General features: G+C 36.8%; 1 protein-coding gene, 1 long non-coding RNA gene and 1 pseudogene across 9 annotated transcripts; 1 reads left to right on the plus strand and 2 right to left on the minus strand.

Moving 5' to 3' along the window:
• Positions 1-1,110: 1,110 nt before the first annotated feature.
• On the plus strand, positions 1,111-23,934 carry LOC112650688 (uncharacterized). 2 transcript variants are annotated; one of them, XR_003130375.3, is made up of 3 exons: positions 1,111-2,105; positions 6,261-6,385; positions 23,764-23,934. It is a non-coding gene; the product is annotated as an uncharacterized LOC112650688 (long non-coding RNA). The 2 variants fall into 2 exon arrangements; XR_003130374.3 differs by lacking the exon at positions 23,764-23,934 and adding an exon at positions 6,471-8,087 and having other exon boundaries at positions 1,113-2,105.
• Positions 10,253-49,769, minus strand: SNX16 (sorting nexin 16). Of its 7 annotated transcripts, none has more exons than XM_025433494.3 (9): positions 49,349-49,541; positions 47,315-47,538; positions 47,064-47,203; positions 39,858-39,944; positions 36,272-36,420; positions 24,254-24,323; positions 13,819-13,955; positions 13,189-13,308; positions 10,253-12,298 (listed from the first exon to the last, which is right to left on the minus strand). In XM_025433494.3, exons 2-9 carry the CDS (start codon positions 47,436-47,438, stop codon positions 12,202-12,204), a joined length of 924 nt encoding a protein of 307 aa, XP_025289279.1. In that variant the 5' UTR covers positions 47,439-47,538; positions 49,349-49,541; the 3' UTR covers positions 10,253-12,201. The 7 variants fall into 7 exon arrangements, with proteins under 7 accessions (XP_025289279.1, XP_025289275.1, XP_025289277.1 ...); XM_025433490.3 differs by adding an exon at positions 47,626-47,857 and having other exon boundaries at positions 47,064-47,538; XM_025433492.3 differs by having other exon boundaries at positions 47,291-47,538; positions 49,349-49,540.
• Positions 49,770-65,900: 16,131 nt separating this feature from the next.
• LOC112650685 (G2/mitotic-specific cyclin-B1-like) lies at positions 65,901-67,313 on the minus strand (annotated as a pseudogene).
• Between the last annotated feature and the right edge of the window lie 4,776 nt (positions 67,314-72,089).

Consider the following 72,089-nt stretch of genomic DNA (forward strand, 5'->3'; position numbering starts at 1 on the left):
ATTCCAGCCATAAATAGGTAAAATAATGGAATTGAACACATAGGAAAGTTTATTAAATTTAAAAAAAAAATAGGGGGATCCCTGGGTGGCCCAGCGGTTGAGCACCTGCCTTCACCCCAGGGCGTGACCCTGGAGACCCAGAGTCCCAGGTCGGGCTCCCTGCATGGAGCCTGCTTCTCCCTCTGCCTGTGTCTCTGCCCCTCCCCCACTCTGTCTCTCATGCATAAATAAATAAAATCTTTGAAAAAAAATTAAATTAAAAAATGGGTGAGAATGACTTTTTAGCATCTCAGATATAAAAATGGGCAAGGCGAGGGCCAAGTATGAAGTCCAGGAGGAAGAGGGCTGGATGGGGAATGACATAGGAGCGGATCGGGCAGGATGAGAGCCGGCGGCCGGAGCCCCCCCCACCCCCCGCCCCCGAGTGACGGGGCTGAGGCTGGGCGGGGGGGGGGGGGGTGTGGGGGGCTCGGGGGCTCGGCCCCGCGCCCCGCAGGGTTGCCCTCCGCCGACTCCGCCGAGCGCGGCCGCGCGTCCTCGCCGCCAGGGGGCGCCCCGCACCCGCCGAGAAGCGCCCGGGCCGCCGCGTGCGCGGGGCACCCAGAGCAGCTCGGGTCCTGTTCTCCGAGACTTAGATTGACGACGGTTCTTTGCGAACTCGGCAAGCGACAGGCCGTGCGGCTTCAGATCCCCGCTTCTGCGTGGTGGCACCCCCGGCGCATCTTGCAGAGCTGCAGGCGCCCGCGTGGGCCTCGCCGGAGCCTGGGTTTCCCGGGGCCCCCGCAGGACGCAGCGGCCTCGCTCAGCCGCGCGCACAGCAGAGCAGCTCCCGGGCCAGCAGCGACCAGCAGGCGCCTGCAGCCTCGGGGGGCGCTGCTCCGGCTGTTGGAGGCAGCGGGAAGACGGACTGCACTTATAGCGGGGACCCGGGGGGTCGCATTTCCAGGGACTCGGAGCATCGGTTAGTTCTTCCTGGGGAGGTTCCAGGCCCTGGGACGGGCAGCGGCTTGCAAGGCCCTCAGAGGGGTGGGTGGGTGCATGCAGCGGGGCTCGGCTCGCCCGTCCCTCATCCTGGCCGTCGGGGTGCAGGCGGGCTCATGAGCCTCCCTCACCACCTGAGCCCAGTGGGTAGGCCTGGAAGCTGGCATCAGGGGCAAAATAGAGAACCCTCCCTCCCTTCCCCGGCCGTGGAGAAGAAGGATTCGCAGGTAGCGACTCCGAACCATCACCCCGAGGGCTTGAAGATAACCAAGCACAGGGAAGAGAAGCACTGGGCTGGGGGCCCAAGAGATCTTTTATTTTTTATTTATTTTTATTTTTTCCATGACCCTCCACCACTTGCTTACTGCCCTCATGTAATTTTTCCGGTTTGAGGTTTCATCTGCAAAATGAGAGGTTTGGAGCAGAAGACTTGAGCAGCTTTCAGGCTTCAGGGTTCTAGGATTCGCGTGGAGTCTGTCTGCAAACTGCTACCCTACAGTGAAAGCTTTCCTGATCCTGCTGCTTCTATGGGCGCAGCAGACTTCCTATGAAGGGGCCTTGTGCTCGAGGCTGTGTGGGCCGGCTGATTTCTAATGTACTCCGAGTTAGAACAGGACCCCTGGGTCTATACCACTTGTGAGTACTTTAGGAAGTATTAATTGACGGAGGGCTACAGGTTCCAAACACCTTGTTTTAAAATGTTATTTCCAAGGTTTGGTCGCAACCCATGCATGTGCAACAAATCTATTGAGCCCCTGGCATGGGTACACCCCCACTATGACATAAGCAGTCAAGGGCTGCTTGGAGTCTATGTGGTGGATGCACTTAAATGAGTACGACCGTAAGTAGTAAGTACTCTGCTGGAGGAATGTAGCAGATGCCTTGGGTCTAACGTCCTGGGCACCCAGGAGGAATGTCACACAAAGATCTGGGTCATGGATGGCTGAGTTTGTTGCAGCACATGTCAAGCACGTGCCCTCCACGCAGTAGATGGCCAGCAGTGCTTGCTGACTGAATGCCTGAATGTATACAGGCGGATGGAGTGTTGGGTAGCTGAGCGCAATGCCTACAATGTTTCTGAGCACCTGACACCTGTTTTCACACAGTCTCAGCAGACCAAACCGGTGAGCAGAGCACTATTATTATCTTCATTGTATATGAGCACTGAGGCTCAGAGAAGCAAAATAATTTGCCCCACCTGGTAAGAGGCAGAACCAAAAGTCAAACATGGGTCTGTTCAATTTTAAGGTGTGTTCTTAACTGGGATTGGAAGAAGAGGCAGGTGAACTCGGAGAGTTCTGGGGCTCCAAGAACTGGAGAAAATTAGGAATCGTTTTGTAGATATGAAATGCTCAGAAAAGTAAAACCCAACGGATTTAAAAAAATATTTGGGGGAAGGTATTGTAAATATATATCTATGGAAGCTATATCAACTTTAATTGAGGCATTCATGCATTATCTCGCTAAAAAAAAATGAAATGTTCCTGAATTTATTTCTCTTTTGCTACATACAGCAAAAGTCTTATTTTGAACATGATGATGTTCACGTGTTATAAAATCAACTTCTCCAAGATACAATTAAATTTAATCATTGAGTATCTGAAGGGTAGATGTACCAAATTATGGACCTCCCAGACTAACTGCCTGGTGGCCTTTGTCTGCCTCGGTTTACCCACCATAGACTCCTCTGGTCATCTTTCTTTACCCACAGGGTCTTGTTGCTTTGTCTTCTTTTACCATGTATACTTAATTATTCTGACTCTGGGCCCACTCTCACTTCTTCCTCTGTCTTCTAACCCCTGTCTAGTTACCCCAGTAAAAACGTTATTCTGTTTTAAGCAAAAACATACCTCATTTTGATTAGTAAGCATAAATAAGCTTAGAGCTCTTGATTGATAGGCTTATGCCTAACAAAGAAATTCATTGCCAGCCACCTTATGAGCCGGGGCCAGGCAGGCCAGGATTTGTCCTGGTACACGCAAGAAGAAACTTAAAAAACAGAATTGCCAGGTATTTTGGAACTGCAAGGAATTTCCTTATATGGCATTAGTTAGACCTTCACATGGTCTCACTTCAGCCTAATGGCTTAGGGGGTGCAGGAGGCCAGTGCGTCCTTTGCTCCTGTGACCTGGTACACTTAATCACCCCATGTGAGCTGCATGAACCACCACATGCGAGGGTGGCTTTCATAAGGAACTGGGGGAGCCATCTGTTTGCTCACCTGTGTCCTTATGGTGTAAATCTTCTGCATTGCTTGTTGGCCTATTTAATGGAGGTAGTCAGGCTTGTCATTTTTCAGCAGACTTCAAAACTGCATCATCTCTATTTGGCCCGGCTCACTTTGAAATCTCCCATTAGATTCTTTAGAGAAATCTCCACTTACCTTTCATCACTAATTAAACTGCTTTCCTCAAGCCCCACGTGTCTAGGTAAATATGATATTACATTATCATTCAATTACCAGTTCAAAACCATTTTGTCCCATTGCAAATATTATACACATTTCCAGGATATTATATAGATTAAAAGGGCGTTTTGAGTTTGCTAAGTTTCCATTTATCAAATGCAGCACTTGGACACGTGGTTAGAATATAAACCATTTGTAAACCAGATAAAGCCTATTCGAGTCTTCAAAATTTAAAATATAGAGTATGGGGCCCTTGGGTGGCTCAGTTGGTTGAGCATCCAACCCTTAGTTTTGGCTCACATTATGATTTCATGGGTCGTGGGATTGATCCTGCACTGGGCTCTGCACTCGGTGGTGGTGGTCGGGGGGGGGTCTGCTTGAGAGTCACTTTCCTTCTGCCCCTCCCCCTGCAAATAAATAAATCCTTAAAAAATAAATAAAATATAGTGTAGATGATGGAATAACATGGCCAATGAATTCCTTCTGCCCACCAGTCATTTTAATAAATGATTTCCACAGTATTTTAGGTTTACAGATGGATTCCTGAATGGCCAACGATAATAGTATTTAGGGTGGGAGGCTGGATGTCAGCTTCTGCTCATTTATGACTGCCTCCTACGTGATAGACTGGGACTAGCATTTTCCTACTCCATTTAGGCCACAACAATGTAGTTTGGATGGCATTATCTTTTTGTTTCAGGAGACAGAGGTTGAGGAATTTGCCATGAGTAAAACAGAGAATAGATGGTAGGGCAAGACACATATTATTATTAGTTTAGAAATAATTTTAAAAATTATTTGCACATTTGTTGTAGACAATTGATTCATGGAAATAGAATAAAATTCCTTCATAATTCTATCAAGTAGGTAACCATGACTATTAATTTACTGTATGTATTGTTTCTGTGTACAACTGCATAAATGTGTAACTTTTTGCTTGTAAAAGTGAGATCATACTGTTTTATAACCTGCTTCCTTCAATTAGTGGTGTATCATGAACATCTTTAAATCTTTGCAACATCACTTTATTGAATAAAGAGCCTACTTTTTTATATGCCATAAATATTTAACAAATTCCTTTAATACTAGAAACTTTGGTTGAAGTGTCTGTGGTAAATGTGATGCACATCCTTTGGGCAGAGGTTTACACGTTGCATATATTTTTTTAGTTTAAGTTCCTAGAAATTTAATTGCTAGGCTGAAGGCTATGAACATACCAACTGCCCCCAAAATTATTATTAAACTCATTCACACTCCCACCAACAATGCAGAATTCATTTCTCCATCCTCTAGTGAAAATACTATATTGCAATTATATTTATTTGATTACTAACCTTTCTATTCTCTATCTGGATTTCTTCTTTTTCTTAAACTTTGCTTTAAATATTAAAAATTAAAACACAAAAAGACAAACTTTGTGATATTGTGCTATTATTGTATCTCCTCTACAGGAAAAAGAAAAACATACTCTTCTCTGATAACAAATTACTTATGGAATGAAAAACAAATGAACTGAATGAGACCGCTGAGCCCATCAGACTTATTTCCATGACACCTGTCACCATAGTACACATGAAGTCATGCATTGTTGGTCTTCTTCATTTCAGTATTGCTAACATATAAGTCCCTAATAGGTTTTTGACCACTGTATTATGACAAGGGATATGAAGAACAAGACGGTTTCTCCTAATTAACCTGATTTGAATTCCTTAAGGCAGACCTTTGCCCTGATTTCTGGGTGATTGTATCCAACTGCCTCCTGGAGACCTCCACTTGGATTTCCTATAGTATTTCAAATCCAGCATGTCCCAAACTGAATCTACCGCCTGACTCCCTGAATCTCATTGTCATCTCTCTCTTCCTTAGTTAGTAGCCTATCAATCTACCCAAAGTATTAATTCCCAAGACTCAATTTTATTTCACATACCTCTATTATTTCCCTAATTTAGGCCTTTATCTTAATCATCTAATAAATATTTTTGAGCACTTACTATGTGCCCAATCTTCTCCTAAGCTTAGTGGTGATGGGCAAGAGGAAGGATTAGAGGAAAGAAAGACAAAGTTTTTAGGGGAAGCACTGTGAGGTAGACAGGTGAAACAGACAATAAAAAAGTAAATAAGAAACCTAAAGAGCACCTGGATGGCTCAGTCAGTTAAGCGACCAACTCTTGGTTTCATTGCAGGTCATGATCTCAGAGTGGTGAGACCGAGCCCCACCTGGGACTGTGTGCTCAGTTGCACAGTCTGCTTGGGATTCTTTCCCTAAAGAATTCCCCCTCTCTCTTCTCTCCCTGCTTGTGCTCTCCTTATCTCTAAAATAAAATCTTAGGGATCCCTGGATGGCTCAGCGGTTTAGCGCCTGCCTTTGGCCCAGGGCCCGATCCTGGAGACCCGGGATCGAGTTCTATGTCGGGCTCCCGGCATGGAGCCTGCTTCTCCCTCTGCCTGTGTCTCTGCCTCTCTCTCTCTATGTCTATCATGAATAAATAAATAAAATCTTAAAAAAAAATAAAATCTTAGGAAAAAAAAAGAGATAGAAATCTAAGATGGAGATGACAGTTTTAAGTACTATTTTAGGTTGCCTGCAGAGGTAACATTTAACCTATGATTTAAGAGGAGAGCCTGACAGGATTCTGTGAGTAGCATTGTAGGCAGGGGATATGGCCAGGGTAGGAGGAAGAAGACCATAATAGACTCAAGGATCAGAAAATGGGGCATGTGCGCTACCATTAAGGAGAGTAAAGGCAGAGTGAAATCATATTTGGAGGTCATATAAAGAAGTCTTAATGTTGTAACATTAAACATGATGAGAAACCTTTACAAGTTTTTAAGTAGAGAAAAAAACATGCTGTGATTTATGTTTTTCAAAAAGAAAACCATGGCTGCCACGGGAGACTGAATCGTAGTGGGGTGAAGGCGGAAGCAGGGAGATCTTAGTGATTTGGACCAAAGGGAAGGCATGAAGATAAGGAGAACTGGATGGGCTCAACGTATAAGGTAACTTATCCCCTTGACCCCCGACACCAGTCTTAGAATTCATAATTGACCTGCCAAAGTTCTGCATCTTTTTTTTTTTTTCCAGTTCTGCATCTTCTGTATAAAATTTGCTGACACCCAGGACACCCTGAGTGCTTGTGGCTAGTTGGTTTCTTCTTAGAGTACCTGCACACTGTTCTTTCCTTCCAAGAGAGCTGTGTGATTTCCAAGCATCAGTTTGCTTTCAAATTTGTGTAGACTAGCTGTATTGAAAATTAAGTTAAATTTCGTTTTTTTAAAGGTTTTATTTATTTATTTAGGAGGAAGAGAGAGTGTATGCACAAGCAGGGGAAAGGGCAGGGGGAGAGGGATATGCAGACTCCTTGCTGAGCAGGGAGCCTGACATGGGGCTTGATCCCAGGACCTTGAGATCATGACCTGAGCCAAAGGCAGACGCTTAACTGACTGAGCCACCCAGGCACCCCTAAAATTAAATTTTAAATAAGGTTATTAATATATATGAAAACAATGAAATCTGAGAACAAATGATCATTTGTAGGTAAAACTAGGTCAGTTTGGAAAGACAGTAAAAGTATAGGCAAGATAGCAGGCACAGGATTGAAAAAAAAATGGTAAAAATTGTGCTTTCTACCAAAGATTCCTTCGTACACATCTTATACCTTCATGCTACAGAAACTAAAGCTAGGAATCAGCAAATGCTTTAGGGGTATGGCTTAGCGAGGGAGAAAACCAGAAGTGCCCATTAGTAAAACCGTACCAAAGAAAGGCTTTGCACCTCTATTTGAACTTCGGCAAATGAAAATACATGCAGTAAGTCAAAATAAAATGTTTAAGGTACGTAGTGTGATTTGCGTGTCCCTCTTTGACCGATCACATCAGGGAAGTGGGAATCTACTTTGGAGCGAGAATTGATATATTGGATGAGGGAAGAACTAGGGATGCTATGATCCTTGCCACTTGCACAGGCCGAAGCGGACTCTTCTGCTTGGCATGCCCTTTCACTTGGAGGCAGCAGCTAAAGCTCTACATTTCTACTGCTGGGAAATACCTGCTCTCTTTTCCAGCTTTCTCACCCCATGATTCAACATGAATACCACAATTACCAGCACACTTACCACACTGCAGCACAACGTACCCATGAGCCTGTATAAAAAGCTGTATTGGTCTGAAATCCTTGAGGGGATTCATGTGCTTAACACTTTTTATAATCCAGAGCTGGTTCTATCTATGTACATGGTTAGATGGTCAATATTTGTTCAATGGACAAATGAATGGTCTTTAACCTCTTGAACTGAGAAATATCTTTGTAAGCACTTAAATGATGTTACATCCATCCTGTACTGTTACATACTGAATGTTTGTGCCCCTCTCAAATTCGTATGTTGAAGCTCTAACCCTCCTCTAGTGACCATATTTGGAAATGGGGCCCTTTCTAAGGAAGTTAAGGTTAAATGGGATCCTAAGGGTGGGGTCCCGATCCAACATGACCAATGTCTTTATGTGAGACAAGAGAGCTTATTCTCTGTAACTCAGAGTGTCCTCCCCAGACACCAACTCTGCTGGCACCCTGATCTTGGCATTCAGCCCCAGAACCGTGAGAAAATAAATTTCTTTTTGGTAAAGTCATCCATTCTGTGGGTATTTTGTTACAGCTGCCCGAGCGGACGACTACATATATGTAGAACAATAGATTTTCTCTTTCATATTTGATTTGCTAAAAGGAGCCTCAGAAGTAAGCTATCTTTGATGTCTAATAGATGTTTTTCTTTTAGCTTTCAAGAAAAAAAGGTTCTTTTAATTATTTTTCTTTACTAACAAAATATACAATAGCATCACAAGAAGAAAAATCTTTTTGTTTAAAGAGCCTTTTACCCTCTAAGGTTAAACCTGTAATTCAAACTAAACACAGATTTTATTTTGGTACAATTAACGAAAAAAACATTTTTAGTGGTTTCACAGGTGGCTAAAGTCTCTGTAATTCCCCTACTCTTCCCTCATATCCTCACACCTCATATTTGCAGTACCTCTGCACATTACTGAGGTCAAAAGGTGGGGGGTGGCGTGAGGCTGCATTAGCAGCATACTTATCTTCTTACAGTCATTTCCCAGAAGCTACTGGCATACTTTCATCCATCTCACTGGCCATAATCATGTCACAGGCTCAAACCTAGTTGCAAGGGGAGCTGAAAAAACTATTTAGTTTATCCCATTCCTATTTTGGAGGGGGCAAAGAATCTTTAGGTTAGTCAATGAATGGTATTTTGCTATACTGGACTGGTAGATGAGCTAATTCTAAGAAATAATTGTTCAAATATGGGCTTAATCACCCCCAAGGTAGGCTTTACATTTCATATCAAAGAACGTTAGCCAGCATCTAATATTTCTTTGATTATAGTTAGCTAGGTTGCAAATATTCCATTAGGGCAAAGTCTATACCAAGTCTTATCTGTAATCTATTACAATAAAACACAACTTTATATTGAGTATACATTAGCTGTATTTTTATTACTGTTTTGTGTGGAGCTAATAACACTATTCTACTTTTTTGTCAATGATACACAAGGAAGTGGCAAAGGTGGTCTTCTAATTTGAGGCTATGGTTAAAACCATAGTCTGAGTTTATAAATATTGTGTCTTGACCAAGAACCTACCTATAGCTTACTACTAGCTAGCATTTCTAAATTTGCATTCCATATTCACTAATCCTTACTTAAGAACATCTTTTAAAGGGAAGAATAATTTAGTTTTGTGTAATTACAGCCATCCTTAATGGTGCAGTAATTGTGTTAGTACAGGCTATGACAAGTTCTTACCTAATGTAGTCTAAAATATCATTCAAATCTGACACTTTATCAGAACAAAGTACATCTGTTTCTAATTGGAGACCTCAAATAGGGAGGAAAACTGGGGTTGAGAAAATAAGAAAAATAAAGCTATGTTTACTACACAAAAGCACAACTCCTAAGGTTCTATATGGTAGCTACAGGTGAGCTACAATTTCGCTTAAGGCTGCCCAAAAAACAAATAAAAAAAGAGAAAGACAGTAATACAGTCTTTAAGATAAAAACAAAATCAATTCTCAAGAAAAGCACAGGTTTTACTGCTGAGATTTAAGAGAATCTTCTCTTGTGAGTCCTCATAAAGGGTACACTGTGTGGAATGGCAGATATTAGCCTTAAGAACACATGTTGAAAATACAAATTCTGATGATTGTTTTGCTAGTAGAAGCTAATAGCACAGAAGTGCAAAGCAGTAAAAATAATTCTATTATCTTTTGGAAGAATTAAAATGTGGATCAAATATGTAGCTTTCTGAAAATTTCCCAGAGGATACAATTTAGATTCCTCTCTTTACTAGTTGGGAATCCACACTTATTTGTAACATAATCCCCAAACTCCTCTATTCCTGTAAGTAACAAAACATATTTCAAACTAGACAAATTATTTTTAGACCTAAAGCCACTGTTCCCTTCTAATATCACACATAGTTGAAGTAGACTACATAGATTAAATATTTACTCTCAGAATCGTAGACAAATTAAAGCACATTTTAAAATGCTGGTTTATGTTTTTGCTACCCATACATGAACTTAATTTTTAAAAGGTTAAAAGATTATTCACAGAAGTGTTTCCTGTTTGAATTATGTTCATTTTTTAATTAATATTGGCTGTTACATTTGAAGTGTGCACCTAGTCACAAAGACTTAAAATGATCAGTAATATAAAGTGTAAACTTAAAAATATATCATAAACTCATTCCACATCTGTGAAATGCAGCAGTTAAGTATAATTAAATTTACAATAATTTGTAATAGGACATTGAAATTGAAGGGGAAAATTGTATTCAAGATCTAAACAACACAGCTACTGCTGTACTGAAAAAATAATTTATTAAGTGAATATAATACTGGGAATAAAATGCATCATAAAAGTAAAAAAAGTAAATTCTAAATATAAATAGTGGTTTTATTAATTAACAAGAGTTTTTCTTCACCCATCCAAAACTTTACATACAATCTCCCGAAAGGCCAGATTTTGAAAGTGTATGGTTCACTTTAAAACAGACATGTATGTAGCACGTGAATATCTGGAATTTAGCAAAGATCATCTTGTCATTACACTAAAAAATGATACTAATTTAAAGGATTGTTCTTTTTAAACCTTTTCAAGCCTAGGATATTTTGAAATGAATAAATAGTTTATTATATTCTTTCTCTCTCCCAGGATAGTAAACACATTTCTAGTATACTTTGTGGAAAATACTCTGGGACAGAACATATTTGTGCATTTTGACAAAGGCTTTTAAATTTTTTTGAACTTTGGTAAGAAGCAGCCTCTGTTTCAGATCAAAAGTTAACAACAGCCACTTGACCACTTAAGTCTACATAAGTAGAATTTTTAAAAACCGTATTTTAATGTGTACATCAAGATACTGATAAACTTTTAGATAGTAAAGAAAACAAAACTGGAGATTGTAATTCTGCTTCCCCAGTAAGTTTCCCACACCTTTTAGAAAGCACATGCAGTTCAATACACCAACTGGGATTTCAAAATGCTAGCACAATTACAACACTTATTAACAGCAATTTGCAAAGCAGTGGAAATAGAAAGTAAACGAGTAACTTCATAGTGTAAAAATGAAACAAGGCACTTTCAAGAACTATAAGCAAATCTTTTTTTCATAAAGCTGACTCATAGACCCTAGCAGACTGCTGTAAAAAGTGAAATAGTGAAGGCACTACATAATTCTTTTTCCTAACTCCATTTACTAAAGAAATTTACCAATTAAACTTGGCACAAAAGAGTTTAATTATCATAAAGTGCATCACTTGGCTAAATATATTAAAAGGAAAATCAGCCTTAATACATTAGAGCAACATATTCACATATAGAGACATATAAATGCAATCCCAGGAGTCAATGTAGCTAGGAACATTATAGTATATATGGCTTTTTATTCTCTATTTTTTTTATATAACTCCTTATTTGCTTAGAATCTATATTTCCAAAAGAGTATACCTTGATTAGCAAAAAGAGGTAGTATTCTGAAAGAGGAAAACTCACTGATTCTACAGGTAGAGGTTTAAGATAAAGATAATAAATAAACAAGTAGAACATATTATAATAAACTAGGACACCTATTATGGTATTCTGATACTGAATTAGCTTTTAAAATCAAGGCTATTTTATCACTTTAGCTATGTTATTATATGTTACTATAGGTCTTTCAAATAGTTTTCCTTTGGTATTAGAAAGTTTTCTTCTTTTTAAATACAATAACATTGCAAACAGGCAATTTTTATTTAGAGATGGTAAACGCGTCAATATTTAAAACTTAATTTGTCTTTACTGCTGATTTAAACTAATGAAAATATATCATGTCAGAGATATAAAGCAGTATATATATCAACCAGGTAGCAACATGCAATTAATGTCCATGTAACTGATATAATTGGCATTTTAAATACACACACACACACACACACACACACACACGAGTACACAAGCAGACATTGGTCTGGAGCAACATATTGGCAAAATACCAAAATAATTTACGCACATTATTTAAGAATGTCAATCTTGATAACAACTCTAACTAGATTTTTTTTTTTTTAGTGTATTAAATACAAAGGTTGGATAAAAGACAATTTAAAGCAGCAGTGAATACATTTCCTATCCCGATAACTTAAAAAACTTTTATGTAAACTTTATACATGTGCAATCTTTCTGTTTTCTGGAAATGCTTCAGTCTTTTTTTCATTTTAAATATTCTAAATTTGCTGAAACATATAAATGGAAGGAACTGCTTGTCATGTATTAGTCTTCTTCTCCATTATATGCCACTTCTGCTACTTCTATGTCTGATACAGAATTTTCAGGTTCACTAAAACTTAAGCATGGCTTATCATCAGCTCTGCAAAAAAGAGAAACATGACAATGAAGACATTAGATATTTCACTTCATTATTACCTTAAATTTTTTTTCATCTAATGTAGAGAATATTTAAATTTTAATGGAAAAATATTTAATGGGGGCAGCCCGGGTGGCTCAGTAGTGTAGTGCCACCTTCAGCCCAGGGCCTGATCCTGGAGACCTAGGATCGATCGAGTCCCACGTCAGGCTCCCTGCATGGAGCCTGCTCTTCCCTCTGCCTCTCTCTCTCTCTCTCTGTGTCTCTCATTAATAAATTAAAAAAAAAAAGAAAAATATTTAATGGAAAGAAATATTTAAATATTTGATCAGAAATTTAATATTTTTAAGTTGTCAGTACCAGACACCACCTTTGGAGATATAGTTTTAACTCTTTCAGCTCTCTCAACTACCATTTATCAATAAAAGTCCAGTTTATAATGACCTGTGCCCACATAAAATTTGTTTTCATAATTACAGTTTAACTATCACTAAAGTATTAATGATGACTTTGAACTTATAAGTAATAAATATTCTATGTACTTTCAAATATACTATCTTTTCATCATTTCTGTTAGGTAGGCCGGCTGGTTGCTATTATGGTATCCCACTTTTTGAATGGAAAAAGACTGAAGGATATTAATTTGTCAAACTTTACAAACTTTATTAATTAACTGAATAGTTAATTTAGACATATCTTCAAAGTAATAATATTTACAGCCTAGATGCCAGAGACTCATTTTTAGAGACAGTCTAGGAGGTCTATAGTCCTTCTCTTTTACAATATCACTGAGTTCATTAAAAAAAAAAAAAAAAAACAAAACTCTATGGAGTATCATTGACTATTTCTAATTATTTAGATGATCAAGCTATAATAAACTAAATATTATTTACCCAGATTCTTCATGCAAAACATCTTGATCAACCTCAAATGTGGAAGACTCCACCTTTGGGATGTGTTCACCTTTTGTTTCTGACACGTGTAGTGATTCTTCAGGTTCTAAAGACAAGGTCCTAAAAGCAAATTATAGCAACAAGTTATTTTCTAGAAATAAAGTATATATTGGTTTATTTTTGTAAGTACATGTAGCTTTAGTAGTCTTCAGCTTTTCTTAATGTGGCTAATAAATTGCTGACTCTGGGAGTCAACAGAGAAATTAGTACTTAGGATTAATGTAAAATGATTTTAACATCAATTCAATATATGCTGACAAGAATGCAAACTACAACTTTCATATGTGAAAATATGACTAGAAACAAAGGTAGTATTTAAATAGGTTAAAATGAATAATGTTTATTTTGAACAGCTATAGGCTTCTATTTCTGATGCTTCCCATCCTTTAAATGGTCAGCCTTCTAAGTAAATTATCAAAAGGCAATTTTCCTAATCTATAAGAAAGTACATCAAAAGTCTAAGACTTCTGGAATCAGAATTTTCTAAATCATATTAAAATACAAAAGACATTTAGCCCAGAGTATGAAGAGTTGAATGAATAGGCTAAAAATGCAAGTATCACAATACACCTGATTCTGTTTTCTAGAGTTTCTATATGAAGTTGCTTTTCATTCAGCAGTTTCTTCAGTGATTCCACCTCTTTTTGTTTTTCAAGTAGTTCTTTTTGAAAACGGTAGTTTGTCTCTTCTAAAGTTTCACAGAAAGCCTTAAAAACAAAAAATGCAGAAAAAATAAAATTAATTACTTTTACAGTATCTTCCTCAAGAGCATTTATTTGAAGAGTCAAAGGACATAATCAAAATAATATGTGTGCAGCCCAAACAATCTGTTCTCTTCCCTCATCTTTTTTGGTCTCTTCTATCTTGACACTAGGTCCCAACCTACCTGCAGGACTTTTAACTACAAATCCCCTTTCTTGAGAATTTTAAGCAGAAAGCCACGGTGCTTGAAATGAATATGTGATAACCCACTAGCATAGAATTGGGGGAAAAAATAACCAATAACTACTGTTTAAGTTTCTATTCTCCTTCATCTAGTTTTGCCCAGTCCTACATGAACATACGTTTTGAAAAATTGTGGCTATTGATTTGTATTAGCTCAGAGCGATACTATTTTAACAATCTCCTCTATAGTACCTAAATAATGCCAAGTTTTTTTCAACATTGCTATCTTTTTGCTTTTTTTTCCATATTCATTCAAAACTGACATTGTCTCCTTCATACCCAGGATACTAAACACTGCTGAAATAAAGATTAGGACAAACAAAATCATACAACCATAAAAAATGTCATGAAAAAATGTGGGTGACTTATCCTGAGGCTTCCAGTGTTGCTGATCAATTCTTTTAACTATTCCCATTTATCTATCACTCTTTGTCATGTCTTCTCTGTGACTATTTTAAACCTTCACCCCTGGCAAGTCTAAAATGTGTTACTATCGCTGATTCCAAACCCAGCAGATGATCTTGATTCCTATACAAGAAAACAAAAAACAAGAATCCCACTGACTCCCTGAATCCCAACTACATTTGCTTCCTTTTCTTTTCCTCAAGAACATGATTCTTCAAGTTACCTTTCTACCCTACCTCCTCTGGAAGATACACTTCCTCCTAATTTTTCAACCTTTCCCCTTCCCCTGGACCCAAAATTTAGTTAATAAACTTGACTGAAGTTGATTAAGTAAATCCTAAAAATTTCGCCATAAAAAAAAATCATCTTCATCTCCCTCTTAATCATGAATCTCTAGCTACTAACTCATCTCCTTCCTTTCAAAGCAAAAGTTTTTCCACAAGTTTTTTATCACCCAAATTTAGGCCCTCATTTACTTCTAAAATCATTAAAGTAGGAGCTTCCCTCTCTTTTTCTCTACTAACTACGCCCAGGCAAAGGCTAACAATGACTTTCTAATCATCAAACCCAAAGTATTGTTTTTTTCTTGACTTCACTGTCACTATTGACCTAATTTTTTAAAAAAAATTAATGGAATCCTATTTTACTGGCCTCCATAAAACTTTCTGGTTCAACCTGTTAACTTTGACAGTTGCTTTTAGCTTTCTTTCTTTTTTAATTTTTTAAAAAATATTTTATTTATTTATTCATGAGAGATAGAGATAGAGAGAGAGAGAGAGAGACGCAGAGACATAGGCAGAGGGAGCAGCAGGCTCCATGCAGGGAGCCCGATGTGGGACTCGATCCCAGGTCTCCAGGATCAGGCCCTGAGCTGAAGGTGGTGCTAAACCGCTGAGCCACCCGGGCTGCCCAGCTTTCTATTTGTTCTTTGCATGTGGGCATTCATCTAAGTTTTGCCATTGGTTATATACTCTCTTGTTCTATATGCCATCCCTGGGCAACTGCACTTACTGTGAACACTTCAGCTCTCATCTCTACATATCCTATCAACTTCCAATGTGGTTTGTTGTTGTTAATCTCCAACAACTTTCCTTAGTGTATAGACATCATTCATATATCTACTGGTCCTCTTCAATTAGATGTGCCAATGGCAAGTCAAACAGCATTTGCAATCTATTATACAGCCTCATTATCAAAGCCACCAGGCAGGGATCTCCGATCACTCCATTTCTCTAATTTCTATGGCCCAAAGATAACTATCTTTCCACCTTGCCCTTCTCCTCACCCCCACTGCCTCATCAACGCCTCTAGTGTTTCTGTCATTTGTTCTCATTTCTATAGTCTTCAGTTCTTAACCAAACTATAACACCAGTAAGCTAATAGGCATGTTCACTTTGCAATCTGAGCTGGCTTTCTTTTTTCTTTCTTTCTTTCTTTCTTTCTTTCTTTTTTTTTTTTTTTTTTTTTTTTTTAAGATTTTATTTATTTATTCATGAGAGACACAGAGGGAGAGAGAGAGAGGCAGAGACACAGGCAGAAGGAGAAGCAGGCTCCATAGAGGGAGCCCGATGTGGGACTTGATGCTGGCACTCCAGGATCAGGCCCTGAGCCAATGGCAGGTGCTAAACCGCTGAGAACCCAGGGATCCCCTGAGATGGCTTTCTTAAAAACAGATCTTATCATGTTACCTACGATTTAATACTGCCTAAATAATAAGGCCAAATATCTTACCTTGGCAAGTGAAGTACCTTATGATGTAACATATGCCTTTTACCCCAACCTCAGAGCTTGCTGTATTTACTTTTCCTTTCCTCTGGTCCTCTGCATAACCCATGTTCCACCCAACTGAATTACTTTCAGTTTCTCAAATATTTGTCTTTATATAGATGGACGTATATAATACATTTCATTCTGCGGCTTTTTTACCTAATGACATAAGATGAACCTTATAAACACTCCCAAATGTAAAGATCTGGGTATATGCACATTATGGAAAAACTAAACAGTTTTTAACTATCATGCCAATAGAATGTAGGAATACAGAGAAAAACAAAAGAAATGAACCATACATAACTTCCACTGATAACAGCATGGGTGACCAGACAAACTAAGGCCTCTGGCTATAAAATATCTAGCTAAAAACTCAACATTTTAAATGTGGGCAAGAAACAGAGGTGAATCACAGAGAACAAAAACAAAGAGGAATGAAAACAAGTGCCACCAGCAGGTGCACTGACATAGCTTTTTGTTAACTTTGAACTTTAAACACCAAGATGGGACAAGAGATGAGTCAGGCACATTTTAAGGCTAGTGATTTAAAAAAAAAAAAAAAAAGAGAGAGAGAGAGAGAGAGAGAGATACTCAGGAATAAAGAACTCTAAAGAGCCAAGCCATTAACAAAACTCATTCATCAACATAAAAATGCATCAAAGAAGACTGTTTCATCTTGGCTTTTAGGTGGGAAACAGAGTCTTCTCTGAAGAATCTATAACCATGGGCCAGTGCTTTCTGTGGATTTTGGTTTGAATTTATACTATCACAATTAGTTAGAAATTAGCAAAAAAAAAAAAAAAAAAAAAGGTCCAGGATCAATGATACTCAAGTTATCTCTGCAGAAGCAAGCAAAGGATATACCCTCAACTCTGGCTGTTCAGGTTTCCTGGAGACAAAGTTCTAATCAAAGTAAATTTATAATCCCAGGGCAGCCCGGGTGGCTCAGCGGTTTAGCACCGCCTTCAGCCCGGGGTCCTGGAGACCCGGGATCGAGTCTCACATCAGGCTCCCTGCATGGAGCCTGCTTCTCCCTCTGCCTGTGTCTCTGCCTCTCTCTCTCTCTCTGTGTGTCTCTCATGAATAAATAAATAAATAAAATCTTAAATAAAAAAAAGAAAAAAATTATAATCCCAAATTACAAAACCCACTGGGAAATCATCCACTGAAAAGAAGGATTAGAATTCCATAAACTTCAGATAGCATATTACTATATAAAGACCATAAAATATGAACATGTATAATGACTTTAAAGTATTTTTTAAAAGCCACTATTAAAAAATATCAGGTATACTTGACACAAAAGAATAGAATGTCAAGACATGAAAAGTATAGTCAATATTATTAAAATCTTAATGGATGTATCAGACAGAATAATCCTGTCTGAATGCAACATAGTAAACTAGAAGCTAGAACTAAGAAAATTACAGAATTTATTCATTGAAGAATGACACATAGGGAAATGGAGACAGACAATGTGAAGGAAAAGGAAAATAACACACATATTTATAAATTGAGTTCCTACAAAAAAAAAAAAGAAAACCCAGAGAGAATGTGGAGAAGCAATACTCAGTGAGAAAACAGGAGAAAGATTTTTAGAACTGATTAAATACTAGTATTTTCAGATTTGGGAAGAATAAAAGGAAGACGAAGTAAACACCAATCACAAATAAGACAGTAAAGCTGCAAATGCTAAAATCAAAGAGAAGGTTTCTAAAATACTAGTAAGAAAAAAACCAGTGTACTAGAAAGGGACAACAATGAACTGTGAATAGATGTTTCACAGCAAAGGCAATGGAAAAGACCTCAAAGCACTGAGAAGAATGACTATCAAGGCAGAATTCTAGACCCAATTAAATCATACTTCAAAAATGAGAGCAAGATTTAAAAAAAATTCAGACATTAAAGACCTAAACCAACACACAAACACTGAAAGAACTATTAAACAATGTACTTTAAGAGCAGTTACTTGAGCCCCAGTGGAAAGACTGATATGAAAGAACTTGGAATGGTGAGGAAACAAAGTGGTAAACGTGCAGGTAAATCAAAGGAAGCTTGGCTCACTTTGGGGAGGCTGTAAACAATAATGGTTCTAAATTATTTGATGAGAACAATATATGACCATTAAATAAAAGACAGTGAATACAGAGCTTAGAAGCCAAAAGTAGAGGGAAAAAGGAAAGAGAGAAAACTCACTAAATATATTAAAGGAAGAAAAGGAGAAAAAGGAAGGTAAATAAAAAGCACAAAATAAAATGGCAGAATACATATATATTGGTAATTACTGGACATATCACAATAAACTCATCAGTTTAAAAACAGATTTTTCTGTTTGCATCAAACCCAAAAATCTACCTCTATGATGCCGACAAGAAACACACTTTAAATATAAAGATAGAAAAATACTTATCAGGCAACAGGCAAATCTGCTCTTTCTCTCCCACAAAAGGTACAGTTTATTAATCTCAGAGCAATGTGTTTCAAGTGGAAAACATTACTAGGCACAAAAAGGTCACTATCTAATAATAAAAGGAATGATTCACTAGTATATTTCAACTACAGAATTGAAAAAAAACTTCAATAACCAACCATAACGAGTAAATTTAGTATACTACTTTTGGTAATTATAGATACATTAAGAGTTTTTTGGACACTTGGGTGGCTCAGTGGTTGAGCATCTGCCTTCGGCTCAGGGCGTGATCCCAGGGTCCTGGGATGGAATCCTGTTATCCGGCTCCCTGCAGGAAGCCAGCTTTTCCTCTGCCTCTCTCTGTGTGTCTCTCATGAATAAATACATACAATCTTAAAAAAAAAAAAAAAAAAAGAAACCATCAGTTGCTAAAAAATCTACCCATAAAAAATCTACCCATAAAAGTTCTACAAAACAAACTAAAGAAAATATCAGACTCAGGTTGTTTTACAGGTGAGTTCTAATGAATACTCAAGGAACAAACAATACTGATCTTATTCAAATGGTTCTGGAGAAAAGAAAAAGAGAGTATTTCTCCATTTATAAGATTGGTATAATCCTGATGCCGGATCCAGTGACAATAGCAGAGAGGAAAATTATATCATAAAAATTCTAAATGCATTATAATTCAAATCCAGCAATTTAAAAAAATGCTGAATTAATGAGTTAACCTCAGAAATGAATGTTTTATCATTTGAGAATCTATGAATGTGATTTACCATGCTATCTATTAAAAAACCTCATATGATCATCTTTATAGATGGAAGCAAGAGCATTGATAACATACACATACCACAACCTTTTAGCAAACTAAGAATAGAACTTCTGTAACTCAAAAGCAAAGGCATAAAAAAATACAACCCACAACTTCCAACAGCTTGTAGGAAACATCATATTCAATGGTGAAATACAGAATTATTAAAGTTAGTAAGAAAGGAAAAGATGTTTGCCATAACTGCTTCTATTTAACTGCAAAGATCCCAGTTTGCATACACACAAAAAATATGAAAGTGGAATAAAAGGTATTAAGGATTAAAAAGGAAAAACCATAACTGGTAGTATTTCAGAAGGTATGATTTTATATATATAGAAAATCTAAAAGGATCCACAAACTAATGAGAGATCTCACCAAATATGTAACATATAAAATATATAGAAAATATAATAGTAATAAATTAGAAGATAATAAAATACCAATTATGATAAAAAAAACCCATAAAGAATAAATTCTACTGCTTTCTCTAAAAGTTTAAAGAAAAAATTCAACCTTTATTGAAGACTTCTAAAAAAGACCTAAATAAAGCAAAGATCTATTGATAGGAAGATTCCATTCTATAATGACTGCTCTTTAAAATTTTTCAGTAAATGCATTATTATTCCAAACAAAATACCACCAGGATCTTTCATAAACTCAGAAGTTGATTCTACAATTCATATGGAGAAACAAATAGTCAATTTTGAAGAACAAGGAAAGGAAAGCTTGTCTTGCTAGATACAGAGATTATAAAACCATAGTAATTAATTAACATAGTATAGACTCAATTAAGAAACAGAATACTAATAATAAAAGCAAATAGAAATTCTAGAGTTGATCAGCCCATTTGCTGACATGAAAAATTAACAAGAGAGGCTCAATAGCAGATTTAAAATGACAGAAAAATGAGTGAGCTTGAAGATAGTCCAACAGAAATTATTCAGCTGAAGAACAGAGGAAAAATGACTGAAAAACATGAACAGCACTTCAGAAACATATAGTATTATGTGAAGTATGTTTGTAATAGGAATCTCAGAAGGAGAAAGGCAAAAGGACTGAGAAATTATTTGAAGAAGTAATGGCCAACAGCTTCCTTAGATTAATGGAGAGCATTAATCTGCCAAATCCAAGAAGTTCAATGAAACCAAATTATGATAAACACCTTGACATATCATAATTTGACTGCTGAAAGTCAAAAAATATCTTGAAAGTAGCAAAGGCAGAATGACTCATCACGTCCATGGGAACAATATAATTAAAGGTTGACTTCTGATGAGAAACAATGGAAGCCAGAAGACAGAGGAATGACACATGGTAATGAAAGAAAAAAAAATCAGTAAAATTCTCCTTCACAAATGAACGTTCCCAGATGAACAAAGACTGAGAATTTGTTGGTATCAGATTTGCCTTACAAAAGGTACTCAAGGAAGGAAGGCCTTGAAGCTGAAAGAATGTGATAACACCAATCCACAGGAAGAAATGAAGAGGCATTTAGAAATGGTAAAAATATCGATAAATATGAAAGAGTTGATAACATTTTCCTCATTTCTTTCTTAATTTCTTCATAAGTGAAAAGATTGTATAAAGAAATAATTATTACACTGTATTAGTGTGTTTATGACATAGAGATTTAAAATATGTAATAATATTAATATCTGGCTGGCTCAGTTGGTAGAGCACGTGACTCTTGATCTCAGGGTCATGAGTTTGAGCCCCATGTTAGGCCTAGAGCTTACTTAAAAAAATATGTAATTATAGCAACACAAAGGAGGGGAGGAAAAAGATATACTGGAGCTAAGTTTATAATTCCCTGGAATTAAGTATTACTCTTAAGTAGTGTTAGGATGCATACTGTAATACCTAGAGCAACCACTAAAAAATAAAAAACTAAAGATTTCTATAGAGGAATCAAACTGGCATACTAAAACTATGTAAAGGAGGCAGTAAAGGAGGAAGAGGACCAAAACAGAGGAGATAGATAGAAAATGAATTGGAAAATGGCAGATATAAAAGGTAAAGATGTCAGACTGAACAAAAGACCAAGACCCAACTATATGCTTTATACAAGTGACAAACCTTAGAAATTCACAAACTGAAAGCAAAAAAAAAAAAAAAAAAAAAAGGAAAAAAAATAGTAACCATAAGAAAGCTGTAATAAACAATAAACAAGACTGCATGGTATTGGCATAAAGATAGGTAATTAGGTCAATTGAAGAGAATTAAGAGTCCAGAAACAAACCCAATCTTTTATGTTTATTTGATTTTTGATAAGGTGCCAACACAATAAATGGTACTGACAAAATTAGATATCTACAAGTAAGGAACTTAAGATCCTTACCTCATACCTTATAAATATCTATCAGGTCAGGATGGATTAAAGACTAAGTTGAAGAGCTAAAAACTATAAAACTTCTAGAAAAAAAAAAAGGAGAAAACTTTTCTTTTCTACCCTGTGTTAGGTAGAGTGTCCTTTTTTTTTTTTTTTTTTTTTTTTTTAAAGTAGGCTCCATTCCCAGCATGGAACTTGAATTCATGACCCCAAGATCAAGAGCTGGATGCTCTACTGAGTGAGTCAGCCATGTGCCCCTAGGTAAAGATACAATACAAAAAGCATAAGCCATAAAAAAAGTGATAAACTTTTTTAAAATTAAAAACATTAGTACTTTAAAAGACACAATTAAGAGAATGAAAAGATACATACAGATCAAGAGAAAATATTTGCAAATCAAATATCTGGTAAAGGACTTATATCCAAAATAAAGAATTCTTACAAGTCAATAAAACAGTCAAACTAAAAAAAAAAAAAAAAAGTCAAACTAAAAAAAAAACAAAACAAAATGGACAAAAGACTTAAATAGACAATTCATCAAAGAAAACACATAAATGGCTAAAAAAAAACATGAAAAAGTTGATCAACATATTAAAAAAAAAGTGACCAATATAAAAAACTTGGGAAATGGAAATTAAAATTATAGTAAAATACTACCACACACCCATAAGAATGCCTATACTCCAAAAGACAGATAAATTATGTTTATGAGGACATGGATAAACGGGAACTCTCATATACTAGTGGTGGGAATATAAAATGGTATAGTTGCTTTAGAAAACAGTTTGCAAAAAAAAAAAAAAAAAAAGAAAGAAAACAGTTTGGAAGTTTCTTTAAAAAGTTAAACATAATTTGCCATATAAGCAAATGTTCCATTTCTTGTTTAATCCAAGAGAAATGAAAACAAATGTCTACACAAAGCTTCTACGAGATTGTTCACAGCAGCATTAATCAAAATAGCACAAATTTGGAAACTATTCAAATGTCCCACAACTCGCAACTAGATAAACAAAATGTGGTATATACATACAATGAAAAACCATTCATCAATAAAAAGTAATGAAATATTCATAGAGGCTATATACGGTTGACCCTCAAAAACATGATGCTAAACAAAGAGACTGTAGAGATTATATATATACTGGATACTATATGTTATGCATAGTGTATCTGTAAAAAAATATGTATATTGAATACTGATTACACACACACACACAGTATGACTTTATTTACATAAAATATCCAGAAAAGGCAAATTTGCAGATCAGTAGTTGTCTGGAGCTGGGAGTGTGGATGGATTGCAAAATGGCTTGCAGGAACTTTTTCCAAGGTGATGGGAATTTCTAAAATGGAATTATGGTGATGGTGGCACAGTCCTACAAATTTACTGAATTTTTTTTTTTTTTTAAGATTTTATTTATTTATGATAGACATAGAGAGAGAGAGAGGCAGAGACACAGGCAAAGGGAGAGGGAGAAGCAGGCTCCATGCCAGGAGCCCGACGCGGGACTCGATCCCGGGTCTCCAGGATCGTGCCCTGGGCCAAAGGCAGGCGCTAAACCGCTGAGCCACCCAGGGATCCCCTGAATTTTATTAAATTGTACATTTACAATGGAATAGCAAAGAGCTAATTTAATGGTTGAAAATTTTACTTCAATAAAGCTGCTTCCAAAAAGCTATGGCATTCACTCTAATACAAAGAACAGATTCAGTTTAACTGAAAACAGTACAAATCAACCAATTAAATCTGTTCCATTTAAATGCCATTGAACATTCTGGGGAAAAAAACTTGCGTAAAATCCTAGCTAATCTACTATAACCAAATCTGTTTTGTGAATCTAGCCAAATGCTTTAAGAAACAGGCCACTCTAACACGTCAATTACCGTAATTTGAGGAGCATCAGGCTAGAGTTGAACTGATAACAAGACAATAACCTCTACTTCTGAAGGTAAGTTTTAATTGATTTTAATTGTAGGTTCTTTGATATTTAGATGAAAGAAAACTCAGCATACAAATAGCATTTTTAAATGTAGTAAAATAAATTTCCTGATGATTTTTTTTAGTAAAAAAAGGAGGAAAAAAAAAAAGCAAGATTTAATTTCAGAGCTCCATTAATGGCATGACATGTATGAACTTTTATTTTTTCACTGAAGTAGGTTCATGTATTTCAATGAAAGACACCTTTGACCCAAACATTAGAAGCTTTCTGTGTAAAACTATGATGCTCTAAAATTAATACTTTGCTGTTTGCTATTCCATTCAAGAAACAATATAGTTATTGTACTGTATTATTTGTTCCCCTTTCCATGTGATATATAATACAGCACTTACCCTGCTTTCTTCTAGGCTATCAAATGGACCTGGTGGATCATCCAGACAAAGAAATTCTCTTACTGCAAGGCTTTTCAAAGGAAAGAAAAATAAGCTGGGGTACAAATAACCTTACAAAAGACAGCAAAAGCCAGTTACTTTGAAGCTATACAGTGTTTTAAGAAAGTTGGTTTTGAGTATATACCAAAAGCAGTAAGCTGGTTTACGTGTTTTTACACAACCAGCCAAATATAAATATAAAATCTATAGAAGATACTAAGATTTTAAAGCAGTTTTCTACAAGATACTAAGATTTTAAAGCAGTTTTCTACAATCTTATGAACATAAATAGAGATTATAAATTCATGCTACATAAAAACTGCAGGACATAAAATATAAGCCACAATAATGGTATAGGAGACCAACTTAAATGATGAATAGAAATAGTATTACTTCTAAAAAATATTAATTTACGCTAGTCTAAAAATGTCATCTTGTTATGAAGAAATACAATTTCTAATTTATACTTTGTTTCATTGTCAGGAGATGCTTCTAAAGTAACTGAAAAGTATTTACTGAAACAAGTTAAAGATTTTTCTTACAATCATGTTTATTACAGTAATTTACTTATTTTTCCTAAAGAGTTTAAGGGAAAAAAAATACTGAACAACTTATTTCTGAATTATCATAAATTTCAAAATAATGAAATACAGTTGACCCTTCATTCACACAGGGGTTAGGGGTGCTAACCCCTTGTGCGGCTGAAAATCTGCATATAACTTTTAACTCTCAATAAACTTTACTAATAGCCTACTGTTGACTGGAAGCCTTATCTGTAATATTAATGGTCAATTAACACATATACTATACCTTATATGCTGCATTTTTTCAATAAAGCTAGAGAAATGTTATAAAGAAAATCATAAGGAAAATACATATATAGTACTATGCTGTAAAAAATCTTTGTATAAGAGGATCCATGCAGTTCAAACCTGTATTATTCAAGTGGCAACTGTAATAGGGTGTTGTTGTATTCACAATTACCAGAAACAGGTAAAAGGTAAAAAAACTTAACTTCCTTGTTTAAAAAAATACCTTTCTAAAAGGAATTTTGGACTGAGAGGGAACTTTGTGTGCATGTTAAAACAAACATATGAAGACTTAAAATTTTTAGGTATAAAAGGATAAAAATATGATTTTTTGATGTACTGCATAAAGGAGATGTCAACCTATGCTGAGAAGGCAACGGCATGTTGGGGTCCATATTGGGTCAGACGGGTTGATGACAGGGGATGGTCATGAAGAGACAAAAGAAATATATGATGAAATCTTTCAAAAAGTAAAAATAATATGAATCAATATAGAGAAGTGGTATTAAGAAATTAATCCAGATGATCATAAAGAAAAAAGAGCGATTTGTGGACTATAAAATCTTGACAATACAGGTAATAAAGAAAACAGATTCAGGGAAACTGAGAAAACACTTGAATATTCATAATCATGAAATAATAGAAAGGACCTTAAATGTGATCTAGCTGCTTTTTAAAAAACGTGATCCATAGTATGCTTTTTATCCTTTTCATGTGTTCAGCCAAGACTATACCTAAACACCCCCAGGAATAGGGAATGTTCCACCTCTTAGAATAAACCATCCTACACTTGAAAAATACTGAAAACTAGGGAATTATTTTTCACTGTGCTGGGATTTTTCTCCCTGCAGCATTTACTCATCAATCTTAGTTCGGCTTTTGAGCCATTCAGGGCAAATCTGTCTTCTTTCACATGATACCCTAAAAGTATATTGAAAATGTATTTCCCCAAAGCAATACTAATACACTAGTATGTTCTTTTCTTCTATACTGTAACAAAATTTATTGAGTACTTAATATGGTCTATGCCCATATGGTCTGTGCACATGCGGAGCCAACATTCCCCCCGCAGTTTTACTGAGGTATAACTGACAATTAAAAATTGTATATATTTAACGTGTACAAATTGATTTAAGTATACATTGTGAAATGTGAACTACAACTAAGCTAATTAGCATATCACCCCACAGTTATCACTTCTAATATATTTTAACTTAAATTCAATTAGCCAACATATATTGGTCTTAGATGTAGTGTCAACAATTTATCAGTTGCATCCATTGCTCATCACATCACGTGCCCTCCTTAATGCCCATCACCCAATAACCCTATCCCCCACTCATTTTCCCTCCAGCAACCCTGAGCTTGTTTCCTAAAGTTAAGAGTCTCATGGTTTTCCTCCCTCTTGATCTCTTCCCTCCCAGTTTTCCCTCCCTTCTCCTATGATCCTCTGGGCTGTTTCCTATATTCTACATACAAGTGAAACTATGTAATTGTCTCTTTCTCATTTACTTATTTCACTCAGCATAATACCCTCTAGTTCCATCCAATGCAAATGGTAAGCATCCTTTCTGATGGCTGAGTAATATTCCATCGTCTATATATACCACATCTTCTTTATCCATTCATCTGTTGATGGGTATCTTGGCTCTTTCCACGGTTTGGCTATTGTGGACATTGCTACTATGAACATGGGGTGCAGGTGCCCCTTTGGACCACTACCTTTGTATCTTTGGGGAAAATATCTAGTAGTGTAGTTGCTGGGTTGCAGGGTAGCTCTATGCTTAACTTCTTGAGGAATCTCCAGTTTTTCAGAGTGGTTGCACCAGCTTGCATTTCCATCAGTAGTGTAAGAGGATTCCCGTTTCTCCACATCCTGTTTGTTGTTTCCTGTCTTGTTAATTTTAGCCATTCTGACTGTTGTGAGGTGGTATCTTATTGTGGTTTTGATTTGTATTTCCCGGATACCAAGAGATGTGGAGCATTTTTTCATGTGTCTCTTGGCCATTTGTACGTCTTCTTTGGAGAAATGTCTGTTCATATCTTCTGTCCATTTCTTGATTGGATTGGTTTTGGGGTGAATTTGGTAAGTTCTTTATAGATCTTGGATACTAGCCTTTTATCTGATATGTCATTTGCAAGTATCTTCTATTCTGTAAGTTGCCTTTTAGTTTTGCTGTTTCCTTTGTTGTGCAGAAGCTTTTTATCTTGATGAAGTCCCAATAGTTCATTTTTGCTTGTTTCGCTTGCCTTTGGAGATGTGTCTAGCAAGAAGTTGCTGCAGCCGAGGTTGAAGAGGTTGCTGCCTGTGTTCTCCTCTAGGATTTCGATGTATTCCTGTCTCACGTTTAGGTCTTCCATCCATTTTGGGTTTATCTTTGTGTATGGTGTGAGGAAATGGTTCAGTTTCATTCTTCTATATAGGGCTATCCAATTTTCCCAACACCATTTATTGAAGAAACTGTCCTTTTTCCTTTAGGTATTTATTTCTATTTTGTTGAAGATTAGTTGACCACAGAGTTGAGGGTCCATTTCTGGGTTCTCTATTGATTTGTGTGTGTTTTGGTGCTAGTATCACACTGTCTTGATGACTATAGCTTTGTAATATACCTTAAATTGTGACAATTCTGGCATTGTGATGCCACCAGCTTTGGTTTTCTTTTTCAATATTCCTTTGGCTATTCAGGGTCTTTTGTGGTTCCATACAAATTTTAGGATTATTTATTCCAGCTCTGTGAAAGATGTAGATGGCATTTTGATAGGGATTGCATTGAATGTGTAGTTTGCTCTAGGTAGCATAGACATTTTAATTATATTTTTTCTTTAATCCATGAGCATGGAATGTTTTCCCATTTCTGTGTCTTCCTCACTTTTTTAATAAATGTTTTATTTATTCTCTTAAGTATCTTATGGTTTTTGGTGCAATTCTTTTTTTAAATTTTCTCCCACTCTTTTTTTTTTAATTTTTATTTATTTATGATAGTCATACAGAGAGAGAGAGAGAGAGAGAGAGAGAGAGGCAGAGACACAGGCAGAGGGAGAAGCAGGCTCCATGCACCAGGAGCCCGATGTGGGATTTGATCCCGGGTCTCCAGGATCGCGCCCTGGGCCAAAGGCAGGCGCTCAACCGCTGCGCCACCCAGGGATCCCCTGGTGCAATTCTAAGTGGGTTCGATTCCTTAATTTCTCTTTGTCTCATTGCTAGTGTATAGAAATGCAACTGATTTCTGTGCATTGTTTTTATACTCTGCCATGTTGCTGAACTCCTGTATGAGTTCTAGCAATTCTGGGGTGGAATCTTTTGGGCTTTCCACATAAAGTTATCATGTCATCTGTAGAGTAAGAGTTTGACTTCTTTGCCAATTTATCGTTATTTCTTTTTGTTGTCTGATTGCTGAGGCTTGAACATTTCTAATATTTTTAAAGTATACTGCACACACAGGGCTGTCATATGTCCTATTTTAATTTTCATAATAATCATGTGAGTTGAAGACAGGCATTACATTTCCATTTTACAAATGATACCAAAGTTTAGAGAGTTAAAATGACACATACAATGTTGTAAGTGGTAGAGCAAGACCTTAATTCTGTCTTCTGAGTGAAAATATGTGTCTTTTTCTACCTTTAAATTCTTTTCTCTTATATTTTTGTTCATTTGGATCCTTTCCCCTAGCCACCATCACTTCCCTTTGACCACATCCAACTTGTCTCTATCCTTTAACTAAGGCCTCTAGAATACTGCAGTTGGTCTAATAGCACAGTGAAGAATAGGGCCACCACACATTCTTTTGGTTTAGATATTATACTTCTATCCATTCATTATTAGAGAACCAACTATTAGGCAAAAATAAGTCAAGGGAAATAAACTGTCCTTGGAATCGAGAGGTCAGAAGTCTGGATGAAACCCTGAGGAAAAGCCTTTAAGATCGATAAGGAAGATGTACAGAAATTTATAGAAGGGTCTTTTTTTCTTTGTAATGCTTTCAGTGTATGATTACCCGATGTGAGACATTGTTTTCTTACAGGTTTATACCCTGATTTCCTCATCCTTTAGTAACATTTTTACATTCACAAATTAATTATTGAAATGCTGCTGCAAGCAAAGAAAAAGTAGGTAAGGGAATATATATATCTCTTTTTATACCTGTTTTAGAATTGAAATTTAGCCCAAGATCAACAGTGATATTGACAATGTAACGATCTGTAGGAATCTTTTTTGGAGTGGCTATTCTATTTCATTCTCCTTCCCTAAATATCTTTATGATCTATATTACCTCCCCATGACTTATTTATTTTATAACTGGAAGTTTGTAGCTCTTAATGCCCTCCACCTAAAATATAGCATAGGGAATATAGTCAGTAACACTGCAATAACTTTGTAGTAACAAACGGTAACTAGATTTTTTGTGGGAATCATTTCATATTGTATAAATACTGAATCACTATGATGTACGCTTGAAACTACTGGGATGTTATATATTAATGTATATCTCAGTAAAAAGAGAAAAATCTTTATGATCTATATAGCTGTCTAGCGCTCTGCTCAAACAAAATCCAATCCAATGGATTCCCCAGAGTTTTTTCCAATATAGTTCAAGGTCATATTCCCTGCCCTACCTAATTTGTAACATAAGAATGAAATTTAAAACTAGCCATACAACTGATTTATAAGATACTTTTTCAGTGGTTCACTACATTTCTTTGGTTTCAACAGGACTCAGGTGGCAGAGGAAGAGAGTTCATATGCTCAAACTCTATTCCATAGGACAGGGACACACAAGAATCTATGGGAGATGGTAGTGTTTGAGAAAACAATTTCTTTTTCAGACATTCTGGTACCTTTTTTTTTTTTTTTTCCTAGAAAAGAAAACTCTTACTCTTGCTTGAGAATCACTGACTAGAGAACTTTATTTAGATTTGATAAATATATTTGACTGCCTATGTGTGACATGGTTCTGCTCAGTGATTTCCTACATATTATCAATGTATAATTTATAAACAAATCAAGTGAATTCAAATAAAGTATAAATACCAAAGAGTCTATATTATTAAATGGTCTACAAGTTCAATAGAAGTCAATTTTTAAGAAACAGGTCTTATTCTTTTTTCCTCCTTGTTCACTGACAGGTTCAATCAGCCCCCCTAGTCTCTCTGTCATATTCAATCTTTAATACTTTTGTCTCTCATTTGGCTATGATAATAAAGGTAAGAAAAGCATTGGGATAAAAGAGAAACCTAATTCCAACAATCTGGAATTTAAAGGTAAAGAAAGACTTTGTATCTTTGTATTCCCTTTATTACCTAGAGTAGTTTTTTAGTGTGTTTTGGAAAACTCTATTTTAAAATTGAGATTAGTTGTTGACTTAGCTTGCCCAAAGATAAAGGAGATCACAGATAGTATTCCTCAGTATTTTTTTATTATCAGAGCAACTATAACTTTATCTCTTCCTGATTCTCTGAAAAAGTTTTCTTTCAGAGTTTTACTGTATTTTCAAACTTCTTAAAAAACTGTTTCATCTGGTGAACTTTCATCTTCCATTTACTATATTTTACTTTTTTTCTTTCATAGGTACTTATTTGTTTACATTTCTCATTTTTTTTAAAACTCGTAATTTAATAGGGTTTTTATATATGTTTGTCATCTTGAAATGTATGTTTTAATAGGAAAAACCCTTAAAACTAATGCTTACAATTCATTAAAAGGTCAATCAAGAACTAAGTAAAAAAGTGTACTAAAAATACTAGATACCAATTCTGTTAAGATCAAATTAAGCACAAAAAGGTTACTGCATGAAAATATTCCTCAAGGATTTCAGATAGAAATGTTATGTCAGTTAATATTTCCCTTCACTATTTTCTATAAGGTAAAAGAAAATAGCAGAAAATTTACATTAAACACAACTTGGAGCATAAGGACTCAGGGATCATGACTGGGGACAGTGAGGGTCACATTGGAGATGGGTTGGCTGGTTGTGAGACTGAAGGGCTCACACGGAGATTCCTGTGGTGGAATATGGGGGTAGTGGGGGCCCAGTTTAGACCTTGACTATCTCTTGCCTAATAACTAGCCCACTTATGTTCCTATGTTCAATTTCTTTCAAATCCAAAGTACTTAAAAACCAAACGTTTTATGTCAAACCAGGCTTAAAATCCATCTACACCACCTCCAGCAAGAGAGAACAAAGCCAAGATCTTTCTGTTGGCTTAAAACACCTGCCTACATTCCAGTTTTAATGGTCTTTCCTAACTGACACTTCAAAAACAGTACATCTTCATGTCTATTTCATGGCTCTATACCTTTACTTATGCTTGCTGCTATTATCTTGGCTAATTCATATTTTTATGAATTTTTATCTGGCTAATTCTTTTATCTGGCTAATTCATATTTATTCTTCATGACTTAGCTCATCTACTATCTCCTCATGAGGTTTTCTGACTAGAGCTCCTTATTTTTTTAAAGAGAGAGAGAGTGTATGTGCATGTGTGTGCGAGGTAGCAGGTATGTGAGTGAGCAGGTGCATGAATGGGTGTGTGAACCAGTGGGAAGGGGCACAGGGAGAATCTCAAGTGTTCCACACTCAGTGCAGAGCCCCACGTGGGACTTGATCTCACAATCCTGAGATCATGACCTGAGCCAAAATCAAGAGTTGATCTCTTAACTGAGAAACCTAGGCATCTCTAGGTTCAATATCCTTTTATTTTTTAAAAGATTTTATTTATTTATTCACGAGAAACACAAAGAGAGAGGCAGAGACATAGGCAGAGGGAGAAGCGATGTGGGACTCGATCCCAGATCCTGGGATAATGCCCTGAGCCAGAGGCAGATGCTCAGCCGCTGAGCCACCGAGGCATCCCTAGGTTCAATATTCTTATACATATTACCATACTACCTTGAGGAGATCCCTGTCACAGGACTTATTACACTGTATTATTAGTATTGTCTGTTTACCAAACCAAGTATTATTTATCAATATCAAGTATTGTCTGCTTCACTAAACGGCAGATGTTGTTTCTGAACTGTACAGATTATTCAAACCAATTAACACATTACAGAAAAAGTATTCCACAAATAATGATCTTATTAGAAAAAAAATTAATGCAACTGTTAAGAGCAAATTTCTATATAATGTTGTAAATAAACACTATCCTACAATTCTCAAATTTGGGATGGATTTTAGGTTTTAACAGATACTTCTACTTTTACAAGAAGGTAAACTTTGGATAGCAATAAGTAAGACCGAAAGTCTTAAGAGTTAAAAGGTCAAAATCTGGTCATTTCTGATGGTGTGACTTTAAGAATCTTGAGGAAGAAAGAAAAGGATCAGATATGAGAAATTTAGAGTTGAAAGGAAGTTTTAGAGACTACTTAGCCCATTTAACTCATTTTCCAACTGAAGACATTGATTTAAATCAGGTAAGTCTATAATTATTTCACTACTAAGCCCAAGAAACCAAATTTTGTATAAGGTCTCTGAGACCCAGTTTCATTAGGTAAGAGTTTTAGATACATCCAAATACAAAATATTACATTTTATTTCATTTTAAAAACCTGTTCATAATTGGATATCTACCAAACTAACAGTGGTGAAAATCACTTCACCTACCTCAGCAATAATGTTGGTTCTCAGGAGCTGGCATTATATAAACATCTGCATATAGAACTGAATTCTTTAATTTTATAAAAATACCAAGACTAACCCATCTTCTCTTGATAGTATCTTTATATATAAAATCAACTTATATACATTAAAAAAATTTCCTAGGAGAACATAGTTAAGGTTGAAAACGCATAAAAAACAGTTTAAATAAGTATTCTTGTTCAAGAATTATGGAATTACTGGAATTTTACAACTAGAAGAGACTTAAGAAGTCATCTAATCCAATATGTCTTATTTAATAATTTCCCCTTCAATACCACTGATGGTTATCTAGCCTTTTCAAAAACTTAAGGTAAAGAGAAACTTACTTTCTCAAAAGGCAGAGTATTTTTATATTAGATAGCCTGAAATGATACGTACCTCTTTCTTACCTGAACTGATAGGGCCTTCTCATTTCTCACTATTACTCCTAGTTTTTACATGTTAGTCTTACTATTAAAAACGAGGTTCTTTTTTTTTTTTTTTTTTTTTTGAGGTTCTTAGATCAGCAGTATGAGCATCACCTAGAAACCTTTAAAAATTCAGAATCTTCACTCCAGATCTGCTGATTCAGGGCTTGCACTCTAACAATACATACTACAATTGGAGAAGCACTGTTTTTTTTTTTTTTTTTTTTTTTTTTTTTTTTTTTTTTTTGAGAAGCACTGTTTTAAAGCTAAGTACCATTTGATTAATCTTTCAAATATGTGAAGACAGCATTTTATCCTCTAAGTACTTTTGCATTTTAAAGAGTAAATATTATCATTTTTTTCCAATTGCTTCTTCATGTAAACACGTATTTTTAAAATTTTTTTAATTTTAATTTTTTAAAAATATTTATTTATTCATGAGACACACACAGAGAGAAGCAGAGACACAGGCAGAGGGAGAAGCAGGCTCCACGCAGGGAGACCAGTGTGGGACTCGATCCCTAAGACTCCAGCATCATGCCTTGAGCCGGAAGGCAAATACTTAACTGCTGAGCCACCCAGGCGACTCTACTTTTTTTTTTTAATATGAACTGCTGTTAATGCAAATCCATCCTGAACTTTTTTTCAAACACATATAGAATATAAAACTTGAATTTTGGCACTAAAGTTCTTATAGATGGATAGTAATAGGAAAAAAGTTATATAATTTAACCCCTCTACTTTCAAGAATTAAAAAGGAGAAAAAAATTTGGTAAATCATATATTTGTGTAGTGCTTCTGAAAATAGAGAATAGCGAAATATTTGCTGTGCTGATTAAATGATGCAACAATTTCAAAATATCGTAAGATAGTATAAATCAATAAACTGTATTTATAATTTATATGTAAATCATAAAATTTATTAACTGTAACTATATAGTAACTATAACCAAATTGTGCAATATAAGACTTTTCCCTTCTGTCCATCTTTAGATATCCTTTACCTTGACAAACAGCCACATGCTGCTGGCACAGGACCTATGCCTTCTTATTTGTGCATTTCAATATAATACTCCTTCTCATTTGTAAGGTCCTTCACCTTCTCCTTCTTGGTCCAAATATCGTTAGTTCTTTAAAATCCAGCTCAAATGTCACCCTCTAGGAAGCCTCTTCCAATTCTCCTAGTCAAAAGTTCTCTCCCTCTTCCTCCTCGGAAAAAGATCTAGCTCTACTCATGATAGGTTTTCTTTGGGTGACTCTTCCTCCTATTCCATTTTTTTGAATAAAGGATCAGTACGTAATGCACCTTTCTGTATTATACTATCTTATATATATTAAGACCTAAATATTTATGGAACAGACAAAATAATAAATCCTCTGACTTATTGAAATCTTAAAAATATTGACTTTTCAATTTGTTTATTTATTCTGTATTTTCTAAATGCTTCTGAAAATAATATCTTAAAACTTTCAGACCAATACTCCTCAGTATTCTTTCAGTTCTTACTTTCTTCTACTTCTGCTTTGTTACAGTTAGAGAGATTATAATATTAAAAGCTGCCAATTGTGTAATGGCAAGCTCTTAGCCAACATGAATGTTAAGAAGTAACTATGTTGTGAAGTGTTAAGGATAGTAAAAGAGGAAAGTGAAAGGATTATAATTATAAATCTATAACAAATTAATATCAAATAGTTACTTAGCCATGTAAAGATAGTAATTTTTCTTTGTTGTCATTACCCATAATCTTAACTTAGCCTTCAAAGTTCTAAAATCCTACTTCCTACTTTCAGTATTGCTTGATCACTGAGAAAAGGACCAATCTTTCCCTTCTCTGAGTTCCCGCTACATTTACAATCTTTATCATACCAAGTAGCATTTCATAAACTCCCTTATTTTGTTCATATGAAAGCCTAATTTGATTGGAATTTAAACTATAAAGGAAGGGATAGGATGGTGAGGGTTGTGTCAAGGACATCTCCCAGGTTCTTGGTAAATGATGCTGCTAAACATTAGGAAAAGTCTACAGAGTAGCTTTTACCTGGGTTTGATGTCAGTTTGAGATATCTGAAGGAGATATCAAGGAGGCAATTGCATATATGACTATGGAATTGAGAGAAGGGGTCTAGCTTATAGTTCCTTTCATAGAGGAAAATGAGGGGGGATGGGCAGAGAACTCAAGTAGCAGCCATCAAGCTTGGGCAACATGAGGTAATATACACATTAAAAAAAGACTGAGAAAAAAGGGGAGAAAAAATAAGACAAGTTGGTTGCTTTGTTTTCCATCCTTATGTGAAAAACTACTAAACACAGTTATAGATACAAGTAGTTATGGAACATGCTATTGCTGCCTTGTAAATGTTCTCTACTTATATCAAAATAGTTCTAATTCACCTGATAAAATAAATTCTAAAATAAGATACCTGGCTGATATTAAATCATAACGCAATCTTCTTATATTTTCAGAAGCAGAATAACATACAGATCCTTTCTCCTGCTCTTTAATGCTTTTTATTTTCACACTTTACCCTCTATATAAATTAACCCAACCTCACATTTTTGCATTACTTTGGAGAAATCTAAGAATATTACCTTCAAAATTATACAGGGTTATATTAATAAAAAATCTAATATGTGGGCCACTTTGTTTAAAATGATTGTTAAAATACTAAATACTAAAATCAAGTTTACAGTTGGGTGGTTTGAGTATATGGTACACTGAATTTTTAACCTAAAAAATTTTTTTAAAGACTTTTTTTATTGCGGGGGGAGAAGGAGGAAAAGGGAGAGTTACAAGCAGACTCCCTGCTGAGCAGGGAGACAACACGGGGCTTGATCCTAAGATCTGGAGATCATGACCTGAGCTAAAGGCAGATGCTTAACCAACTGAGCCACCCATGTGCCCCTAAAATTTCTTTTACATAGCAAAATTTTTATCTTTGCTCACTTTTAAAAAAAAGTTAATACAAATCAAATGCTGAGTAAAATTCTTATTGATAAAAAGCAAGGAAATTCTAAGTAGTGCATTAGGACAAGAAATTATATTCCTACCCTATGTTTTTGTGCTTGAATAACTTTGGCCCTGTATTTGTTTTTTAAACAAGTTGTTTCAGTTTATTACATACCAGTTAGCAATGTCCTTGTGAGCCACTAAATTTTGAAGAAATGCTTGTAATCCTAGTTGTCTATCTTCTAAAAAGTCAGCATTGTAATTATCTTTGAACCAGCGTTTTGGTGGAAGTGCCAATCGAAAGCCTGGAAACATCTCTTTTAACTGAAAAAGAAGAAAAAAGAAAATATAATGTTCAACTATAGTATATCAATCCTATAAAAAATATCCTGTTAACTACATGAACTTGTTGATGAAATAAGCTTAAAATAAAATAATTAAATTCAGCTAAGCTTTTTATACCTTGATTGTTTTACTTGTTGGTTTTTACCAGTTGTATATACATAGGAGTTACAGCTGCTACACATCCCTGTCAACACTTGGCATTGTCCATTCTTTTAATGTTAGCCATTCTGGTGGGTATGTAGTAGTATTTCACTGTGGCTTTAATATGCATTTCTCCATCAACAAATAATGTTAACTATTCTTTCGTGGGCTTTTTTGGATCTGCATATCTTTGGTGAATTATCTATTCAAATCTTCTAACCCCTCCACTTAAAAAAAAATTGGGTTATTTATCTTTTTATTATTAAGTTGCAAGAGTTCTTTAATATATTCTGGATATAAGTCCTTTGCCAGTTATTCATATGACAAATATTTTCTCTCAGACTGTGGCCTGATGTTTACACACATTTTTTTTTTATTCTTGCAAAGTAAAAGCAGGTCATGGGTAGAGTTCTTTCTGGTACCTAGAACACTGACATAGATACTTATTAATTTTAAATGCCCAATTTGGAATATCAAGGAGATATTTACTAATTTAGATTAAATTCCTACTAATATCTTTCTTTAAAAGCTTAAGAGTTATCTAAATATCAGCTTGCCTAATATAAATATTATAGCAATATAAAGATGAATCTGGAGAGATGAATATAAAGATGAATCTAAACATTAAAATAGGGCAGCCCCGGTGGCGCAGCGGTTTGGCGCCGCCTGCAGCCCGGGGTGTGATCCTGAAGACCCGGGATCGAGTCCCACGTCGGGCTCCCTGCATAGAGCCTGCTTCTCCCCTCTGCCTGTGTCTCTGCCTCTCTCTCTCTCTCTGTCTCTCTCATAAATAAATAAATAAAAAATCTTTAAAAAAAAAAAATTTTAAACATTAAAATAATAGTTGAGCCCTGAAAAGAAATATAGCAAGTCATAAAGGATTAAAAAAGTCATAAACTGTTAGAAATTAGTCTTTATGAACAATTATTTTAACAATTTCATAAACAAATTAAGAATTCCACTTAAGTATCTGGTAACTTCAGGAATTATTTTGATCTTATTTAATTATTAAAAGAAATCAATAGAAGTACAGAATTATAGGTTTTTAATTCATCAATGTCATAATAAGAACTTAGGAACAGTAAATAAAGTTCAACATAATGGTGAAAATATGTTACCAACAATACTTTTAAATATTTGGCACACTACTAAAAGTCATCTTGATAATACCTATATAGAAGATAAAATAGCTTAGCATTTTATATTTTACCTTTCACTAAAATTGAGGTTTTCAGAATGGCAAAAACTTGTTGGCAGCCAGGCAACTGCAAAATCATATAAATGGGGTTTCCTACCACTAAAAATTATAAGAATATACTAACTTTAGAGTTTTGAGGGTAAAGGTGGAAGATGGGAGAGAACAGGACCAGTAAAGTTTCCTCTACTAAACACCTGTAAAAATTAGGGAGTGATTTTTCATCTAAGGTCATCTTAGCTTCTCAGAAATATCATAAACCACTTGTTTTTTTCGAGAAATGCTCCTGGTTTCTAAAATACCACTACCCTTACCTGCCTCAATTGATTTCCCTCTAGCTCTGTGGACACATCTCAGCTCTTTCTCTATTACATTCTTAGTGCAATTTACTCAATCAATTCTCTAGTGGAAATTTAGGTTGGTTCTAATTTTTAACTATTAAAAACAGATTAAAACACAGACAATGAAAATTAATGAATTAAACACAGTGAACAGTATCCTTGGAGCTAAATATTGTCTCTGTCCATCATTTCTTATATTGGATAAATCCCAGAAATGTGATTATTTTGTCAAAATTATATACAACTTTAGGAAGGTATGTCCCCTAGGAAGATTCATATTTCCAACAATGGGTAATACCACTTAAATAAATACCACTTAAATGTCTGTTAACTTGATGAGAGAAAAATTGTTTATTTTCTTTTGAGTACTCATGATATCAAATGTTTTCCAAATTTATTGGCCATTTATATATCTTCTGTGGTTTGCCTCGTTCACATCATTTATAATATTTTCTACTTTGGGGTTTACTCTGTAATTTAGTTTTAAGAGTTTTTAATATATTGAGGGTTTTTATTATTATTATTCTGTTTCATATGTGCAGAAAGCAGAATTCTAGATAGCCCCATGATCTTTGTCCCTAGTGTTGCTTCTGTGATTTTGTTACATTACATAATAAAACAGATTATGAAGATGTAATTACGGTTACTTTTCAATTGGCCTTAAGATAGGGAGATTATCTGGGTGAACCTAATCTTATCATGAGCTTTCTTTTTGGCTGGTGGAAGAAGAGAAAAGTCAGAGAAATTCAAAGCACAAAAAGGACTTGACCTGCTATAACTGACTTTGAAGGTGGAGGGGCCATGTGCAAAGACTGGACAGTACTCTATAAACTAAGAACAATCTCTGGCTGACAACCAGCAAGGAAATGAAGACTTTCGTCTTACAACTACAAGAAATTAAACTCTGCCAACAACCTGAATGAGCCTGAAAGCCAATACTTTCTCAGAGCCTCTGGAGAAGAGCCCAGTTTAGTCAACAGCTTGATTTTGACCTTGTCTGACCCTACATGGCACACCTAGCTGAGTTCACCTAAATCATGATAATAAACAGGTACATTTTAGGTCATAGAGTTTGTAGTAATTTGTTAAACAACAATAGAAAACTAACACAAGATGTTAGAATTTTTTTTTGTTCATTCTCTTATATGATTTAGGGGATCTTTATAGATCTTTTTCTTTATTATTATTATTATTTTTAAAAGATATTTTTTTGAGAGATAGCAAAAGCTAGAGAGATCAGAGGGAGATTGAGAAGCAGACTTGCTGCTGAGAGGAGAGCCTGATGGGGGGCTCAATCTCAGGACCCTGAGATCATGACCTGAGCAGAAGGCAGACACCTAACGGACTGAACCACCCAGGTGTCCCCCCCTTTTTTTTCCCTGACGATTTTATTTGAGAGAGTGTGAAGGTGAGAGAGATCACAGCGGGAGAGGGAGAAATATAGATCTTTTTCAAATTCATGATTATATAATCATTTGTATTTCTGTTAGTAATTTTAAGGTTTTCACATTTTTATACTAAAAATAATTTTTTTATTTCCAAAAAAGGAAGTTATGTATAGAGATGGTCCTTTAGGCTATTAAAATGAAATAATTAATTTTCTTAGGAACTAGCAAAATTTGACTTCACTCAAATAACTAACAAGGAGGAAAACCCACAGATATTTAACAGTAGAACTGTCAGGAATAGATAATAATTCAAAACCAGAAAGTCTATTTTAGATTTACTGAAGTACTTACTTTATCATTAAGTCTAGAGAAATCAGTGTATCTTCTGAAAACTACCCAACTTTCTTCTGGAGTTTTCTTTACTAGTATTTTATATACCTATGTAGAGAGAGAGAGAGAGAGCAAGAGAGAGAGAGAGATAGAGGGAGGTGAAAAAAAAAGTATATAAAGATATTTAAAACTCAAAGCAAACCAAATATTTTTAAAATTTTTACTTGACAACCCAGGTCATAACAATTAGTATGTAAAAAATATCAGAAATCATTTGGATCAGCAAATATACAAATAATCAATGTAGGCACCAAAAGCAAGATTTATTTAAGAAACATGCCTGACAAATTAATGACAAAATGCTTTTTTGGCATACACTATTAATAAATGAACTCATCAGTTCCAAAATATATTTTATGCTAAAATATTAAAAAAATTGATGACTCAACCATGCTTGAAAAAGCTGTGAAAAAATTGCCACTCTTGTCCTACACAATCAATTTAATTTCTAAATTCAGTAAGTATTATACAGAGTTTTCAAATAAATTTGATGTTGTTTTAATCTTTAAGGATGAAATGCAGCTGAAAATATTCATATTAGATAAAAGTTTACACTTCTATAATTATGCACAATTACCTAGGCTTTAAATAAAAAAACTTGGTTGAAGCATGTCAGTATTTTAAAAAGCATATAATAAGAAAACTAGATTTCATTTTTCAAAAGTATAATTTTAGAGTTTATTATGAGGAAGTACTATTTATAACAGAGAGCCAGAGAAACATCTCCTGGTAGTTTTGGTACAGTATTTTAGGCTAAACTAAAAACACAGCACATATGAAATACTCAGTAACTATTTGTTGAACAAGTGAAGCTCTCTTAAAAATGAGTAACTTTTTTCTTGAAGATAGCTGCAATCTAGCCACACGTGGCTACTGAACACTGGAAATGTGACAAGTCCCAACTGACAAGTGCTGTGAGTGTAAAATACACACCACATTTCAAAGACTTAGAATGAAAAAAAAAAAAAGATGTATAACACTTCATTAAAATGGTTTTGAATTAAATAAAATATATTATTAAATATAATTTCATCTGTTTCCTTCACTTTTTAAAACATAGCTACTAGGAAATTTTAAATTAAAAAATATGACTCACTTCTGTGGCTCACCTAGTCTTAAGGACTAGATTATTCTTACCATATGATGTTTCTCCCTTACTTCTCTTTCAGCTTTTAAGGGGGAGAATCAGTAGAGGTTAAGGATGAATCCTTTAGTTTTGAAGTAAAAATAATTTATCTTTGTAACATATAAAGATGAGGAAGATTATTTGGATATCTTTTAAAGTCTGCAGAAAGTCCCTAAGATACTTGCAAAGAGAATACTAATGAAACATTCTTTTTAGGAGTTCCTAATTGGAACAAACTTCAAAACTTTTGAGTATGAATAACTGATACAATGATAAAAACCAACTTCATATAATAATAAGGTTTATCTACATATAACCCATATTTGATTTTATTTTCCTATTTTAAAAAATGAATCCTCCCAAGTTTTTCTCCACAGTGGCCCCTGAGCAATCCTACTTCTCTAGGAAAGATAAAGCACAGATTTTTGTGTTTTATCTTCTCTAGAGAGCTTTCCTATGCTTCTACTTGTATAAGTAGTGCCTTCAATGAAAACTTTAAAGACACTACTGATTATTCCCTCTCCTATGTTCTAACAGCAGCTATGGTTTCTGCACTTTACTGGAACCTCAGTATACACTACTTTGTGCTATCTTTTTTATATAGTCCTTATTTTAGAACTTTTCAGTAAACTTTGAGAACATCTTTGATTTCTTTTTATCCCACATCTCAAGGTTCTACCTTCAAAATATATCCAGAATCTGATCACTTCTTAAGACTTCTTCCACCATCCTGTCCACGCCACTATGTCTTCTGAAGATTACTGCAAGAACCTAAGACCTCCTGTTTCCATTCTTCCTCCACAAAATCTAGTCTTTTTTTTTTTTTTTATTTATTTATGATAGTCCCAGAGAGAGAGAGAGAGAGAGAGAGAGAGGCAGAGACACAGGCAGAGGGAGAAGCAGGCTCCATGCACCGGGAGCCCGACGTGGGATTCGATCCCGGGTCTCCAGGATCGCGCCCTGGGCCAAAGGCAGGCGCCAAACTGCTGCGCCACCAGGGATCCCTAGTCTTAACTCAGTAGCCAGATGAGCCCTTAAACATTAAGTCAGATCACATGACAGATCATCTTTTAAAACCTTTTCAAAGATTCCCATCTTGCGCAGAGTAAAATCTAATGGCCTTACAATGGCCTCCATGCTTTACTTGACCAGTGGATCACACTCCTCATCTTTACCTGTTATTTCAGTTCCTACATCTCTCCCCACGGCTTCTTCTGTCAGCCACAAGGGCCTCTGTAGTTGTCTCACTTGTCAGGAAGGTGAGATATTCTCATAGCTACCTCTTAGCCCTAACGTCTTTTCTGTGAGACCTTGACTGACAGTGTTATTTACGTTGCAACTCCAATTGTGGAGAAAATATTCCCCTTCACTCTTTTATTTCTCTTTATAGCAGTTAGCACCATATGACATATCAACATTTTAAGGAGTTTATTTATCATTCATTCATTCGAGTAGCTGTATTATTACTACTTGGAAGAGTGCATGACAAAACAGGTACCCTCAAAATGAATTAATGAATAAATGAATAGAAATCATTTCATACCTGTTATTTACTTCTTCCTCTACAGTGTTTTTAAAGACTTTATGTATCGCTGCCTTAAATTTGCCTATGAATTTGTATTTTCACACACATCACTTCAGTGAATACTCATCTTGCATAAGTTAGGCCAATGTAAGAAAATGTGCCACCAGTTTATTATAATTTTCAAAAAGTCAGGTCCAGGGCAGCCCTGGTGGCTCAGCGGTTTAGCACCGCCTCAGCCCAGGGTGTGATCCTGGAGACCCGGGATCGAGTCCCACGTCAGGCTCCCTGCATGGAGCCTGCTTCTCCATTTGCCTGTGTCTCTGTGTCTCTTGCGTCTCTCTCTCTCTCTGTGTCTCTCATGAATAAATAAGTAAAATCTTAAAAAAAAAAGTTCAAAAAAAATTAAGGTTCATGCAAATTTCCCATCACATCATCAGTCTTATGATAATTTGACTCTAAAGACTGTCTCTCTTCATAAATTATTTCAATATTGACATAGTGCAAAAATCCTCAAATTGCATTCAACAACATATTATAAGGATCATCCACCATAATCAAGTGAGATTTACGGTTCAGCAATGGTTCAAGAATGGTTCAACATCTGCAAATCAGCAAATCAATCAACATGATATACTACATCAACAACACAAAGGATAAAAGTCATATGATCACTTCAATAGATGCAGAAAAAGCTATATGATAAAATTCAAGATCTATTTATGATAAAAATTCTCAACAAAATAGATTTAAAAAAATACCTCAATATAATAAAGGCCATATCTGAAAAACCCACCTAACATTATACTCAATGGTGAAAAGCTGAGAGATTTTCTTCTAAGATCAGGAACAAGACGAGAAAATCTACTCCTGTCACTTGAATTCAACATAGTACTGGAAGTCCTAGCCACAGCAATTGGACAAGAAAAAGAAACAAAAGGCATCCATAATGGTAAGAAAGAAGCTAAACTGTCACTATACGGAGATGACACGATATGGTATGCAGAAAACCTTAAAGATTCCACCAAAATTACTACTAGAAGTAATAGATGAATCCTGTAAAGTGGCAGGATACAAAATTAATACACAGAAACTGGTCGTGGTTTTTTTTTTTTTTTTTTTGGTTGTGTTTTTATGCACTAGTAATAAAGTAGTAGAAAAAGAAATTAAGAAAACAATTCTATTTATAATTGTGCCAACAGAATAAAATAACTGGGAATAAACTTAACAAGGAAGTAAAAGGCTTGTACTTTGAAAACTATAAAACACTGATGAAAGAAATTGAAGACAACACAAATAAATGGAAAGATATGATCACAGATTAGAAGAACGGTGTTAAAATGTCCTTACTACCCAAAGAAATCTAGAGATTCAATGCAATCCCTTTCAAAAATACCAGTAACATTTTCCAAAGAACTAAACCAAATATAAAATTTGTTTGGAACCACAAAAGACCCTGTATGGCTAAAGCACTTTTGAGAAAGAACAAAGCTGGAGATATCACAATTCCAGATTTCAACATATACTACAAAGCTGTACTAATCAAAACAAATGGTACTGGCACAAAAATAGACACATAAATCAATGCAACAGAGTAGAGAGCTGAGAAATAAACCCGTGCTTATATAGTCAATTAATCTATGACAAAGGAGGCAAAAATATACCATGGGAAAAAGATCTCTTCAATAAATGGTGCTGGGAAACTGGACAGCAATATTTAAAAGAATGAAACTGGATTACTTTTTAACACCTTACACAAAAATTAACTCAAAATGGATTAAAGACCTAAATGTGAGACCTGAAACCATAAAACACACACACACATGCAATAATTTTTCTGATATTTGCCTTAGCAATTTTTCTAGATATCTCTCCTGAGGCTAGGGAAATAAAAGCTAAAATAAACTACTGGGACTACATAAAAATAAAAAGCTTTTGCAAAGCAAAGGAAATCATCAAACTAAAAGGCAACCTACTGAATGTGAGAAGATATTTGCAAATGATCTGATAAGAGATTAATAACCAAAATATATAAAGAACTTACATAGCTCCACACCAAGAAAACCCACAAATTAAAAATGGGCAGAAGACCTGAGTAGACATTTTTCCAAAGACATACAGATGGCAGATGGACACATGAGAAGATGCTTAACATCACTAACCAGAATGAAATGAAAACCAGAATGAGATATCACCTTATATCTGTCAGAGTGGCTAAAATAAAAAAGGTAAGAAATAAGTGTTACTAAAGATGTAGAAAAAAAGGAACCCCTATACACTGTGAGTGGGAATGTAAATTGGTACAGCCACTGTGGAAAACAGTACAGAGTTTCTTAAAAAAATAAAAATAGAATTATCATATGATTCGTCATTCTACTACTGGGTATTTACCCAAAGAAAATAAAAACAGTAATTTAAAAAGATATTTGCACCTGTAGGTCTACTGAAGCATTATTTATAATAGCCAAGATAAGGAATCAGCCTAAGTGTCCACTGATAGACGAATGGATAAAATCCACTTAGGAATATTGCAGTCACAAAAAATGGATTAGATCTTGCCATTTGCAACAGCATGGATGAACTCAGAGGGTGTTATGCTAAGTGAAATAAGGCAGACTGAGAAAAACAAATAGCATATGATTTTACTTATACGAGGAATCTAAAAAACAAATAAGATAAACAAAAAGCAGAATCTGATCTGTAAGTACTGAGAACAAGCTGGCACCTATTAGAGAAAAGGGGGTAGAGGAAAGTACAAAATGGGTGAAGGAGAGTGGGAGATACAGGTCTCCAGTTATGGATGAATAAGTCATGGGAAAAAAAGGTACAGCATAGGGAAAATAGTTAATGATACTGCAGTAGTATTATGTGGTGACAAAGGGTAGCTACACTTATGGTGAGCATGGCATAAAGTATAGAGAATTAAGAATCACTATGTTGTAATCTGAAACAAATATTGTGTCAACTACACTCAGATAAAAAGCTTTTTAAAAATTAAACATTTCCCTAACAACAACAGCAACAAAAAATGATCTCAAAAACTTTTTTTCCAGAGGTCCTTCTATACTATTACAGGCTTACAGCATGAAATGTTGAAGTAAATATAAAAAGTTTACATCAAGAAAACCCAAGAGGAAGAACAAGCTATTTCAATTATAAGTGTATTTAGCAAGGTCTCTGGATACACAAATACACATTAATATCTAAGACCAAAATATATAAATTAACAATGGACAAACAGAAAACAGAACAAGATGTCAAGAACATCAAACAACATATCATATGGAGGGAAGAAAAAAGTATTTTGACCCTTGTCTCACAGGTCGGACAAAAAATCAATTCCAGATAGTTTACAGATCTAAATGTGAAAGGTCCAACAATGAAGGTTGTAGAAGAAAATACAGGTGGGCGTAGGCAAATTTTAAAAAGTGCTAACCACAAGAGAAAAAAACTGGACCATATTAAAACTATGAACTTAGATAAATAAATAAGATAAATAAATCTAATGCATTAAGAAAGTGAAAAGGCCACAGAGACCAGTTACAATGTATGCTCTAACAAAGAACTTTGGTCCAAAATGCATAGAAAACTATAAATCAAAGTGGTAAAAAACTTTATCCAAAGAAAAATGAATAAAGGTCCTGAACAGACCTTTCACAAAAGAGAATGTCCAATGGCCGAATAAGTCTTCAATTTAATTACTCCTTAAAAATGCAAAATAAGACCACATATGTGATATTACTCTACCCATCAGAATAGCTAAAGTAAAAATGATGAAAAAATACCACATGTTGGGAAGGTGTGGAGTAACTGCAACTCTCATATTCTGCTTATAGGAGTATAAACTAGTACAACCACTCAGGCATATTGTTTATCAGTAGCTTTTAAAGCTAGGCATATGATCCAGCGATTTCACTCCTAGGCAGATCCCAAACAGGAATGGGTTAACGTGTTTAATGAGTGATAAGTACTAAAAGGCTCATAGCAGTAGCATTTGTAAGATCCCCCAACTGAAAATTATCTGAATGCTCTTCAACAGTACAATGGATAAACTGTAGTATACTCACATAAAGGAATACTATCAGTAATAAAAGTGAGCTACCTACAATTACAAGATGAAGGATGGATCTTACAAACACAATACTGAAGAGACCACGCCCCAAAGAGTACATACTCTGTAATTCCATTCACATAAAGCAGAAAAATAGGAAAAATTAATGTAGGCTATCAGGAAAGTGGGTGTTCATTGACAGAGAGCATGGAGAGGGGTTGCTTTTCGGATGCTAGTAATACTCTGTTTCTTGATCTGTGAGTGCTAGGCTCACAGATGTGCCTGGTTTGTGAAAATTCATTCAAGTAAAAGTTTACTACAGCATGACGGTACTTAAGAGGTGTAAAAACGACTTGAATTTTATGTTCAAGAAATTATAAGCACGGGTAACGATTTAACCCAGGTAGAGCACACAGAGTTAGTCCATTTTTCACTTTCTACTGATGTCCAGTAACAGTCAATACTCACAGTAAACTTAGCTCTTTCTTCCATCACTTCATAACCCAGGATAGTAGGTGTAGAAGGTCTATCTTCCACATACACTGTGTCAGGATTTTGCTCTTCGCTTTCTCTTGGTCTGGTGGTATACTCAATGGAAGAGTCTGCACCTGTGAATTTAGTCCTAATGAGGGGGCTGCTACAGACAGACGAAGCACTATCCGTTTGATCAGGTGCACTTGTCTGTTTAAAATTACCCATATTTGAGTCCTCTAACTGGCCTTTGGAAGAGTTTGAGCTTGTTGAGATGCTCCCAAAAGAAGAACTTCTTTGGTTTCTGCTGGTCGTAAAACTGGAAGCAGAGTTCCCTATGGGCATAGGAACTGGGACATAGGGAGTTGCCATCTTCTTTTAGCCTTTGCAACAGACCCGCACACTGCTGAGTCCAAACACTTAGAGAACAACTAATATGAAATCCATTATTTTCTTCTTAGGAATTCACTATCTAAAAAGGAGAAGAACATATTGAGAGGTTAGTCTTTAATTTGGTGCATTATCCAAAACCAAACCAAACCAAAACATAACAAAACACCTCAGAATGTTCACATCCATTTCTTTTGATTCTGTGACACTCCATGACTTCATGTGGAATGAAAACACACCCCAAACTTCTTCATTTAATCCCAAGATATCATTTGCAAGGTAAAGAGAGAACTACTCCACACTCTTTTTCTTGACCTTCACAGTACACGTTCATCTTTTCAAATCTCCACTTTATTGCCTTGTGATAGATTTCTGCAACGTTCATTTTAGCCTGATCTCACCTACACAAAAGAGTCAGAAACAGGAAGAGTGGTAAAGACCTTTCTGAAGCTGCATTGTCTGCTTACGGTCCTGACAGTTCCCACATACAGTAAGAAGAGGGAAGGAGGGAAGAATAGAAAGGGAGGGGAATTATTCCCATTTCCTTTTAATTTAATTAGTGAGATTCTAAAGAATTAGAGTACTAACAGTTCACATTTCCTTTTAAATTAATTAGTGAGACTCTAAAGAATTACCTAGAGTTCTAACAGTGAACCACAGGGAAGTAACAACCGCTCTTAAGGTAACAGTCTACTAAACCTAGAATCAAACGTATTTGAAAAAAAAACAAAAACAAAAAAACAACTTGGTCAAATTAAATTAATCAAATCAGACCCAGTGAACCTTAAACTTACATCCAACAGGACGAAACGGTTGAAAAGTTAAAATGTTCTTCATAGTTTCCAGGTCATCAGTAATCCTGCTATGCCAGAAACTGAGGGTAACTTAACAAACCTTGATGACTCATGCCCAGTAATCTGTTGTCTAAAAGGACTAATCTGTCTCGGAATAATCTCATAATTGTGCAACATAGGAAAAGGTTTACCACTAAGTTGTTAAATAACAGATGAAGACACTGTAATGACTACAGACGTGTGAAACGACACATGAAACAAGGGGTCCGGCTCGCTTAGCGACCTCTATCTAGGCGATTCTAGGGCTGAGAGAGGTCAGCAGGGAGCTGCTACTACAGGGACTTGCAAAGATGCTGAAGCAGGATGGTTTTTTTTTAACCCAGCACGTGGCTCTGGGCAACCTTCCTCATCATCACAGATTCAAGAAACTTGAAGCGCTGATTCACTGCTCCTCGGTTCTGCTGGATGCCCTCCCCCCCCCCCCCCAAAAAAAGAAGTAAATAAAAGGTCTGAGACTTTAGCCTCTTCGGGGCCTGCGGGATGGCCGTGCCCCTTGCCACCCAACTACCTGAGGCCGCAGGGCCGGGAGGAGAGGACGCGGATCAATACCGTGAGTGGCGTGCAAAGAAGTGAGCGCTCCCCAAACTTTACGGAAACGCGTTGGCTTCACTGACAGCGAGCGTCCTCACTTTTGCCTCAGCGTGGAGATGCCCCGAGGACCTGCATCCCAGTCCTACGCTGGAGAGCCTCGGGCAGGGGAGGCGGCCCCAAGCCTCAGCGACGCGGTAGAAACCGAGGCGCAGCCCGACCCCGGGACGGCCCGGTGGGTGTCAGGGCGGGCCACGGGTCCTCGGCCCCCGGGGGTGAAGGGGACCCCCTGCCCCCGGCCCCGCCCCACCCCCCGGACGGTCGCATCTCCGCCGCCCGTGCGAGGCCAGCGCCTCCCACACGCTCGGCGGGGTCTGCGGCGGCCTCGGACGCTCCCGCGGGGCCCCTCGACCCTCCCTCCGGGGGAGGCCGCCCGCCGCCCGCCAGCCCCGCGGGCGCAGGTGTCACTCGCAGGGGCGCCCGGGGCAGCGGCCGCCGCCTCGTCCCTACCTCAGCCCACTCCGCGATCCCGTTCGAGCGCACTTCCCGGGGACGGTTGAAGTGGACCCTCCGCAACCGCAGCTCTCCGTCTCCACCCACCGGGGCCAAGAAGCCTCACGTGACCTTCCGCCCCAAAGCGGCCGCTCCCAGCCTCCCGCCGTCCGGCCCCGGATCCCGGAGAGGTGGGGGGTGGGGCCACGCCGTGCCGCCCCTCCCGGAAGTGACGTCACGCCAAGGCGCTTCTCCCCCCCCCCCCCCCCCGCCATGACATCTCCCGCCACACACCCACCCCCCCGCCCCGCGACGCTGTCCGGAGTTGTGCGGCCCCGGCTGTTTGGCATCTGGGTTGGGCCTAGTTATGTGGTAAGAATTCTGCCTTCTCCGCCCTAGCTTTATTTTTATAAACTAACTTTGAGAAATGGAGGCCAAGACGTCCAGTTTGCCGCACAGGTGATCAGAGGATCGCAGCTCGGAGGAGGGACTATAGCCGGCATTGGTCCGGGCGCCTGCTTTGCATCATGGGACTTGTAGTCTTCACTGGCTCGGGCTGGTTCTAATAGGTTATAGATTGTTTCCTAGAATAACTGGCGCCTTATTAGGGATGACAGTCGATTCAAAGAGTGGGAAGATAGAACACTGCCCTTAAGCTTATTCGCCTTATCGTTGGCAGATAATTGAAGTTGTTGAGTGTTGTTTTTTTTTTTTTTTTTTTTTAATACAATCCAGGGTGCAGTTTTATCCCATATGATACAACAGTAGGCGTGTTAGACTTGCACACCTGAAGACCTGTAAAGTTACCGGGAAACTTGTTTTTTGATAGCCAAATGCCAAAGTTTAGACCAGTTTACAGGGTCGTTCATCATTAGAATTGTGCAATTTGATTTAAAGACCATCTCATGATTTCTCCGGCTTTGGAACATTTCCAAGACTGGGAAAAATTGATAGTTGTAATTTCAAAATGAGCATAGGAAGATAATCTGGTTTGTGGCATATTAATGATTTTGGTTGATGATACTGTCCAAGAAGAACTTCTGTCCACAAATTGAAAAGAGCGTTCAGTATATAGATATATATTCTTTATTTTGTGACTATTTGGTATTGATAAAAGTCTAGATTTTACTTACAGTAAATGAACATTTTCTTTAAAAAAGTTTTTAGGTTGAGGTATAATTTATATATTACATTATATTAGCTTCAAGTGTGCAATGTAATTATTTGACATGTATATTGAGAAAGTAATCACCACAATAAATCTAGTTAAAATCTGTCCCCATACATAGTTCCAGAATTTTTGTTCATGTGATGAGGACTTTTAAGGTTTACTTTCTTAGCAACTTTCAAATATGCAATACAGAATTATTAACGATAGTTGCCATGCTGTACATTATATTCTTATGAGCAATTTGTTTTATAACTAGAAGGTTGTTCTGACTCCCTTTACTCATTTTGCTCACCCCTACTTCTGGCTACCACCAATCTGTTCTTTGTATCTATGAGCTTTCTTTTTTAAAATTCCATATATAAAAAAAATAAAAAATAAAAAAAAATAAAATTCCATATATAAGAGAGATTATATGATATTTATCTTTTTCTGACTTATTTCACTTAGCATAATGCCTTCTAGGCCCATCCATGTTATCACAAATGGCAAGATTTAATTTTTAATGGCTGCATAATATTCTGTTTTATATATGTGTGTATGTGTATGTACATACACACACACTTTTATTCATTCATCTATTGATAGACATCCAGGTTGTTTCCAAATCTTGGCTATTGTAAATAATGGCAGAGTGAACATGGGAGTACATATATGTTTTTGAATTACTGTTTTTTTTGGGGGGGGGGGGGGATAAGTACCCAGAAGTGGAATTTTTGGATTACTTGGTAATTTTATTTTTAATTTTTTTAGGGACCTCCATACTGTTTTCTACAGTGGCTGCACCAATTTTCGTTCCCATCAGCACTGCATGAGAATTCCCTTTTCTCCACATCCTCACCAACACTTGTTTCCTATCTTTTTAAAAAAATAATGTGCAGTCCTTAATTCCTATCACTTACTTAACCCATCCTCTCAAGCCCCTGCACTCATTGTGATTTTCATTTGCATTTCTCTGCAGATTAGTGACAGTTGAGTATTTTTGCATATGCCTGTTGGCCATCTGTATGTCTTCTTTGGAAAAATATCTATTCACATTAAAAAAAAAAGATTTTATTTATTTATTCATGAGAGACACAGAGAGAGGCAGAGATATAGGCAGAGGGAGAAGTAGGTTCCACACGGGAGTAGGGGTGGGGAACCTGATGTGGGACTGACTCCTAAGACCCCAGGATCATGCCCTGAGGGAAAGGCAGATGCTCAATGGCTGAGCCACCCAGGCGTCTCCTTCTTCCCAATTTTTAATTGGATTTTTTGTTGTTGTTATTGAATGGTATGAGTTCTTTATATATTTTGGATATAAACCTCTTATTAGATCCCACATGATTTCCAAATATTTTCTCCCATTCAGTAGGTTGGATTTTCATTTTATTGATAATTTCTTTTGCTGTGCAGAAGGTTTTTAGTTGGACACAGTCCCACTTGTTTGTGCTTTTGTTGCCTTTGCTTTTGAGGCTGGATCCAAAATATCATTGCCAAGACCCATGTCAAGGAACGTACTACCAATGTTTCCTTGTAGGAGTTTTTATGGTTTCAGATTTTACAGTACTACCAATGTTTCCTTGTAGGAGTTTTTATGGTTTCAGATTTTACATTCAAGTCTTTAATCCATTTTGAGTTCATTTTTGGGTATGGTGTAAGATAGAAGTCTATTTTTTTAATTTTTTTTGTATATGTGGCTGTCTAGTTTTTCCAACACCATTTATTGAAGAGACTATCCTTTCCCCATTGTATATTCTTGGTTTCTTCATCATAAATTAATTGACTGTATGCATGGATTTATTTCTGGGCTCCTGATGTCTTTAGTAATCGAGAGAATGTCCTCTGGTTGTTAGAGTAAAAGTTACACTTTGACAGAGCATACCTAATGGCTAGTTTCTATGGAATATTTTAGTTAATTTTGGATGAATGTATATAGTACACATAGTCAAATTGTATACATTTTAATCTGCAGAGTAACAGCAGACCATTTTTTTTGCCCTTTCTTTAGCTTTATATAAAATATATACTTCTAGCATAATATTTTGAATCCACTTTGGGAATAATTTTATACAATGGTATATAGATATTGGTAATGGTAGGGAGAGAGGGAAGAATGGTTAAAAAAGCAGTGTGCAATAGGCAGACATCTCGTGAGGTAGCTTCCTAGAGTCCCACATTTGCCCCTTCTCTAGAACTGATTTGTCCTGAGTCTGGTTCTCTGGTGGCCATGTTTCTAATATGTTAGTCTTATAATAACAAATGCTATTTATCATAGTTGATTGTGCCTGAGGAGGACATTTGACCTAAATTGTGTCCAAAGCACACTTTCTCCTAGGAATTAAAATGAGTGGGAGGAAAATACTAACTGGAAGTCACAGGAGGTAAAGTCAGATAAAGGAAATTCTGTAGTAAGAGGGTCAGTCAAGTCCCACTGCTGAGGTCACTGGAGTTGATCTTGTCCTTCCCCATTTTTGACTTTTACTTGGAGTTCATGAGCTACCCTGGTTACTTTCAGTAGCTTTGTTTTTTGCTTAAACCTAACCAGAGTTGGTTCTTCTGCTTATAACCAAAAGCACAACTAATCTAGCAGGTTGGAAGGAGGCAAACTAGTATGAATTTTAAAAGCAGGTAAAATGCAAACAATTCCTTCTCAGTGATTTATGTAACTAAAATAATATAAAAACAACTCATTTTCAGTTATTATTTTGGTATACTCTCATCGCTTCCCTAATTCATGTATGTTGTTTTCCATAGGCAGTGATTCTATGATTTAAAATTCAGGATCTGTAATCTGATCCTGAACCTGCCTTCTATTTTCTCACTGCCATGAAATTGTAAGGGTCCAGAGAAAGAACCACGAGTGACTTAGCTTAAAGTAACAGGTGATAACCAAAGTAGTAATGGGGGAACACAACAGCCAACTTTATTGGATTTAACCTGTGACCTATGCAATTTCCTAAATCCAGGGTAGGAATTATATGGCATTTATAATGGTACATGGAAGACACTCTTCAGTATTGCTACCATTGATTAGTGATTTCCACTCATCACATTACATAAAGAAAGTTTTGAAAGCATATGTGGAAATCCTACCAGAAGCCTAACAAAAAAATCAAATTTCTTCACAAAATCATTGTTACAATTTTAGAACTGAAAGAGACCAAGATGATCATGAGCATAGGCTTCTATTCTAGAGCTAAGACTACTGAGGAAAACAAAGGCTCAAAGATCTGCCTATAATCACTGAGGCAGTGAATCCTTGAGTCCCAGACTAGTAAACTTCTCACCACACATGGTAATAAGACACTCCTTCCTGAGCATTTCTACACTCTGTTGTGTCCTAGTGTCTTTCAGCCTCCTAATAGTGTCTTGCTTCTGGTACATTCTCAATTAACATTTGATACCAGGGAAGTCTTCATGGATTTTATGCATATGAGAAGGTGAACATTGGGCTTTTAAGAGTTGGTTGGGAATTGGTTAGGTAAAGAAGGGATACAGGGCATACCAGGTAGAGTCAAAGACTTGAGAGAGGACAAAATAGGGTGTAGGGTAGTAATGGACAGTGAGGAGACCAGCCTGATTGGATTGAAGGGTGTGTAGCTAGAAGTAGAATGAGCTCCTACTCATTCCTCAGGTTGTCTCACATACAACCTCATCAGTAATGCCTATCTGATAGAATTAACCAAGGTTCTCCGCAATGATCCTGTTGTATTTGGTATGTGAGTGGGGGCAATCATCACATTATATAGTGAGTACTTATTTATGTTTGCAGCCTAAGGGCATGACTTAACACTTAAGTCATGATACATTAGACATCTGTGTGCTGACAGTACCTTATCTGGTACCTGAATGAGGCAAGTACCTTGTGTATAGTCCCTGTAATTACTATTTCTTTTTTTCTTTTTTTTTTTTTTTACAACTGATCCACTTTACTTACTCACATTTCCTACAAAATCCCCTTAGACATTTGTTTTTTCAACTCCTACTTTAGAAAATAAAATTGAATTCTTTGAGTCAGCCTGTGAGCCCCTTCATGAACTGACTTTTATCGTCTATTTCCTCCAGTTTAGTTAATTAGTTAATCAACTAGCCAGCTATTTATTGAGTACCTATCACATGCAATGAATCTCATCGTCTAGCCATATCAATTATTCCCCATTCTGAGCTCTTCATTTTCTCTCTTGCTAGCATTTGTTGTTGCTTTTGCCTAGGAATTATCATACTTTTCTCATTGCATTTCTGAGTCCCTGCTCTAGGTGACCTCCATTCCAAAAGCTTGTCTTAATTCCTCTCCACCATGTCCTTGTAGTTCTCCTGCAAACTTCTGCTGTAGCCATACTCCTATTGGATGTGGTTGTCCTTGTGTGTCTGCCTACCTGACTAGAACATGTGCTTCATGAGCCAGAGGCCACGTCCTTTTCTTCTTCTTCACTGATTGGCAGAAACTCTGGCATATGTGGGGCCAGACTGAATGAATAAATAAAAGATGTCAATAAGGTTTTCTTGTTGGATCAGCTTGGTGATTTAATGCAAACAAACAAATGCATTTTGCCATTTCTCAGTGGCATTTGGTTTTAAAGAAATAATACTTGCTCTCTGAAACAAAGGGAAACAGCTCTGATTCAAGAGAAAGGGTTCCTTCATTTGTTCAGAGTAATTTGTAAACTGCTGGACTAGATAGATGATTTCTAAGGTCCACTTAAGATCTAATGTTTTATAAATTCATGTGTTTCATTTGAGACCTGCATAGATAACTGAATGAATATCACAGCCTGCTTAGCAATGCTAAGATCTATAAAAGGCATTAAGCCGAGCAAAAATCAAATGGAGAAAAAAAGCTAAACTCCTGAAGTTAAACAGACCAATGAATTGATGTTATTGTACATTTAAGTCTTTATCTCAATTAAATTTGAGATATGCTCCAACTCCTGGTATGAACATGGGAAAGAATTCTGTTTTCTGAGGTCTCAGGGCCAGATCTTAACATCGCAGCTTATAAGAGATCATTCTAAAAAAGATTAAAAAATTTTCAGGGTAAAAGCAAAAAGCCTTGGAAGAAGTAGCAAGTCTCTAATACATTAGCACCAAGATTCCTGCTCATGTTGTAGGTGAACTTCATACCCCTTTAAGTCATCTAGGTTACCTCTGGTCTTTTGTTTGGATTATTTCCAATTTTTTTTCATCTGTAATGTGCACCAATAATAGTTTTTCCTCAGAGGGTTGTTGTGAAAAATAAAAAGTTATAATGCTTCTTAAGTGCTTAGTACAGTGCCTGGTAAAATGAACAATAGCTATCATTATTTCTTGAGTCAACTAGATAGCTTAAAAAATAGACAATATTAATAATAATGTATATAGGGCAGCCCGGGTGGCTCAGTGGTTTAAGCGATGCCTTCAGCCCAGGGCCTGATCCTGGAGACCCGGGATCGAGTCCCACATTGGGCTCCCTGCATGGAGCCTGCTTCTCCCTCTGCTCTGCCTGTGTCTCTGCCTCTCTCTCTCTCTCTCTCTCTTTGTCTTTCATGAAAAAAAAATAAATTTTTAAAAAAATAATAATGTATTATAAATATTTGCTGAATGAATAGCCATTAACTATGGCCAGAGAACTGCACTATTGATTTTATGTACATTAATTTATTTAATCTTCACAATAATCTCATGAAACAGTTGCTGTTATTATAATTGATACTTTACAGATTGCATCTCTGAGAGACTGACTAGCTTGTCTTTTTTATATGGAAAGTTATTCTCTGAGAGGTTATCTTGGTTAGCAAAGTTGGAACTCAAGCTCAGTTCTGTTTCCAAAGCCTGTGTTGAGATATTTACTATACCATACATTGTTTGTCATTGTGGCAGGCAGAGCCTAGACCCTCAAAGAGCCATATTTGGCAAGACTTTGGTTGAAAACAAGGTCTTTGAGTTTAGTTTCAGAGAAGTTCTTCATCCCATTTAACACTATAGTAGTTAGCTTAAATTCTTAAATTCTTTTTTCTTTCTCTTTGTCCATAACCTAGTTCTGGTATAATTTATGTGTCCTAGATTCAGCCCCTAAAATAATTGATCTTGATAAATTGATGTTGTTCTGTGCATGTTCAGGCCTTGGCTTCTCTGTTGTCATTCTGATTTGCTCTCTGGTATTGATTCTGGTGTTTCACTTCTTTCATCTTTCTTGTTGAAAGATTAGGTAAACCAGAGGGATTGGGAAGGAGTTAACCAGATGAAGTATTTGTCTGGGAGGAAGTGGAAAGTGTCGTTGGGAAAAGGAGAGCCCCAGGCAGAAAAGATGTAGAGGATTTATGTAGATACTGCTTAATAGTGAGAGACGGAGTTGTTTGACTTGAAATAAAGACTTACAGACATACAGTTTTAATTTTTATGTGGTGTCAAATAGCCTCAACTCTGTGAGGAGTCACATACTCATACTCATTCAACAAATATTTGTTGAGTGTCTACCATATGTGCCAATTATTGTCCTAAGGCTACAGGAATTTATCAGTAGCAATATATGCAAAGCCACTCTTCTCCTGGAGTTCACATTCTGGTGAATGTTGATGTGGGGACAGGCAATAAACATAACAAGAAATGTTTTAAGAATTTAGCTAGATTTACATCCTTTGAAGAAAATAAAGTAGAATAATATCATCAGAGTCATTGGGCCAGGGGGAAGTGCAGCAATTATACATTGAGGCATCAAATCAGACTTCTCTGAGAATGTGTCTTGAGTGCCAAGATTGGAATGTCTAGAAGAAAACAACCTTGAAAAAATCGAGTGGTAGAGGACTCCAGAAAACCTGCCTCACATGTTCAGTAGGAGGAAAAAGGAAACTTTTTAGCAATAGTGCTCCCTTTTCCTTCTTCTAAGAGCTCCAATTCCAGGAAATAAGATGTCAGATGTTTCTGTAATCACATGTGTGATCCACATGTCTCTCAGACATTAGATTTTAACATTAATGCCCAAATCTTGCTCATTTCAAACTCCGTCTTAATTTTAGGTAATTCTAGTCTCTTGTAAAATTTCCCTTTCCTGCATATCCTTAGAGTCCTCAAGGTATATCTTCTGTGCTCCAGGGAATCTGTTCTGATCATTGTTCCCTGTCACCATTGCTAGATGAGTTGCTGTCACTGCTTTTGCCACTGGCTGAGTCATGCTTGCCTTGACAGCTCTACACCATCCTTTCCACTAACAGAGATTAATTCCGTGTCTCTTGAGTCAAATTCTTTATACCACAAATGCAGACTGGAGCCTTCCAGTAATGGTGTCTGCCTCTGCTTCACTGGCGACCCACAGTGCAGCAGTGTGCTGGCAATTAAAATGGGGAACTTTTCTTTCACTTTTGCTTGGATCTTGAAGTGTTACAGAGTTTGGTGGGCAGGTCTTTTTGGTTTTGTTCATGAAGTTTCTTTTACCCAAAGAGAGCCAATGTGGTGGCTCAGTTGGCAGAAGCTCTTATAATAGTTGTCTTCAGTGGACCTCAGAGGTTGCCAACTATCTGAATCTTTCTGTGTCTAGGGAATTCCTGCTTTATGTATCTAGGTGATAGTTCAGAGCACACTTCCCACTCTAAAATTCTAAATTGCTAGCAAGTCTGCTTTTTCAGCCTCCCTTGCAGCTAGAGTATAGATGTATGCTCTAGGCATTACTAATTCTATGCATCCTTTCCCCCACCTTCCATGTTGGTGGTTCAAGGTACAGGGTCTAATGCTCAATTGTTGCAGCTTCCTCACAAGATTAGTTTTATGCTTTGGTTTTAGACTTTTTTCTTAGCATTGTCCCCAAGCTTCCCAGATGTTCTGTGAGCTGTCAGTTTCTCTCTAAAATTTCTTTATTCTTATATTGGAGGCGGCCACTTTTGGCTGCTTGCCCACAGAGGCAAGCGAAGAGAAGGGACAAAAGAAAGGCCAACAAAAAGGAAAGACTTAATTCCTGTGCTTAAAAGAAATATTTTCTTTTCAGTTGAATATGAATAAGGAAGCACAGAGCCCTGAGTGCCACCTTCAGTCATTTTGCAGTTGCAAGGAGGAGGGGGGATCAGTTTGGGATGAAGCCAATATGAGAATGGCAGAGTGAAGAAGGGGAAAGCATCTTGACGATATCCCTGAACCTTTAATTTTACTTTACCTAGAGTCTGTTTTACTTCTGATCTTGAAATTATCTGAGATAATACATTTCCTTATTGATAAGCAAGCTTAAGTTGAAATTTGTCATTGTTACTACCTTCACTAACAATAAATACAAATAATGATGCCTAAACTTTATTGAGAACTTAAATGTTCTCTTTTGTTGCAGGTACCTTTCATTCACTCAGCTAATATTCATTGAGCACTTACATGTTAACTCATTTAACTGCTGTATCACACTGTATTCAAAATGTTTACATATTTGTCTCCATATATCATTCATTCAGCCTACTTTTCACAAGCCTACCTTGTGTGTGTGAAGCATAATTCCAAATGCTGGCCATTTAGAAATAAATACTTTATACTTCTTGAATTTGGTCAGCAGTTTAGTGGAGTAAGCATTTAAATCAATAAATATTACCATGCACTTTTTATTTATTTATTTTATTAACATGTTCTTGATGCTAGGGTGGACTTCTTAACAGGGTACCTGATTAACATAAAGAAGAGAGAAACAATTTGAACTGGGGATTAAGTGTCTAGTTCTATGGTAGCCACTGTACCATAATTTCAGATATTTATTGAGCGCTTATGGTTGCTATCCTCTGAACCAAGAGATACAGTGGTCAGATCAAAACAGAATTGTTATTGGAGTGCCTGGGTGCCTTGGTCTGTTCATTCAGCGTCCAACTCTTGGTTTTTGGCTCAGGTAATGATTTCAGGATCACGAGATCGAGCCCCGAGTCAGGATCCACTCTCTCTCTCCCTAAAATAAATAAATAAAATCCTAAAAAAAAGTATCAAAACAGAATTCTTATTGCCCTCATGGTGTTTACAGTATCATTGGGAGGAGAGGCCAAACAGGCAATTACAGTACAGTGCAGTAAGCACCATAATTGGGTAAGCTGGGGGGGTGTTCACAATAAGGAAGGATGCTGAATTCATACAAAGAAGGTGTGCAAAAACAAACAAACAAACAAACAAACACAAAGAAGGTGTGCCAACCTAGGCTGTGGGGTAGGCAGTCAGTGTGGAGTTCTTGTGGGAAGTAACTTCTAAGTTCAGATCTGAAGGATGATTAAAAGTTAGACAGGTGAAGGGAATGAGGGCAAGAAGTGTGGTGTGAGGGGTGTTCCAGGCAGGACAGTATTTCCAAGGTCTGGAGGTGAAAAACACCATGACTGAGTCAAGTGTGTTAGGGGCAAAGTATTATGAGTATATGAGTATGTACAATTTCTCATACACCCTTGACTTTAAGGTAGGGGGATCAATCTTGCTTATTAGGGTTTTTGCATAATCTAGTAACGTGCTGATTTTTTAGAATTGAAGTATAATTAACATACCTTGTTATATTAGTTTCAGCAATATAATGATTCAGGAATTCTGTATATTACTCAGTTCTCATCAAGATACATGTACTCTTTTTTTAAAGATTTTTTTTTATTTATTCATGAGAGACACAGAGAGATTAGCAGAGACATAGGCAGAGGGAGGAGCAGGAGCATAGCTCCCTGCAGGGGAGCCTGGTGCAGGACTCGATCCCAGGAACCCAGGATCACACCCTGAGTCGAAGGCATATAGATGCTCAACCACTGAGCCACCGAGGGGTCCCAAGATACATGTACTCTTAATTCCCTTTATTTTACCCCTCCCTCACTCACCTGCCCTCTGGCAACCACTAGTTTGTTCTCTGTATTTAAAAGTCTGGGAGTTTTTTTTTTTTTAATAATTTATTTTTTATTGGTGTTCAATTTGCCAACATACAGAATAACACCCAGTGCTCATCCCATCAAGTGCCCCCCTCAGTGCCCGTCACCCATTCACCCCCACCCCCCGCCCTCCTCCCCTTCCACCACTCCTAGTTTGTTTCCCAGAGTTAGGAGTCTTTATGTTCTGTCTAGTCTGGGAGTTTTTTGTTTCTTTCTGTCTTTGTTCCTTTGTTTCTTAAATTCCATGTGTGAGTGAAATCATATGGCATTTGTCTTTCTCTGACTTATTTCACTTAGCATTATACCCTGTAGGTTCATTCATGTTGTTTCAAATGGCAAGATCTCATTCTTTTTAATAGCTGAGTAATATTCTATTGCATATATAACACATCTTCTTTATCCATTCATCTATGGATGGACACCTGAGTTATTTCTATATTTTGGCTATTGTAAATAATGTTGCAGTGAACATAATACATATATCTTTTTGAATTAGTGTTTTTGTATTCTTTGGGTAAATATCCACTAGTGGAATGGCTGGATCATATGGTAATACTATTTTTAATTTTTTGAGAAACTTCCTTTCTACAGCCACTTTCTACAGTGGCTGCACCAGTTTGCATTCCCACCAGCAGTACACAAGGGTTCCTTTTTATTTACATCCTCACCAATACTTGTTATTTCTTGTGTTTTTGATTTTAGTTTTTGACAAGTGTAAGGGGATATCTCATTATAGTTGTGTGGGCTTTTTATTTTTGTTTTTTAATAAGGAAAGCAACCAAAGGGAGCTGAGACTGCTTTCCCCAGGAAGTTCCATGTATGTTTCCCTTCTGAGGAAATGAGAGAAGTCTAGGAGCCTGAACCTTGATTCAGGGCTTGGCTGTTGGGATTGAGTAGTAGACTGGGGATCAGGGGTGGGTGGTATCTTATGGAGATGGGATAGAAATGGCAGATGGAGCTATCTAGCTGTAAGACAGCTGTATGGAGAAAAAGAAAAAGATTTTGCTAGCTGTTCAGAATGGAAAACCTTCAGGGAAAGGATTATTGTATACAGGGAATTCTTCTGGTAGCTTTCTATGAAATTTTGTGTGAAACCCCTGTGTCACCTCTTTAAGAACTTTATAGTTAAGATCTATCATATCCTTTAAGCTTTTAGACACAAGGCTCATGTTTCTATGGCTGTAACATGATGTAGAGACTGGACTCTATGGGGCCATGGGAATGTTCTGGATTTTAGAAGGAAATGTAAGAAGAGAAACAGAAGAAGTTCACAGAGCAAATACCACAAGTATAGGGTTGAGAAAGGCTCAGGTTGGAGGAGAGGTGGTGAAGGAATACCAGGTCACAAAGGGCCTTGAAAGTGAGGTTGAGGAACTTAGAAACTTAATGTCAAAAATGGAATATGGGAAGACAGGGAAAAGAAGCCAAGATCAAATATGCATTTCAGACAGATTACTGGGTCTTTGGTGTCCAGACGAAATAAGAGAGAGGCAATACTCAAGGCAGAGAGATGATTTGCTGAGGTATGTGGCAGTTCTTAGAGGGCAAGTATTATTGCTATGATTTTTCCAGATGCAGAAGCAGAGATCAGGGAGGTGGTTGGCAATAATCAGAGAGGTTTGGGACTGTGGACAACCTGACTCCAGAATCCATGTTTTTTTTTTTTTGTTTGTTTGTTTTTTTTAAATAGATCATGCTATCCCTGTCTACTGGTTTGTACTACTTGAAGGAAGAAACTGGGTCTTTTGGTTACCTGTTCTGGTTTTCTATTGATGAATAACTAACCATGACATTTAGTGACTTAAAACAGTAACAAAATTTGTTTTGCTTTGCAACTGTAATGGATCAGGGCTGAGTAGAGACAACTCAGTCCTGTTACTCACTAACACCTAGGGTGGTTTGAAAGCTGGGAACTGGGATCACGTGTGGGCTCGTTCATATACATGTCTGCCAGATGATGCTCACTGTTGACTAGAACTGTAGTTGGGATTGTTGGCCAGAACGTATGACTTGGGTTTTACCTGAGTCCTGTTTCTTGTTTCTTTACAATGTGGTGACTGGGTTCCAAGGGTGAGCATCCTAAGAGAGAACCACAATGAAGCTGCATCACTTTTTTTTTTTAACTAGCCTTGGAAGTCGTTGCATTCTGTTTGTTCAAAATGCCTTAGTAAGGAAAGAACTCTTCTAACTTTTACTTATATTGAGTTATTTGATCCTCCTAACAACCTTATATTATTATACCCATTTCACATATGAAAAAACCTAGTCACAATGAGTTAAGTATTTTACCCAATATAATACAGATAGTAAGGAATGGAATCACCATTGGAACCAAGACAATTTGGCTCCAGTCTGTGTTCTTAACCACTTTGCTGCATTGTCCATTGCAGAAACTAGACTATAGTCTGGACTAATGATGAATGTTTTGTATTTCGTCAAATGATGAATGTTTTGTATTTTGGGCTTCCTTCAAATGCTAGTAAGGGGCCATGGGAATGATGGCCCTTATTTGTCAAATGATGAATGTTTTGTATTTTGGGCTTCCTTCAAATGCTAGTAAGATACTTATTTTTTATTTCATTTTTAAAAGTTTATTAATTTTTTAAAAAGTAATCTCTAAACCCAATATGGGGCTTGAACTCACAATTCCAAGATCAAGAGTCACATGCTCTTCCAACTGAGCCAAATAAAGATATTTCTTAGGTGAATGAGTTCATATCCACCCTGCATCTCACATTGAATGGGAGATGTACTCCTATACAAGTGGAAAAAGAGCTCTCCTGGATTTTCAAATAAGTGATGAAAGAACCTATTCAGGGTGCCTTCTGTTTAGGAGATGCCTTAGGTACCACATTTTTTTCATATATATATATTTTTTTTATTGGAGTTCGATTTGCCAACATATAGTATAACACCCAGTGCTCATCCTGTCGGGTGTACCCCTCAGTGCCCATCACCCAGTCACCCCAACCCCCCGCCCACCTCCCTTTCCACTACCCCTTGTTTGTTTCCCAGAATTAGGTGTCTCTCATGTTCTGTCTCCCTCTCTGATTATTCCCACTCATTTTCTCTCCTTTCCCCTTTAATCCCTTTCACTATTTATTATATTCCCCATATGGGTGAAACCATATAATGATTGTCTTTCTCCAATTGATTTACTTCACTCAGCATAATACCCTCCAGTTCCATCAATGTCGAAGCAAATGGTGGGTATTCGTCCTTTCTAATGGCTGAGGAATATTCCATTATATATATAGACCACATCTTCTTTATCCATTCATCTTTTGGTGGACACCAAGGCTCCTTCCACAGTTTGGCTATTGTGGACATTGCTGCTAGAAACATCGGGGTGCAGGTGTTCCAGCATTTCACTGCATCTGTATCTTTGGAGTAAATCCCCAGCAGTGCAATTGCTGGGTCGTAGGGCAGGTCTATTTTTACCTCTTTGAGGAACCTCCACACAGTTTTCCAGAGTGGCTGCACCAGTTCACATTCGCACCAACAGTGTAAGAGGGTTCCCTTTTCTCCACACCTTCTCCAACATTTGTGGTTTCCTGCCTTGTTAATTTTCCCCATTCTCACTGGTGTGAGGTGGTATCTCATTGTGGTTTTGATTTGTATTTCCCTGATGGCAAGTGATGCAGAGCATTTTCTCATGTGCATGTTGGCCATGTCTATGTCTTCCTCTGTGAGATTTCTCTTCATGTCTTTTGCCCATTTCATGATTGGATTGTTTGTTTCTTTGGTGTTGAGTTTAATAAGTTCTTTATAGATCTTGGAAACTAGCCCTTTATCTGATACGTCATTTGCAAATATCTTCTCCCATTCTGTAGGTTGTCTTTGAGTTTTGTTGACTGTATCCTTTGCTGTGCAAAAGCTTCTTATCTTGATGAAGTCCCAATAGTTCATTTTTGCTTTTGTTTCTTTTGCCTTCATGGATGTATCTTGCAAGAAGTTACTGTGACCGAGTTCAAAAAGGGTGTTGCCTGTGTTCTCCTCTAGGATTTTGATGGATTCTTGTCTCACATTTAGATCTTTCATCCATTTTGAGTTTATCTTTGTGTATGGTGTAAGAGAATGGTCTGGTTTCATTCTTTTGCACGTGGCTGTCCAATTTTCCCAGCACCATATATTGAAGGTACTGTCCTTTTTACAGTGGATAGTCTTTCCTGCTTTGTCGAATATTAGTTGCCCATAAAGTTCAGGGTCCACTTCTGGATTCTCTATTCTGTTCCATTGATCTATGTGTCTGTTTTCATGCCAGTACCACACTGTCTTGATGATCACAGCTTTGTAGTACAACCTGAAATCCAGCATTGTGATGCTCCCGGCTCTGTTTTTCTTTTTTCAATACTCCCCTGGCTATTTGGGGTCTTTTTGATTCCACACAAATCTCAAGATGATTTGTTCCAACTCTCTGAAGAAAGTCCATGGTATTTTGATAGGGACTGCACTGAACGTGTAAATTGCCCTGGGTAGCATAGACATTTTCATAATATTAATTCTTCTAATCCATGAGCATAGAATATTTTTCCATCTCTTTGTGTCTTCCTCAATTTCTTTCAGAAGTGTTCTGTAGTTTTTAGAGTATAGATCCTTTACCTCTTTGGTTAGGTTTATTCCTAGGTATCTTATGCTTTGGGGTGCAATTGTAAATGGGGTCGACTCCTTAATTTCTCTTTTTTCAGTCTCATTGTTAGTACCACATTTTACTACAGCTACTCGGGAGCTGGAGTGTCCTCTATATACATTATGGTAACAGTCTCTTTCTCTTTCACACACAGACACAGACATAAACTCACATACATCATCATGGAATGAATGTTTAGTTGTATATGCATTGTATCATGCTTAGATTTTTTTCCTTCTTTTCCCCATACTGGCTCTATGTCAAATATTCACTTTAAAAGAAATGTAAGAGATATTATGTTCTCTATGTTGATTTTTGTAGAGTTGAGTACATGATGCAGTTCATTTAAAACCTGGGAAGAGCCACCTTGTGGCAAAATTTAGCACTTCACCATTATTTTTTTAAAGAAAAGTTGTAAGTGGCATTAAATTGTGTAGCAAAATAAAAGGTACTGATATTGTACGCAAATTCTAGAATATGGTTTCTGAGATATATAGTTTGACTTTAACATTAGCCAATATTATCAAAAGGTATTGAGAATTTGAAAAGCTTAGATTAAAATATGCAAAAGATATTGCATACACTAATGACTGTATATTTTAAATGTTCATTTCAAGGTTTTAGTTGTCTCCTAGTACACGCAGTTTCGGTTACACTAATTTGTACCTTAAAAATGAAAACTTAGGGGTTCCAGGCTGGCTTAGTTGATAGAACATCCGACTTGTGATCTTGGAGCCGTAAGTTCAGGTCCTATGTTGGATATGGAGATTACTTAAACAACAAATTAATTAATTAAAAAAAATTTTTTTAAATTAAAAAAATGAAAACTTAGAAAATATATCTAATTAGTTTTTTCTTTTTTTTTCTTTTTTTTTTTAAGAAGTTAAAAAGGACCACAAGCTTTATTAAAAGTAAGTAAAGGTAACATATAATATATACAGATGGCACATGGTGCCAATTTTATTTGCAGATATTACAATACTCCAATGCATGTTTCAAGTTACACCTTTGCCACAGCCTTGGCTAAATCTTGAACTAGTGCAGAATTTATCTGTGCCAGAGTGCTGATCTTAGCATGCTTAGAGGCGGCATACTTGTTCTTGATAGTCGTGCTTTGTAAGCCCACGATTCACCATGACTATATTCTTAGCCAGGTGTTGCATAACATTTAGAAGGGATTCTTCAGTGTAGGACAGAAAATGCTGTAGAGTTGGTGTCCATTCACCATTATCGAGAATTTTCAGCGCTAAGCAAAAAGCTCCTGCTGCAATCTGAGAAGGAGGAAAGTGTACCATATCGCAGTCCAACATAGATAGCTCCATCAGGTATTTGGCCAAAGTATGTTGCTCAACATCAACCTCTCCAATCTTAGACACTCTCCGAAGGAAATGCAGGGGTAGAGGGCAGCCCAGACCAAAATTTAAGGATCTTAGAATCTTCATTTCCATCTGTCTGATTTGGTGTTTAGTGTAAGTATTGTCAGTCACAAAGGCAAAGTCACCAATTTCTGGAGGGTACATTTCCTCATATTTGCTTGCAATAAACATGGCAGTGACACCAACCAGCTGCAGCATCTTCTTGGGCACACAGTTATTCTGCATGAACCGATCAATAATGGAAACAGTCATGTACATGGTCTCCTGCAGTAACCTGAATTTTTTTTGAACCTGTACTAGCCAGTCAATTAGGATGGCTCTCATGTTTCCAGTGACTTCACGACCCAGTAGGTATTTTGGTTTGACTGCTTGTTCTTCCTCAAGTTGTCTCAGATAAGCATAAATATCTTTCACGTATTCACTACAAAGGTTTGGATCAGCTCCATCTTCTGCATCTACATCATTCACTGCAAGAATTACATCAGAGAAAGCCTGACACAGATATTCTTCTGCAGGAGCACATCCAGATGTTTCCATCGGGCTTGGAGAGGGAGTATCAACCAAAATAGGCTCGGGTGAAAGTTTTTCTTCTTTAACCGGCTCAGGTTCCAGCTCTGGTTCTGGCACAGGGACAGGGACAGGCTCAGGTGCCTTCTCCAGAGGCTTTGGTATTTTTTTAGCAATGACTTTTCCAGGAACTGCAGTTTTTGCTTCCTTTTTCAGAGGCAGTTTGGCCTGTGGTTGTTCACTGACTTTGTTACCAATGTCTCCCAGAGCAGTTCTTGGCCTCAGGCCGGGCTTGGAGGCTGCAGCAGAGGCCAGAGGCACCCGCTTTGCCCCTGCCATACCGATCTTCGCCTTGTTTTCAACATTCACTTTTGTGTTCCTGGTGACCCGGAGCGCCATGGCCGCGTCTTCACGGGGGGAGAGGAGAGCGCGGGAGCCGCTGACGAGCCGGGAGCCGGGAGCCGGGAGCCGGGAGCCGAGGCCCGCAGGTCAACAGCCGTTCCTCCGCAGCACCTCTAATTAGTTTTTTCTTGATGTGTAATTATAATATAGCTTATATTTCATTGTATATTTAAATATATTTGTATAATATTGGTTGTAATCATGTATTAATAATTGAGAATACTCAGTTTTCTTTTTGGTTTAATTGATATATTGACATCTTTGCAGTGTTTCCTAAATTTCCTTTAACTTGGCAATTCACCAAATTCTTCTTTCAGTTAATTCCCACATTTTCATGTCTTTCTTTCTTTCTTTCTTTCTTTCTTTCTTTCTTTCTTTCTTTCTTTCTTTCTTTCTTTCTTTCTCTTTCACGTCTTTCATAAAACCTTCTCCATTTAATTGAATGTGGTAGTAAATTTGCAACTCCTAATAAATACTCAGTGTATACTTGGGTATGAAGAGCCACACCATTGTAGGTCTCTCCTCTCTTTTTTCCCTTCTTTTTTTTTTTTAAATTAAAGATTTTATTTATTTTCTCATGAGAGACACAGAGAGAGAAGCAGAGACATAGGCAGAGGGAGAAGCAGGCTCAATGTGGGGAATCTGATGTGGGACTCCATCCCAGGACCCTGGGATCATGCCCTGAGCCCAAGGCAGATGCTCAACCACTGAGCCACCTAGGTACCCCTCTCTTTTCCCTTCTTCATTGGTACTTTGAAAACTTCTTGAAAGCTAAGAGGTTAATTCAGTATCTTACTGTCTGCCCTTGCATTTTCCTGCCACTTCTCCTTTTCTTCATTCCTGGCCTCTGTATTTCCTCTGACATTGGGGCCTATCTGGTAGTGGTGGAGTCAAGCGAGGTGGTGATGGTGTAAGTATTGGCATGCAGATGCAGCAGGGAGATCTGGAATCTAAATGTATACTATAGGAGGAGGAATGCAGTGAGCTGGAATGAAGAGGAGAGAAAGGAAATACACACACTCAATACCGAAATCCTTCTCTTTGGCTTCTGCTGCCCTTCTCATTTCCAAGTATATTTTCTCCTCTCAAATTTCCATGGGTGTATGACTTTTGTTTGAGCTTTGTTTGTGTGTATTGGTCCTTTTGGGTTACCAGTTATTCAGTTTCAAATCTGGAATATTTGAGGCAAAAAGAAAGCCTAGGAAACTCACCACCCTTTCATTCCTTGAGTCTCTGTGTTTCTACTGATATGCCCTCTCTCCACATTTTAGAGTCTTCAGATGTTTGTTGTATACATAGTGTCCAGGGTTTTAAATTGTACATAAGGGGAAAAATAAGGAAAAATAGATCAACTTTTTTTTTCTCGGAAGCAAAATTCTTAAGTAACTTTGTCTTCTTTAAGTTTACTTTTTGTAAATCACTTTTCTTACTATGTAGAGAGCAGATTCACAAGGGAAGAAAGTAGTGAAGCAAGAGAAGCTGGGAGACCATTTAAAAATTGTTTCAACCAATTAAATGGTGTTCATTTGTGTAATGGTAGTGGCACTAGAAATGGAGCAAAGTGTATGTTTCTGTTTATATAATGATATTCTTGGTTAACTATTTAGTAGCTTTTTTTCATCCAACATATATTTATTATGCACATATCAGGTGCTGGATGTAGGCATTGGGTGGAGAGTGGTAAGCAACATGAGTATCATCTCTGACTTTTATGGACTTTATTGTCTAATTTGGAAAGATATGTAATAAACCAGTAAACAAAAAATTACTAAGCAAGTAAACCAGAAAAACTAAATTATAATTACAAATTGTGACATTGCTGTGAATGAAATACATAGTGCTATAATTGAGCATGACATAAGACCTACCTAGCATGGTCAGATAAGACCTTTGAGAGGATGGTATTTGATGTGAGACCTAAACATTGACAGAGAACTAGTTATGTGAAAATCTGGTATTTAGGCGGAAGGACAAAGGAGGGGAATTAGCTTATATTAGAGGGTGTAAACAGCATTTTGGTTATGAGATAAAGGGTGACATGGACACTTGGGTTTTTGGTGAAGATTTGAGTAAGCAGGAATATATGACAAAGTGGCGTTAGTCCTGCTAGGCTGTCAGGGAGGAGGTACAGTCTACTCTTGCACTGTGAATACTGAATACTTTAGTAAACAATAAGGATTTTCAGTCCAGCTGCCTTTTTGAGGCAGCATGAGTTATGGTAGTTGATAGGGGTGTTGCTCATTGAGGACCACTCAGGGAGATTTGGTTCTGATGAGCAACATGACTCCCTCAGGGAACAGTGAAAAGCTTGCCTGGTTTTTAAAAATTTCCCTGGACCTGGTGTTCATCAGCATTATACTTTAATTCTCATTTAGCAAGTATTTATGAAGTTCATGGGCCCAGTGACCTGTCACTGTAACTTCCATACCCATATGGCAATACTGTAATTACTCAGCTTTGTTACTGATGATAAGGCAAACTAGATATACTTGAAATATTGTGTTGGTTGATGTGTGTGCTGGTGATGAAGATAGCAATGAGTAAAAATAATGTGAAAACTAGAGAATATCAATATAAATTGAAAGTGCATTAATACGTAACGTATTTGTTTTAAATTTTTGCTCCTTTCACTAAAACATATTTTTATGCAAGCAAAATGTTAAAGACTTCTTTGGAGAAGAAAGAACTCAAAAAAAAAAAAAAAGAACTTTTATGTGTTTTTCTATCTTTAAGGGTAGAGACCATGTAGAATATGTCATTGAATTATTAGTACCAGCACAGCATCTGGCATGTACAAGGTGCTAAGTGAAGGTCCAATGAATGAATGAATGAATGAATGAATCGAAAAATGAAATGTTTAAATTGGTGCTCTGAATACCAACCATCACAATTTCTAATCACAGAAGTGCTCATTTCAAATGGTGAATTTGCATGTGTATTATACAAGTACATATTGCCCAGAATGACAACAGAAAAAATTAGAAACCGAGTTCATCAGCCAGGAGTTTTTTTTTTACCTTGCCTCACTCTTGGCTATTCTAACCATTCCTTTCATCCTGTTAGTTCCTCCCTTCAGAGATAAAATTTACTGGAAGGGATTGGGGATATACGAATTGCTAGCTAAAAGCCACCTAGCTCCTCATAAACTAATGGCTGGTGTAGTTCTTAAATATTTTTGAGGGTGCAGTTTCAGAATGGGAACTTTTTCTACCAGAGTTGAAAAGAGGAGGCAAGATAATGTGTAATGTAGTGGAGGGGGACAGTCTTTGAGAAGACTAACATTTTAATAGTAATTTTTATTTGTCTAGTATCTCCATGTGTCTGGCTCTACACTAAATTCTTTATATTGTCTCCTTTAATACTCAAAATAACTCTCCAGATACTGTCTTATTCTGTTTTTCCAGATGAAGAAATTGAGTGTTCCAGTTACTATATCTTTGCTACACATTATGTGAAAAATAAACATTTATTATGCTTATGGATTTGTGGATCAGGAATTCAGATGGAGATGACTTGTCTCTACTTTGCAATATCTGAGGTCTCAGATAGAGCACTTGAAGGCTGGATCTGTGATCACCTGAAGTCTCATCCACTCACAGGTCCAGTGGTTGATGCTGGTGGATGCAAAGGTCGGCTATGTTATTTTCACATGGATTAATTTATAGTTCCTGAGAGCATGGTGGATGAATTTTAAGGTAAGTGCTGAGCGGGGGGAGAGAGAGATCCTTCTTATGACTAGCTTGGAAGTGAAGCCACATTCTGTTCGTTAAGTGACTGTGTGACTATGAGGAATGCCCAATTTCAAGAGGAGAAGAAATTGACTTCTCTTGGTAGAAGAGAGACAAGGCTCTGAGGAAAAGTATCGACATGGCCACTTTTACAGAATACAGTTGACTACACAGAGCCTCAAAAAGGTTAAATAACTCTCCCAAACAGCTAGTAAATGGAGCAGCCCTGATAGGAGATTAGATTTACTTGTTTTTAACTTTGTGTGCCAGCCACTTAATCACGTTGTATAGTAGAGTCTTAGGGGATCATTAAGATCTTAGAGAACTATTGTGAACAAATAAGCAAAGAGAGTTATATGAACAACTTACATTCAGAATTTAGACCCTTACAGAAGATCCTTAGGCATCAAGATTTGCAGATTACTGAGATAATAGTTTGTACCTTTTTTTCTTCCTCCCTCCCTTCCTTCCTTCCTTCCTTCCTTCCTTCCTTCCTTCCTTCCTTCCTTCCTTCTTTCCTTCTTTCCTTCTTTCCTTCTTTCCTTCTCTCCTTCCTTCCACTCCCTTTAAAGATTTTGTTTATTTGAGAGTGAGAGGCAGAGGGAGAGGGAGAAGCAGACTCCCCACTGAGCAGGGAGCATGACACAGGGCTTGATCCTAGGACCCTCGGATTGTGACCTGAGCCAAAGGCAGATGCTTAACGGACTGAGCCAGCCAGGTGCCCCTTTTTGGTACCTTTGTAAGGCCACCTATTTCCTTTTTCCTTAAATTATGTTATTTGTGCACGTATCTTATAATTTAGCATCCCTCAACATATATACTATGGTTGCTTATTTTATTCAGGGTAGGATCTTTGTCTACTTTGATTTATCTTTCTACCCTGATAACACCTATTGTGAGAAGCTGGCTCACAGTAAACCCTCTGTAAATGCTTGCCAAATGAAGTAAAACTAGGAGTTTATACTGGCATAAAATAGCAGAATAGTATAACTTTATTATTGCTGAACTGCTGTGGGATACTTGGATTATGGGTATTATGAGGACCGGATTAGTAAATTGAGTGACAGTGTTTAAAATGTCAAATCGCTTTGTGATTAATATGGTCATGGTGACTTAGGTCCTAGACCTCTGATAGACCT

The sequence above is a fragment of the Canis lupus genome, chromosome 29 (assembly GCF_003254725.2).
Source record: "Canis lupus dingo isolate Sandy chromosome 29, ASM325472v2, whole genome shotgun sequence".
Lineage (NCBI taxonomy): Eukaryota > Metazoa > Chordata > Mammalia > Carnivora > Canidae > Canis > Canis lupus.

What these genes read in the sequence shown, in the direction of transcription:
- SNX16 (XM_049103715.1), bottom strand. Translation starts at nt 47,438, where the DNA reads ATGGCAACTCCCTATGTCCCAGTTCCTATGCCCATAGGGAACTCTGCT. An exon ending in TCTCTAGACTTAATGATAAA is followed by an intron (nt 36,421 to 39,857) that starts GTAAGTACTTCA and finishes CTTCTTTTTCAG; the next exon opens with TTAAAAGAGATGTTTCCAGG. An exon ending in ATAGCCTAGAAGAAAGCAGG is followed by an intron (nt 13,956 to 24,253) that starts GTAAGTGCTGTA and finishes TTTGTTTTTAAG; the next exon opens with GCTTTCTGTGAAACTTTAGA.